The sequence below is a fragment of the Ixodes scapularis genome, unplaced genomic scaffold (assembly GCF_016920785.2).
Source record: "Ixodes scapularis isolate PalLabHiFi unplaced genomic scaffold, ASM1692078v2 PGA_scaffold7__128_contigs__length_106722199, whole genome shotgun sequence".
NCBI lineage: Eukaryota > Metazoa > Arthropoda > Arachnida > Ixodida > Ixodidae > Ixodes > Ixodes scapularis.
The window spans coordinates 55,052,843-55,107,397 of NW_024609882.1; the positions used below are offsets into that span (position 1 = coordinate 55,052,843).

General features: G+C 46.9%; 1 protein-coding gene across 1 annotated transcript; it reads left to right on the forward strand.

Moving 5' to 3' along the window:
- Positions 1 to 7,540: 7,540 nt before the first annotated feature.
- LOC115320881 (putative nuclease HARBI1) lies at positions 7,541 to 36,005 on the forward strand. Its single transcript, XM_040221059.3, has 5 exons — positions 7,541 to 7,686; positions 7,866 to 8,300; positions 9,282 to 9,427; positions 10,043 to 10,470; positions 35,641 to 36,005. The coding sequence occupies exons 1-5, from the start codon at positions 7,570 to 7,572 to the stop codon at positions 36,003 to 36,005; spliced, it is 1,491 nt and encodes a 496-aa protein (XP_040076993.3). The 5' UTR covers positions 7,541 to 7,569.
- Positions 36,006 to 54,555: the final 18,550 nt, after the last annotated feature.

The window sequence follows — 54,555 nt, forward strand, 5'->3', positions numbered from 1 at the left end:
TCGCTCTTTGCAAATTTTACAAAAAAAAAAAAAAGCATCATCTGTGGGCAACGCTGCACAAAGTCGTAGCGCGATAGGTTAAGAAACTGAATTTTGCTGTTGATTCAAAGAGCCTGGCCTCTCCTTGAATCACCCTGTACTTGTGTGAACGCTGTGACGTAAAGCCACGCCTCCACATCACAACATCCACGCAAGTTGCTATTGAAACTGCCGCGCAGCACCCCTTTTCGTCGCTCATGTGTCCTCTGCTTCAGAGACGTATATAGGGAGAGTTTAACCATTCATTGGAATGTATACGAGACAAATGAGGAAGCACTATTGGCCGAAGGTGAGCTGGCCATGTTTCAGAGCATTTTCAGGAATGCAAATATGGTCAACCAGAAACTGCGCATAATACCCTGGCGGTGGTTGCGAAAGCAAAATTAATAAGTGCGTCATGGTAACTCTCGGTGACTGGAAATATGGTGCACATGATGTTTTGATCACGGTCATGCAATATCATGGTGGAAGATACATAAAATATTGAAGATATAAAAAGCATGCACGACCAACAGAACGATTGACATAATCCGAGCGCCGGGAACCTGCCGTGGAAGCGATCAGACTGAGCAAAACAGAAATGAAGTGGCGCAATCATTTCTTACATCTTTTTGCATAACCATAATCGAAACATTGTGTGTATCATAACCATGAAGAGGTACTGCATGTAACCCTTGCGCACTTTTTAACACTGTTTCTCGCTACCACGGCTAGGAGATTCTTTTCGGCTTCTGGTTGGCCAAGAGATCTTGTCAAGCCCTCTATCTGCGTTCCGGTGTTATAGGCATCTGTATTGCCTTAAATTCGTTTGCGCTTTCTTCTCTGTTCTAAACTCCCAAACTTAATTCGAGCCACGGGCGTCGATGGCGACAGTCCCTCGGTCATCGGGACATCATTGCTCGGTTTTAGGGTACACGAATAACGACAGAAAGCGTTGAATACTGTCTGAGGACCTATGTATCTTGCACGGAATCCGGCAAGGCGAGTGCGGCTGTTTCTACATGAACCCAATCTCCGGTGGCAGTGGTTTGCTTCCGTAAACTGAAAAGACTTTTCCCCAACGCTATCCTCTCGACCGTGCTCGTAACATTTTCGAATGGAGCCCACACCGAACTTAACGCTGTACCGTCGATGAACATGGGGCATGCTCGCAAGGTGCGTGCAAGTTTTCTCGAGATAATTGCTGCTTTAGGTTGTAACATTTTCTAACTGAATTTACCTTAATATTGATATCTCAAAGTGTTGACAATGACTCAATTTTATTAACTACAACGCTGAGTTGAAGGATCATTTCCGCCGCCGGGTGTGGCTGAAAATTGTCGAAAAGCTTGTTCTATCGGTCTTCCTGAATCGCGATCTCCTGAGCAATACCAGAGAGCCATGAACCAATTTTGATCGTCACAATGCAACTAGATTCTTCTTATTTTCAAAATTAGTACATAATGTAGCCGGAAAGAAACCTTCAATTTCTGTTGCTGAAAGTTGAAATATGCTCATGCATCGATTTCGAATCGTTGAATAATTGACCGACTCGCTCCGGCAAAAGGCCCATCTTGACTTTGCTGTTTTCAGTTTTAAACAAAAGACACACTCGTTGGCACGGGATCCTCAAATAAAACATTTATAAACACCGATGCACGAGCATGTTTCTGTGTTTATAAACATTGATGCATGAGCATGTTTCAACTTTAAGCAACAGAAATTGAAGGTTTCTTTCCAGCTACATTATGTACTAATTTTGAAAATAAGAATCTATACTTCGTTTCAGCTTCGGTCCGAGCGCGGCCGATGTTATGAGCCAAAGGGTCCATCAAACAGCGGAAGAGGCACAACGTCATGGCGTGCTCTCTGCTGTTGATAGGACCAGCCGGTATTCGCCGTCTCTCTGTGCGCGCTCCTCCGCCGGCTAGTCCTATCAAGCGCAGGGAGCACGCCATGACGTTGCGCTTCTGGCGCTGTTTGATTGGCCCTTCGGCTCATAACATCGTCCGCGCTCGGACCGAAGCTGAAACAAAGTATAGCCGCATTGTGACGGTCAGCATGGGCTCATATGGCTTTCTGGTATTGCGCAGGAGATTGCTATTCAGGCAAAGCGATAGAACTAACTTTTTGACAATTGCCAGCCACACCTGGCGGTGAAAATCAGCCTTCAACTAAGTGCTGTAGATAATAAAATTGAGTCAATGTCACCGCTTCGAAATATCTATATTAAAATGGAATCAGTTACAAAATGTTACAAGCTGAAAGCAAATATCAGGAGAAAACTTGCACGCACCTTGCGAGCGTACCCCATGTTCATCGACAGCACAACGTTAAATGTGGTGCCCACTCCATTCACAAAATGTTCCGAGCACAGTCGAGAGGACGGCGTTGGGGAAAAGTCTTTTCGATTTAGGGACGCAAGCTACTACTGCCGGAAAACGGGGGTCATGTGGAAAGCGATGGAGCTTAAAGACACTGCAGTCGCACTCGCCTTGCCGGATTTCGTGCAAGCTACACAGGCTCTCGGACAGTATTCGACGCTTTCTGTCGTTATTCGTGCATCGTATAACTGAGCAATGGTGTCTTGATGACCGGGGGACTGTTGCCATCCAAGCCCATGGCTCTAATTACGTTTGGTAGTTTAAAACAGAGAACAAAGCACGAACGAAGTTCGGGCAACGCCTACACCGAACACCGGCCAAGCCTCTCATCTGGGGGCTTTCACTGTCTTTAAAGCTCCAGCAAGGGGGAAAGCGCCGGTAGCCCTTTTCCCTTTTATCTCTCGCGCTCTTTTAGTAAAACAGTTCATACACGGTTTCGCTCTGCTTCAACCCCGTTAAACAAACTTCTTTCCGAGCACCGGTGCACTGCGGAGAAGCAACACCAGCGGAAGCATGCTCCACGAGTGCCCCGATGCCCCGATGCTCCGAAAGAAGTGCGCTCAACTGTGCTGCGAGAACAAAAAGTATGAATTACACGAAAACATTGTTCGAGTTAAGCGGCTTCTGAATACATTGAAAACGTAGCGGGTCAACCAAAGTTTTGATATTTGTTTGACTTAACCAGAAGTATTAAATATCCGAGTTTGAATTATCGCGAGCCTACTGTATACACTAAGGGAGATCTGGCTCAATTCAGTGTGCTCAATATCACTGAATAGTCGTGCAATTTGAATTGGCTAGTTTTATTTCTCAAGCACTTGTTGTGTTCGGTATTCAAATCAATGCAAATTTTTACTTTGGTTCAATTTATGGGGGGTTCATTTTATATGCCATGTACAGTAGGAGCTAGGCTAGTTGGTAAGCACATTGCTCACTTACTTCAACCATGAATGTCATATACAATATTTTGCGATTGTGTATTGATTTTGAATCCTCATCTGCTCTATATTTCAAGCTGCCCTTACATGCACCATGAAGATACCGACGAGGTCTTCAGTTGAATGACAACTACAAGCACAAGCATGGAGGGGCATCTAAATGGCCAGCACAAGGACAACTATAATGTAAAATTTCTCCAAAGTTAAAGCAAGGCATACCTTCTTCCAATAAATGTATTGTGGCGAACTTTCTTAATTGGTTCGTTTGTTGGGCTGTCATCTATAGGAACAGCTAATCTCACACAAACAAAATCCTGGCAATGAGAAGTACGGGTTGTGTGCTCTTTCTCTTTTGCAAACCATGAACTTTTTGGCTGAGGATGAAAAATTATTCGAGTTCATATATTAAATGATGGAGCTATGAACTCTCCATACCAATCTACCCCAAAAGCTTCATGTGACTTAGGCTTGCTCGAATATGGAAGGTTTTCGCACTAAATAATGAGGCACTTGACCTTTACGTCTTTTTGAACTGGACCGTCCGTACAAACAAGGCATATCATTTTGTAGAATGGCGAAATGGCTGTAGCCTACATTATGGTCAGCTATCCGTACGAAATGAGAAAGCTGTCCGCACTAAATAACGAAGGACTATACCTTTCCGCCTTATATAAGGCCAAAGCTACGAGTCATCCGCACCAATCCTGCACCTCTAATACGTCAGGTGACACCCCTGGCAGATCCAGAGCTCTGCCAGGTGAGTCGCCTGATGTATCGGGGGTGCAGGAGGTACGGATGGCTCGAGGCTTTGCCGGAAAGGTATAGTCCTTCGGTATTTCGTGCGGACAGCTTTCACATTTCCTACGGATAGCTGTCCGTAATGTGGGCTACAGACGTTCCGTCGTTCTACGAAATTATATGCCTTGTTTTTACGGACGGTCCAGTTTCTAGGTTACGGGAAACCATACCGGCAAAATTTAACCCGCAACTTTTACCCGTAAAATGGAAAACGGATAACTGTCTGTAAAGTGAACCACGGACGTTTCGTCATTTTACGAAATTATATGCCTTGTTTTTACAGACAGTCCCGTTTCTAGATTACGGCAAACCATACCGGCAATATTGAACCAGCAACTTTTGCCCGTAAAATGGGGTGAAAAGTTTTTACACTGTAGCTCACAATACTAACTATTCTGCTCGAGAAAACGAAAATATAGTGACTCATTTTAACCTATTCTATACACACTCTGTGCCAGCATTAGCGCTTTTCTTTAAATGCGACAAAATCATCTGAAAACAACGTTATTTTCACACGCTCCCATTTCCTACAACTGCGGCCGCCGCGCTTTCATGTGTTGAGCTAGGGTGGCGCCTAGCGGAACACTGGGTCCCTCCAAGCCGTTCACGTGCTATTTCTTGGTCCGCGCCCTCCCATAGGGAAACGCGGGGTGACCTGGTCGCCCCTAATAATGCCGGTCGTGGGTACAGTTGTTAAGTTAAAACAATGCAAATACTCCCGTGCATTTTTGTTCTTACGTCATTTTCTCGTCACAATCCGAACTCGAAAGCCGACTGTTAGGGGCAAACAGAGGCTTTCTAGCTTCACGAACGTTGTCATGGCAAAAGAGCATTGAGTCGTCACGCGCAACGAAGCCAATGGGATAGCGAGGTACCTATGTAGGGACGTGTAAAAACGTGAAAGCGTGTTTATTTTTGCACGAGCTTTTGTGAAACTAAAAAAGTAAATAAAAAATACTGCCCAAGATTATGCGGTCGCGTCCATTCTTCAGCACCGAAAGAAAAGATCGCGGCTTATGGGGTCTGCCGTCGTAATCACTGCAGTGAGCAAAGGGAGCAGAGCATTACTAACTGCCCGAACGAACTTCCTTGCATCATCACAGCATGTTCACAACCGGTGCACTCGGCATCAATCTCATAACTTGTTATATATTACCACAAAGTCGTCATTAGGGCTGTATGCATTTGGAGTCTCCTTCACAGGCAAACATGACATTTCATTTGGAGCTTATATTCACGGCGGCTTCACAAAATATGATCGGTGTCACAGCGTATCTTCACATAATATTTTCTTCTCGTAATGCCATCCGTATCGTGCAGAAACAGGAAAAGCAACGAGGCAAACACCGCAAGGACGTCACAGCGGTTTTCGCCATGTTTTTTTTTTTTTAACGACCGTAGCGAAAGAGTTTGAGAAAACAAGTTGAGATATCTTAGCTAAACTTACTTTGAGTCATAATTGTTGAAACAATCTTTCGTATATTATAAAAGGATAATAGTGTTTTTCTTTGTTTCCTTCCACTTTCCGGAAGGTATCCTTTTCTTCGTTATTCGCTCGTTCTAACTCCCGGAGGAACGAAAGAAGAGAACAAAAAGAACAGGGGGAAATGCGGGGATTTCTGCGCCCCAACTTGGTGGACACGTCATCGCGACGTAGGGGGCTCGTCAGATTCTAGCTGGCAGCGTGCGTGAACTCGAACGCTGGGGCGGAGCCTGAAACAAGAATCACCTTGTTTGAGCCTCCGGTCCAACTTTCTCGTTACGTCACTTTCTTGTTTGCGGCCGTCACTTTATTGTTTGCAGTATAGCACCCCAGGTGACTGGCTCACCTCGGCAACTTCAATATTAAAAAAAAAAAAAATCCACCATGTTTGAGATTAGCGCTATGTTTCATACCAAGAATGCTCCGAGAAAATATATTTCTGGGTCAGAATTAAAATGCCGATTTCAAAAAAGCGTGTCTGAATCGAGCTAAAAGCGCCCATATACATCCCTCATATATGCATGCACCATGCTTACACATCACCACATCTGCCTCCGTCTAAACCTGCGCCTAAACCGATGGATTAATCGATCAACGCCAAAATGGCATCGCCACTGCGCTCATAGTTTTATTTTTGCGTTTGGTGTAATCGGCTTAACCAATCGCACATCGTGAACGCACCGTGATTCCGCACGTTTATGTGCGTGATTGGTTGAGCCGCTTATGGCAAACCAAAAAAGTGAAAGCCGTTTACAACTCCCTGTAACACCGAATTAGAGGGCAGCTCTGGAGGAGGAGGAGAGAAGGGTACGGGGGGGGGGGGTGAAGTGACCTTGGGGGGTCACGTGACCTTGGGGGTCACGTGACAATGCCGATGACGTCATCAGTAACGTCACTGATGACATCAGTAACGTCACTGATGACGTCATCAGTGACGATGACGATGCGGACTCCGATGACGTCATCAGCGATGACGTCATCATCAGCGATGACGTCATGACGATGACGATGCGGATGTCGGTGACGTCATCAGTGACGTCACTGATGACGTCATCCGTGATGATGACGATGCGGATGCCGGTGACGTCATCAGTGATGATGACGATGGGGATGCTGGTGAGGTCATCAGTGACGTCATTGATGACGTCATCAGTGATGATGACGATGCGGATGCCGGTGACGTCATCAGTGACGATGACGTCATCGGGGAGGTCACGTGACCTGGGGTGGTCACGTGACCTCGGGGGGGGGGGGGGGGGGGTCACGTGACCGGGGGGAGGGGGTCACGTGACCTCGGAGTGGTCACGTGACCCCCTCCCCAGTGGTCACGAGACCACTGGGGAGGGGCCACGTGACCTCGGGGGGGGGGGTCACGTGACTTTGGGCGTCACGTGACCTTGTGGGCCACGTGACACTAGGGGAGGGGTCACGTGACCTCTGGGGTCACATGACATTGGGGGTCACGTGACCTTGGGATGACCTTGGGGGTCAGTGACCTTGGGGGACCTTGGTTACGCCGACGCCGCTCAAGACGGGAACGAACCCCTAAGAGCTGCGCTCTAAAAAAAAAAACAACGAGTGCCATGACGATGTACTTTTAGCTCCGCTCGATTGGCTGCACCGAATCGCAGCGTCGGATGTGGATCGGTGGCCGAGTGGGCTAGCGTTCACCAGGGGCCCTAAGCTGGACGGCGGCGAGAAGCGGCGAGAAAACTCGCCGAGGCGCCGACCGCCATGATTGGTCGGCGCCGCAACTGACCTTGGAGCAGGCAACTCCTTAGACGCTGACGTCACCGTGGCGCGGATAGAGTCGCCCAACTTGAAAACGCAATCTCGCCGGCGAATTCCCCGCGACGTCATGGTGATGTCACGGTGACTCGCCGCGAGTTCGAAAAGCGCGCCCGGGTGGAGAGGGGCGAGCAGTGGCGAGATAGAGCGAGAAGCGAAGATGGCGGCGTACGAGTTGCTATACTTGTGGTTTCGCCGACGACGGCGTTTTTTCACGCACGTCGACGCGTTTGTTATGGACGACGACGAGTTCCGCCGGCACTACCGATTGTCTAAAGCGCGAAACACATGTACGACTTAACCTTCCTATCCGACGTGCGGACTGCCGGAATGACCTTGGGGGGCGAGGGTTTTCGTAGCATCGGAGAGCGTTGAAAACCCTCGCTTTCGACCGTCGTATTGCCTGGTGGGACGTCGGATCGGACGGTTTCGTCGTACATGTGTTTCGCGCTTAAGAACATCGTGCGGTGGCTCTGCGACGAACTTGAAGACGACGCGGCGTTGAGGCGGCAGCGACGCGCAAGGACGGTGATGACGGTGGAGCAGCAGGTGCTTTGTGCGCTGCGATTCTACGCCACTGGAAGATACCAGGGGCAAGTGGCCAGCGACCGGCACCTCGCTGTTCATCAGACCACCGTCAGCGCATGTGTTCGCGCCATGTCTACGGCCATCGTGCGCCGCCTCGGTCCCCGGTGGATCGCCTTCCCCGAGACCGCGGAGAAACGGGCGGCGACGCAAGAAGCCTTCCTTCGTCGCGGTTCCTTGCCCGGAGTCGTCGGATGCGTCGACGGCACCTTCGTCGCAATAAAGAGACCCTCTAAGTACGACCCTACCGTGACGAAGGCGCTCTACTGGTGTAGAAAACTGTACTACGCCCTGAACGTCATGGTGGTAAGTACAATATATATTTTCCAGTTCGCGTTGATCTCAGACGCACACGAAGTGAATACCAAATCGTATTTACATCAATAGAGTTAGGTCTCGTATAAAACGAATATCTGAAGTTGGAGCATAACTTAGTAGGAAGGTGTCTGCCTGTCACGGAGCGGACCTGGGTTCAATCCAGAAAGTGGACATACTTTTTTGGCGATGTTTAAGACATTTCATTTTTTACAATTATAGGTGAAAAAAAAAAAAAAAAAGTTGTCGAGGAAACTTTGCTGAATTAAATGGTATGGGACTCCCTTTCCGAAGGCGTGTAATGACGGACAGCGGGGCTTGAGTTGCCGGCTGGACACCGCGAAGTGGCGTGTACGGGGGACGAACTGGGTTGATAGTTTTGTAATGAGCAGCCACAGACTGTCGCTGCTAAGTGGAGTGAACGCAAGGGGGATTGGGGGGGAGGGGGGGGGGGTTAGTCGGGTTGGTTGACACGGTTAACAGTGATACACGCGCTGTCCGAAAAGGGTGACCCGAATGGCATGATCCCTCCTCGTCGTGCTTATGGCCATCTCCGGTCAAGGTGCACGACGTCGTGCTATAGCCTTACTCTTTTTCGTAAGTGTTCTGGCCAGGGACATTCCCGAGTCGTATATGATTGTGCCTCCGGTAGACGCAGTGGCGTAGCCAGGAATTTTTCTTAATAGGGAAGGGGCGTAGGTGCTTGGGATGTCCATGACTTGGGGGGCGGAGCGGTGGAAGGCTCTAAATGTATGTGTATAGTACAGGTTCGGCTGGGGGGGAACGTGCTGAAATCCCAAAAGCCTCCCTCCTGGCTATGCCACTGGGTGGACCTGGTGCTATTCAAACTTGTCGAGGAACACTTGTATGACAAGAAAGCGACCTGTAAAAATTGAGGAATGTATGCGACAACTGTACAAACTGTGCGCCAGCATCTGTCCTACCTCCCTCTGAGTGCCCTTTTTATTCTAGGTGTCTGACGCCGACCTGCGTATCCCGGCCACCGACCCAAGGATGCCCGGCTCAACCCACGACTCATATGTGTGGAGGCGTTCGTGGGTGCGCCAAGAGTGCGTTGCTGGCCATCTTGTCAGGCACAATGAGTACCTGCTTGATGAGTGATCTTAACTCAGCACCGTGAAGGCCCGTTCAGACACTTGCAGCCAGGTATGACCAAATGAGACAAGACCGGTTTTTAAGCGTCTTACTACCGGATGCGTTGCTGCGGAGCTGGTCGTAAGCCATCACAAGAGGCTTAAAAACCGGTCTTGTCTCAGTCGGTTGTAGTTAAACGCAAGTGTGTGGACAGGCCTTAATGTTTCAGTCAAAGGCGACCACCATTTAAGTCAAGTCAAGGTTCGTGGAGAAATTTTAGTGCTTGAGATACAGGATTAGAACATGCATTAGCAGTTTCAAAGCATCTTTGTTATGAAGCACTTACTTTTCACTAGTAGGGTGTTTTAGTAGAGCACTCTATACCTCCAAGAACGACACACTATAGATCGATACGACGCACGCACAAAGGCGTCAGCAAACTACTGGGTATTGTTTTCGGACTTACTGCAGCAATTGATTAAAACTAAATAATACCCGTTGATTGGTTGTTGTGAAAGCATTCTCCTCAAATGATACGAGTGAGGGACTATATACATGATCGGTAGCACTTGTGCAAAGCGTAGGGAGTGGTTCAGATGTCTAAGGAACAGTCATACTTCTTTTTATGGAGGCGACAGTGGGTACCCCCTGGAGCCCTGGCTGATGACTCCTGTGCCTGGGCGTCCAGCACTTGGCACGCCGTCTGGGCAATACAATCAGGCCCAGGCCTCCATGAGGGCAGTCGTGGAGCGCTGCATCGGGCTGCTGAAGAGCAGGTTCCGGTGCTTGCACAGGCACCGGACCCTTTACCAACATCCGAAGATCGCCGGCACGATCGTGGCAGCCTGTGCGGTGCTCCAGAATGTCTGCCTCTGCTCAGGAGAGGCCGAGCCAGAGCCACAGTCAGACTCAGACAGCAGTTCTGACGGGGACAATGATGAAGAAGAAAGCGCTGACGCAGCTCGCGAGCGGAGGGGCCTCCAGTCGAGGCGTCTCAACAGTCAGGGCAAGGCTGTGCGGGACCGCCTTGTGCTTCTGCCGAGCACAACCCACCTGCAACGCGTCCGTGAACGACTGCGTCGCACCCGTCGTCGCCGCCAGCACCAGCGATGCACTGTAACTCGTCGCCGGGGCCTCTTTGAATTGTGTGTGTGCGTGTGTGTTTGTACAGTGGGGTAGATGTTGTGCCGAAGCCATTTCGGACTTCGTGTGCGCTTGTGTACAGTGATGTGGATGTGCCAGAGTCATCTTGTACCTTCTTTGTGCATGTGTACAGTGTGGTGGGTGTTATGCCAGAGCCATTCTGGACTCTGTGTGTGTGTGTGCTGCGCCGTGGATGTGCCGAAGCCATTTTGGAGTCTGTGTCAGTGTGTACAGTGTTGCGGATGTTGTGCCGGAGAGAGCTTGTTTGGTCTCTGTGTGTGTGCATAGGAAAGGTGTTTTAATGTTTCGGGTGTAAGCACCACAGGCTTGGATGCATGTGCACGTGTAGTGCTTTTGAATTCTGTTCAGTGCTTTGGGCACAAACTCCACAGGTCTGGATTGCGTGGGGTGCGTGTAGCGTTTTTTTTACTTCTTTTCAATGCTTTGAGTGCACGCTCCACAGGTCTGGATTGCATGGGGCACATGTAGCATTTTTCACTTGTGTTCAATGTTTTGGGTACATATTCCACAGGTGTAGATTGCATGGGGCACATGTAGCATGTTTTACTTGTGTTCAATCTTTTGGGCACAAACTCCTCAGTTCTAACTTGCGTGTACGCTTGTAGTGCTTTTGACTTGTCTTCATTGTTTTAGGTGCAAGCTCCGCAAGTCGGGATTGCATGTGCACGTATAGCGCTTTTGAATTCTGTCCAATGCTTTGGGTGCAAACTCCACAGGCCTGGATGCAGTACACGTGTAGTACTTTTGAATTGTATCTATTGTTTTGGGTGCAAGCTTCACAGGTCTGGATTGCATGGACACGTGTAGTGCTTCCAACTTGTGTTTAATGTTTTGGTCGCAAGCTCCACAGGTTCCTGGATTGCATGGGCACTTGTAATGATTTTGATTTCTGCTGTGGCACTTGGAGCTTTTTTCTGGAGATCGGCTGATGAAGGTCCCTGACACAGTAATGACAAGACTGCAAAGGATGTTTGCAAGAAAGAACAAGCAGTGCCGTTCAAAGTAATTCTGCCCACTATGTTGCATCTTTGAGGTGGTGCACCGTGGCTGGTTGTGATTAACTTTGGTCTCAACTTATCTGAGTGAGGAACCTCATTTACCCTTGCCATATCTAGCAGATGCCAACAGGCAAAAATGTTCTTGCTATCAAATGTGCATTTTTTTAGATTTTTCACCATACTATTGGGTTCGAATGAAATGCAAACACCAGAGCCCGTGGCCGTCAACAGGTGCTGCACCTGCAGGAGGCATCCGGAAACCGATAAAACTTTGGGGTGGAGAATAGAGCGCTGCGAGCGGGTGCGTCCTATTTCGATGTGCTTGAGCCTTGCCCAGCACAACCCAAGCGTCCACACTGCACCGGTGTTCTGCTGGAAGTTCCGTCACTGTTCGCATTTCATTCAAACCCGATAAGACAGTCACTATGTTTAATTCCGATTTCCCATATTGCTTGCATGTGTTGCGAGATATGCAGTATTTTGGAGCAGATGCTTAGGTCTGTGCAGTCCACACATCTTATGGTTGTTAGTCCCTGTCTCTGAATTAATTTGACATAAACAAATTCATGGCAAAGAGGTTCCGGGAAGGATTCGCCACAGTCAGGTGCTTGTACAACTCGTAGAGTATGCTGTTCGAAAACATGAATGTTAGCGGTGTGTATATAGCCACAACGCTTAGTAAAAGTAGTGTTTTTTTGGCTTGTTGCTACGAAAGGTGGACATATTCAGCCGGTGGCCAGGAATGCCGAACCGCTGATTGCTACTTGTGTTTTTTCAAAAGAAGCTATGTCGGATTATTGGCTATTTTCATCACATGTTTTTGAACCCACTTTCACGGCTTCGTCTTTAGGCGGCCAGGTGCTGTTAATATTTCATTCGCTTGAAATGGTCGGTGAGCGAACCTGCCTCCACAATGTTTTATTCTAGCCGATAGATGTCGTCGATTTTGCAGGTGTCACCAGTAATACACTAGCCTCTTTCACATAATGCTACAACCTTGTAAACGCATTTTAGGGGCCAGAGTTACGTTATAAAAGTAACCATCATGCACTGTGAGAACAAAATAAAATGGCTCCATCTTGTACAACAGAAGTTGATAACAATTCCATTGTAACAATTACCATCTTGTGACATAAATATTTACATTGGTCTGCAAAAAGAAATGTACTTCTTGTGATTGAAATATTATGTACATTAGAAGGAAAAAAACATTAAAGCCACGTCTTGGTGAACAAAAATAGATTTAAAAATAATAAATATAAGAAAAGCTGCCAGGAGGCAGCTTAGTCCAGAGGCGGCGGAGTGGGGGGCCTGCAGGCAGAGGCAGGCATGACTGCCGGGTGGCCGAGGTCATCAGGACCAGCAGCAGGAGCACCAGTGTGAGCTGCCGGATAGCCGAGGTTTGCTGGAATGGCAAAAGTTTTGAATGATGACCATTCCCACTACAGGTCACCCATATTGAATGATTGCAGAACATACTTCAGTCGGCGTTGTGTTTCAAGCCATCTACATATTCATAATAAAACAGCACGAAGTTTACAAGGACAGAGGAAGGAACTGGACAGGACGAGCGCCGACTAACAACTGAAAGGTTTATTATCAGAAAATAAACCTAAAGTCTCGCATGCTCTGGGTTAGAATCTCAGGAGAACTAAAATATTGGCACTGAGAGTACACCATGCTCCTCGGAAGGGGAGACAGCAACTTCTATCACGGTGAATAAATAAACGCTGGGAAATATCACTTAATTATGTTCCTTGAAATCAGTTGTGAATATATATATATATATATAAGTAGAGTAAAAATTATGAACGTTTAATGCTCCGAGGGTTATATATGCACTTTTTTGTTATGTGTGTACATATGTGTGCCCTGTTGAACTCTGACCTTTATGCAGAGCACCACCTGATGATTCTGGAACATATATCATGGCATATATGACGTGTATTTTTCTAATAACTCTTACTAAATCCTTCAGCCTGTTATAAGATGGCCGGGGGTGCCTTTTTTTACAAGTTTCGTAAATTGTGCCATTGTATACTCTTCACTGTCCTCACACATACCAGAAACACTGAATTGACAGATGTTATCTTTTTTTCCTTTTTCTTAACTATCATTGTAGTGACCAAACTACTACCTGGTCGTAAAACGCTTCAAATGCATGCAGTGCCTGATGCGGCAGTCTTCTTGTCTTTGGTAACAAGGGAAAAGGCATGTGCACCAATACCAGTCATCAACCCATCAAAAAACTTCGTAGGGCATTAAGGAATTTGTCTTATACGGGTACCTGCTCAAGGGCAGCAAGCCTAGCCACGGCCAGCTCCACTAGTCGCTGCTGGCCTCTGATGAGTTGCTCGGCCACTGTGTCGACAGAATGCCGCTCTACTCGGGGACACCGGGGGCGGGGGCGGGGGCGGAGGCGGCTGGGCGGCTGGCTCTGAGCTAAACACAAAGGCGATTGTGAACCAAGCTGGGAAGGACAATAAGAAAAGGCAGGAACTGCAGCTGGCAGCGACGAGTCTGCTATCACACTTTTTGGGCAGTCATTGCATTATGAAGACAGCAAACTGGTCCATATCGAAAGCGCATGCAGAAAAGACACAGGCTGCACTCGGAGCAATTTCTGTTTGCAAACAATGATAACGTAATATCCCCCCCCCCTTCCCCCTTCATTAACTACTACTTTTAGGGTATAGAGTGGTTTTGCGGACATATGTGCTGGACACCATTTTCCTCGTCTGCCTAAAGTCTCGCATTCGTCCTGTTTCTGGATTTCCTTCGTATTTGTTAACATAGGCAGGATATACGTCAACTAAAACTTAAATATCGACGCAAGCTGTACGAGACACTTGCCGGTGCCACTGGTCCCTGGGACTTCCCGAATAGATACACTGCTGCCTGCTGCAGCTGGCGATGGTACAACCTGAAAGTGACGGGGTTCAGGTGAATCTCGCTATCATCGAGCAATATTGAAACAGTAGGAGAGACAAGAAAGTCAGTATGTTTGGCATTCCTAGAACCCTACAGAAATCTATGATCACATGCAAACTTGTGTAATTCACGTAAAGTGGCTGCAGCTGTCTTCCGAGGAGGCTTCTTGTACCTCAACACGCTCAGAGTGCCAGTTTTCACTGTGTTACAACAGACATTGCAGTGATTTAACAATGTCTGCACAAACCATATTTATCACTCTCGACAACTGCTAAGAACAATTACAATCCCTGTGGTTGCACAGGTCATGACATTTTGAGGTGAAGACGAGTATAGCATGTGCTGCAAGTAAATTTGGACCCCATAACTGAACAGAAGCATCCAGATTAACACTCTAATCATGTCGGCATGTGCGACGAGGCCTCACTGTTTATTGAAAACTTTAAATGCAGCCTCCTTAAGTATAGTATTTATGCTGCCATCTTTGCCAGATATAGTCGCGTGTTCTACCGAGTACCTCTTAGCAGCAGGCTGCAACTGCTACTTTCCGATCAAGTAATCGGTAATCATCAGGTAAAAGGTTAATAGATAAACATTTGTCTAAAATTACCAAAGTGAGAAGCTGTAACTCAATAAAAGTTTCGGTTTCACAAAATGTGCAGACAATTAAATAATTTGTTCTGCAAAACATGTCTGAACGTCTTGGGCAAAAACAAAAGAGCTGCTTACCCGTGGCCCCGGCACCGCCGGTGCCCCGGAAACCTCCACGGCATCGGGGCCGACAATGGAAATTATCCTCCCGGCCTCGTCAGGTACTGCGCCTCCGCCCGTCCCTCTGAAGGAAAACGTAGCAATATGAGTTCTTATTTTTTTTTCTTGGTCGAAACTATGGATTGAATTTAATTTTACAGACGTAGCTTACTCATCTCCCTTGGCGGTTTATTTGCAATGCTAACCTCAGTCTTCATACCGTAAATGTGACACTTGTCATGTGCAATCGTTATCCTCTAACACCGCGGAATACGTCATATTCGCAAGCCATGCATCCAATATCAAAAGTCGAGAACACTCACCCGCTGTTTCTGCGGAACTCATCGGCCTCTTTATGGCAGCCCGTACCCTGTCGATCCAATAGTGTTGCCACCTCGTCCTGTTTTTGATGGCAGGCCCGATGGCGTTGAGCTCGGCGACGAGCTCAGCCCAGAGCTGATCTTTTTCCATCTGCGTGACTGCCGGCGTGATATCAGCGGCTCCCAGCGCGATTTGGGGATGTTGTTCCATGAAATTCAATAGTAGCTCGCGCTGGGCTGCCGACACTCGCGGATCTAATCTTGACGTCTTTGCTGTTGGCTCCATCTTTGCCGCCGATCGTAGCAGACGACTTAACACTCCGAGTGAATGTGGCATTCATTATTTTATCGCAGATCACTGCAAATAAACAAATATTTAAGTTTTTATTCACTGCAAATCGATTAGATTCACGTCGGAGCTCTAGAAAACTTTTATCATGGTGGCCCCTCCTTTACGGGAGCGCCGTCGGAGTTCAGCTCTGCGTCGAGCTGCGTCCAAATCGCGTATTTATAGGCGTGGAGTGCACTCGTCCTGAAATTTAGCATTGCCTTGCATCATACGGAACGTTCCTCCTGTAAAATTTGTCATTTTCGCTCGCTGGGCCGGCAGAACCCGCGAGTGCGACGTGTCCGGCCTTTTTCTCTCTGTCCCTTGAATGGACTACTTCCAAAACCGACGCGCCCCATCGCGGCGAAATACCACGCAGTGCACTCTGGGAACTAGTTGGCCACTCAGTTTCGGTTTCGACCGAGCAGCTTGACCTCATGCTATCACTCCCCGACTGAACGCGCTGCTTGCGTTTTCAATTATATGACTTTTCACGAACGTACAATAGACTCATTCTCGAGCGATACAAAACGAAGACCGGGGAACTTTCCTTGGTTCCCGAAACACCGGATATTGTGCGTGCGCATGCGTATACGTAGTAAGACGTGGCTTAGTCACCTCACCCTACGAGTGCATTAAGCTCAATTTCAATAATCCCGTCTAGTACCACTGAACTAGAACTGAAATTTGTTCATCTGGAGCCTTATACGTATTTTGTTTGCCAAACGTCCGTTTCTTGTTACTTCATTGGGCGAAAAGAAAGCCGCATCCTCACAGGGTATCAAAGTTGAGCCCAGCGTTTACGCATGAACTTTTAAGGAAACGCAATAAATTCGACCTCATTACTGCACAAAAGTTACTATGATGTCTTCCTCGTGTCATCATATATCTTCCACTCGAATTTTATGCTGGTAGAAGATTAATTTCTCGCAAACGCTGAGATCGGCTAGCTACGACGGAGGCCCTAACAAGTGTACCCTACTCCCCGCTAAGCCTTTTTGGACGAGCTTTTACTGACGCCCAAGATCTGCGCCTGAACGGTGTGTCTGAAATTATCGCGGCATACTCAGGCAGGAAAAAAACAAACACAAAACAAATATTTTAGCAACCGTCAAACGCGCTTTGAATTCGTTCGAGCACTTGTGTGAAGAATGTCGCACCGTGCGCCGGACGGGCGCGTGGGGGTTCATGCCCGTCCGGCGCACTTCCGGGGAACGGTGCGACATTCTTCACACAAGTGCTCGACTTTTGCTTTTTTCAAAACGGTCTGTATGCGCGAATTTGCCTATATGATTGCAGGATAACTTGATGTGCATACGCGATGTTGAATATTAATGGAATGCAAGCGGGTGGGGACTTCACTTCGTGCAGTGCTGCGGGTCAGTACAGATAAGAGATAAGAAGTGTGTCAAAATTTAGCTTTTCAATGGCGCCTCCGAGTTTTACCTCGCATACTCAGGCATATTAATAAATACAGTAATTGCAAAAAAATAATATTTCGTCTATGGACGCACGAAACAAACAAACTTCCTGATCAACAACACTAATATAAAGGCGCGAGCTCGATGTATGCATGCTTATTGGTTGCTACAGCTTGTTGATTCGTATACAAGCAAGATCCCCGAGCTTCGCAGCGTCGAGATTCCCAGCACTGGCTCGTCCAAATACCTCGATTGGAACGCTAACAGGAAGGCTCAAGTACAAAAATACAACAAGCAAGTGTTAAGACAAGCTATACGTCTCAGACTTGTGCTAAAGCTTCGGGGCCTGGTCCTTTAGGTTAGTTTAGAGACCACAAATGACGCTCTCGGGACCAGAAAACCATTTCTTGTCGACGTGTCGATCGAAACCGAAACCATGCCACCCTCCTCCCTGGCCAACTGGTTCCCAGAGTGCAACGCGCGCCGTGTTGCATGCAGGGCTTTATGGAAGTAGTCTATTGTAGCAGACGACAGCAGCAGACGACCGTAGCCTCGAAGCAGGCGCCTGCGCCGTCGGCGCGCCGTAGGGAAAACGTAGGGGCGATTGGCGCTAGACTCGCGTGACGTCTCAGCCAAAGTGGGGGTCGGAAATGTAAGAAAGGAGAGCGAAACTCGCCACAGTTCGCCTCAGGGGCGGGTCCTTAAGAGCCTCCTCCCTTCGTGACGTGTTCTCGCCCGTTTTCTCGCCGCCGTCCAGCTTAGAGCCCCAGCTCGGAGCACGTGGAGCGAAAGCTCGCGCTGCAGAACCCATGGATCCTGGCTTCGATCCCCACCCTTGCCCGTTTCGATCTGGATGAGCATCGTACCGGCGTGCGGTCGTGTATCACTACCGAGTGGTGTACGTTAAAGACTTCAGAGTAGCGCTTGTATTGCACTGGCTAAATTGCTCTTCTGCAGCTGGGAGACTCGTCGCCCTTGGAGCAGACCAAGTTCTAGGCTGCATAAACATACACAAAACTCACTTTTTTAAGTTCTCACACGTGCAACCGAGTACGACGGTGTAAAACAAGACTGGTTTTGAATCTCTTGCGACGTCTTAGGACCGGATGCGCTGCCGCGGAGCTGGTACTAAGACGTCGCAAGAGGCTTAAAAACAGGTCTTGTCTCTCTTCGTCTTTCTCGGTTGCAAGTGTGTGAAATGCGCTTTAAAGGGAACGCGAGCCAGCTTTGTACGTGCAGCCTTTGTGGTCAGACAACCTACAAAGTCGCAATGAAGAGGAAAACAATTTCGAATGTTTGTCCGAGGAAGGCAACGCCGGTATGGTGCCGACCGTGTCTCCGACTGATTTTAATACGAAAGCATTAACTGCCCCATGGAGCGAACCCGGCGCTGTTGACGGCACCTAAATTCCCATTGTTCTCTTGGTTGAGTGAAAGGGAACCGAGGGTACCATTGGGCTGCGACGCGTCATATCAGACGCTTTGTCACGGAAGCCGGCGAGGCCGCTCAAGATCAAAACAAACGCATATCAGTAAAAAAAGAAAAAGCACCGCAACGCAGATTTATTGTTACGGAAGATGGCGGGGCCGCTCAAGGTCATAGCGGACGCGCCTCAGAAATAAAACACAAAGAAAACAACGCAGATGCTTCGTCACGGAAGCCGCCGTGAAGCCGACGGGGTTAGCCACGCCTGCGCAGTGGGAGAGCATGACGTCACCGCCAGAGCGCCGTGTGAAAAACGAAGACGTGAAGCGGTGTTTTTACGAATGCGCTACGTGTATACTCCGTTTCACCTTATGTTGCACCACAGCGAAAGCTAGAAGCGCGAGCTCATAGCGTTGACAGCTGTCCTTAATGCGTGAGGGCATGTACCCCTAAGCAAGGAGCCCGCGCTTGTAGCCTTTTCTGCGGTACTTTATCAGGTGAAATAGAGTATAGACCCTTTCAGGCAACATTTCATGGGCACCGCCATCTCGACGTCACGTGACCCTGCCGCCATGCCGACCTTCAGTTTCTCGCAGTTGCTCCGCGTTGTGTGCGGCACCGACCACCACCGGAGCTTTGTTTTCGTGTACCTTCCGCGTTAAAATCTTGTGTTTTCTTTAGGTCGTTCAATATTTCGGGCTTTCATTTAATCATTTGATATCTATAGTACAACAAAGCTCTTGTATTTTCTTCTTTATAAAATGGAATCGGACAGGCGAATGGATCGACGATACAAGATTATGGCCTAGGCTTCAAAGACCATGTAAGTTCATTATATTCATTCGTTTTTGTCGCTAATAAAGTGCAGTCAACATCATTGCGACATATAGAAATTTCAACTCACGCAGTAAAGCTATCGCAGTCGTGCTTCTCGCTGCATGCGCACGCTTTAGACATCGTTTCCGTAAGTAAAAGCCGAATCGCATGGAAGCAATTTAGCGAGCGACGGAAACGATGACTAGAGTCAGCGACGAAGATCTCTTACTGTCGCTGGCGGCGTCACTCGGCTTTTGGTTTTCTGAAAAACGTCGCTCACCGCCTTGGTCGAAAAAAATTGGCTTGCTCTTTATGTTTATACAGCCTTGATAAAGATGCGCCTCAACGGGTAATCGGTCTCTTAGCTGTAGAGGAGAAATTTAGCCAGTGCGGTACAACCGCTAACCTGGGATTTTTAACGTGCATCACGCAGTAGTGATCACACGAACACGTGCCGGTACGAAACTCATCCAGATCGAAACGGGCGGGGGCGGCGGGGATCGAACCCAGGAGGTTCCCAGCGCAAGCTTTCGCTCCACGCTCCGAGCTGAGACGCGTTAGCCCACTCGGCCACTTCCTCCCTCCGCCTTGGTCGCTCGCTCCCGTCGCTTTTATGGGGTTTGCCTCGTCGCCCGACTGACCCTGTGACGGCGAAGCGTGTCGCCGTCGCTTGTCTCGTTGCTCGCCAAATCGCTTGTATGCGGTTTACACTTAAAGGAGTCATGAAACGCTTTTTCAACTTTTTTCTGTTTAGCTTTCCTCCTCAACTCATAAATCGCGCATTGTACCAAACAGTTCAAGAAGTCGGAAAGGGGGGAATCCCCTCTTGCTCGGAATCTCGCTCTCGCTAGCCGGACACAGCCATTGTCCCCCTAGAAGATTAGCCCGTCGCTCAAAATTCCGACAAGTTGCTTTCCCCACCCCGTTCACCCCGAAGCTGACAGTGCTGTGGAAGCTACGTGCTCCTTGGGCCAGCCACACATTTTCCACGTGATCATGCTCTCTCGCGCATACCGACCCGCAGAGAATGAGGTCAGGTGATGAAAGGGAGAAGGCTGATTGGTCTGGCAAGCGCGTAGCTTCCACCGCAATGTCAGCTTAGGGGTAAAGGGATTAAGTGAGGTCCGGTGTCGTGTGACGTGCGCTTGGGCCCTGGTGACGCGCTGCGGGGGCCCGGTTATGGTGGCTAGCAGCCCGGTGTCGCGCTGCGGGGTCCGCGGATGTATCACAGTGAAAAGGCGGAGAGTTTACGAAGGGAAGGAGGTACGAAATAGTCCGCTATGTTTTGCAAATTTTCGTAGCGAAAGTCAGGCTTCTGACTTTCTACCTTTGTTCTATTGGCCCACTGAACGATGTGCTATGAGTAAAATCCCAATATAAATTGATTTACTCCAGCCCAAAATTCGATTCATGGGTCCTTTATTATCGAGGCGCCAACGGTTCAATGCTGTCTGCATGGAAATTAATTAAGCATAAACCGCATGCAACCGATTTGGCGTGCGACGAGACAAGCGACGGCGACCCGCTTCGCTGTCGCTCGGTCAGTCGCGCGACGGGAGCAAGTGACCAAGGCGATCAGCGACATTTTCTAGAAATCCAATAACCGAGCGATGCGACGGGCGACAGTGAGAAATCTTCGTCCCTGACTCTCGTCGTTGTCGCCATCGTTCGCTAAATCGCTTATATGCGGTTCGGCTTTTACTTACGGAAACGATGTCTAAAGCGCGTACATGCAGCGAGAAGCACTACAGCGAGAACCTTACTGCGTCAGTTGAAATTTCCGTATGTCGCGATGCTGTTTACATCCCTTTATTAGCGACAAAAGCGAATGAATGTGAAGAACTTACGTGGTCTTTGAAGCTTAGGCCATAACCTTGTATCGTCGATCCATTCGCTCTCCGATCCCATTCCATAAGTAAGAAAATATAAGAGCTATGTTAAGATATAGATATCAAGTGATTAAATGAAAGCCTAAAATATCGAAAAGAACTAAGGAAAACGCAAGATTTCAACGCGGAACATAAAAGAACACGAAAACAAAGCTCGGGTGGTGGCCGGCGCAGCACACAACGGCGAGCCCGGAAAGCGTGCGGAGGGCGCGCCGACTAGTGGCAGCTCGAGAAACTGACTCCCTGAAAGCAACTGACTCCCTGAAATGTCCAGTCTTAAAGGGATACTTCAACAACATTTGAAATATTCCCGTCGTGTTCAAAAATAGGTTGAATATGATCCAGAATATCCGTAAATGGCAGTCGCACGTTTGTATTTTGAGCCTGGCGGCTGTATTTTTCGTTATAAACGGCCCACTCTGGCAAGCGCTCAGAGAAGGCCCAGCGGAGACCACGTGACATCCAACGCAATCGTGACGTAGGTCGTCTCGAGACGAGCAAAGCTACGGCGAGGCTGATGTCGAGAGGATGGCCTAGTCGTTCCAGCCACCGAAGCGGCTGCTTTTGTACGAATTTTGAGTGACGGGAATTAATCTTCTATAATCTTGTAGGGGGACAATAGCGACTTCTGCGACACACAAAAGGCATTCTCGGGAAAAGGGGAGTTCCTCCTGCCCCTCTTCTCTCGTCGTGGCCGGAGGCGAGACGACCTCCATCACTAGCTGTCAAGGTTCCTAGACGGGCATTACAAGCGAGGCGTTAGCGACATCCACCAGGTGCTCTTTGCTAATCGTTTAATTCGTTTTAAAATTCCTTTTCGTGTCTTTTTTAACAAGATATTGGTATGTTCGATATGAGGCTGCTCCTTTGAACACATATAGACCAAAAAATGAGCGCCGAAATTTTGTTGTAGTATCCCTTTAAAGGGGCGATGCAACAATTTTTGTACTTTACGCAAATACCGCTTAGAAAGGATCCCTGACGTTATTGAGCTATGAGACACGCGTTCGTTTTTCACTCCACGCAGTAGAAGTCACAGAAAAAAAAAATAAAGAAAAAACGGAGTTATAAAAGATACAAACATCTCCACGTGGTGAATGATGTTAATTGGGGCGAAGCTCTGGTGGTGTTGATGATACTGATTTTGTTCATGGGTAGTTCTGATGGTGCTGACTCTTTTTCCATGTCAGAAAGAGATTGTGTGGTATAGAACGTGGTTATATACGCATTTGAGCATTTGACCACAGCGCCCTCTCCTGTATAGATGTTGAGCGGCTACATGCAACGTTTCGTCCATGACATCCCCATCTCTTGAGTTACGAACACATCTCATAGCCCCATACTCGTCCCGCAATCGTGGCCGAGTGGTTAAGGCGATGGACTAGAAATCCTTTGGGGTCTCCCCGCGCAGGTTCGAATCCTGTCGACTGCGCAAGCATTTTTTTCCTGTTTTTCAGAAGACAGATGGGATGGCAATCGATGTGAGCACGGGCGCCGGACGGGCAAGGCTAGACCCTAAGGAGCTTCGCCCCTAAAACGAGCAACGTTCACCCCCTCAACTCGCAGCCCAAAATAGCGGCCACGTGATCTGGAACCGATTATATGCCGCCAATGTTGACCATAGCCAAGCGCTGGGGTTGGCTAGGGCTGGCAAAGCACAGGACACGCGCTGAGTTCAGACATTGTTATGGCTCGGCTATTATTCGTCGTTGCAGCAATAGACCGATCTCACCAGCCAGTTTGGCTACGCCGCCGCTGCCGCAATGCATCGAGGGAACTTTAGTGTTTCTGAGCGTGCGGCAACCTCGCTGGAACTCTGCGCGTGCAGGGCACGAACAGTCTCGTGCGCTGCCGAATGACTCCTGTGAACTAAAGTTATGGCTGCCTCGCGCAAGCGCCAAACGCTTGGTGAGATCGGTCTATTGGACACGGGCCACTACCCGAATGCTTCTCGAGATATCAATTATCACGAGCCCAAATCGAGTGCCACGCAATACTCGGGTGCAATCTATGAACCGGATTCAAATATCGTCATTGGGGTGTACTGCGATCCCCACGTTACGTCGTCAAATGTTGCAAAGGAGAAATTGAATAAAAATGATCGCTTTTGTCCTTGAAAATATTAAGCAACAACGGAGCCTCTTGGCCTGTGGCGTTGCTTGCGACTATCCTTGGGTCCCACTAATGAGTAAGCTCGTGTAAAGTGAAAAAAAAAACACACACACAAAAAAACATTTGAATTGAATATTGTTGCACCGCCCCTTTAAGTGTCCTGCTGTAATTTTATTAGTGGTCCTTTCATTTCTGCCGGATGATATCATAAAAGCTCTATACTCTCAACTGCCGCGATCCTGGCAGTTGCACAGTAGCGTAGGAGGACGTGACAGAACCCGCTCTGCAGCAGCTTGTTTTGCAGCCCGACCTTCCACCCACCTAATACGGTGTTGATATACCTCTGGCGCACAAAATTGTTGCAAACTGCTTTGCAGGGTTTCTACAAGTTCGTGGTAAGTGCCTCAAGTTTGATTTTACCCGATTTGTAAGAACGTGTCGCGCCATTCATGTAGATTGCGAGGACGTGGGTTCTGGCAGTGAAGACAAGCCACGAATGGGTGTAACTTGTCAATGGTTATCTTTACATAACGATCTGCAATCTGTAAATATCGCTTAAATCAGGAGCCTTTTCCATTACAAGCGCATGTAGTGGACAAAATAGCCACCCTGTATTCCCGCCCTCGCCGTTCCCTCTACCATCTGCATCAAAAGTTTGTAAATAACGCGATGTCGCTTCGCCTAATCACGCTCATTCATTCGATTTAGAGATGGTCATAATGTTTTGGCTGCTAAGGATATATGCTCGGGTGTTTTCAAGAATGGCAGAACGGAAGGGCTTATTAAAGTCATTTCAGCAGCAATAGGCAGTTTCCTTAATTTTATATATGATATATCCAGTATATCTGTCATATCTGATTCTAACTTTGTGTTTTGTGTAATAACTCGCATTGGAATACTTTCTTGAACACCGAAACTACGAGTAAAAAAAAAGAGTAAACAATATAGAATTCGACTAATCTTGTTTGAAAAAGTTTTTTTTTTTTTTAATTCTTCTGTAAGAAGTACGTGCGCTCTCTTTAATTATCAATGCATTATTTTATGTTTTTAGTTCTGTGGGCGGTCAATGTATGCCAATGCCCACAAATATGTAGTGCCAAGACTTTGGTTCCTACAGTTCTAAAAAAAGAAAACCAGCTATATTTTATTCACGCGAAAATGTTGTAACGCAAAATGTACTCAATGGCTGGGATCCACAAGGAAAGTTTGACATAATGTCCCGCAAAACCGTCGAAATTCCTTAAAATGGGTGGCACGAGTGTCGCACTAATTTCAGTGGATGGTATTTTTGGGACGTCGTCAGTGTAACGGTTGTCGCGTGATGCCATGACGCTACATCGTGGCATTACGTGAAGCAATGACATCACGTGATTAGACATTACATAACATCACTTGACACAGTGACGTCACGTCACGTGTCTCTTTGTGCGACGGTGTTTTGCAACGCCGTGTTACGCGACACCCTGTCTGTGGCACGCTAACCAAGCAGAGCGCAAAACGTGTTGCACATTGCCTCTGTCGATTATATTCATAGGAACGAGAGAGGCCAATTTTTTAAATACAGGTCTTTCTAGCGGTCTTATGATATGGCGATACTCGTGGGTTGTTTAGATGAGACTGCAGCAAAAGATCAGTAAGAGTCTCAGATGTGAGTTGACGCCCGCTTAAAGAACGAAAAACTCGCCATAGCGAAATTCGAAGCAGAAAAGTATCAAGACATCATATATTTTCTTGCTTGTTGATGTCATGGCCAAAAGGCTGCGAACCAACATATACCCACACTCTAAGAAATGCCTGCGCGTCTACTTACCCGCAAAACGCTCAAAGAGCCAAAATCTGCGATCTATGAAATCAGCTTAGCAGATGATGAAGCGGAACATCCGTTTAGACCTCAAGGTTAAGTCTGCGCTGTGGCCTTACGCAACGCAAAGCGTCATGCTTGCATTGCACAATGCCACAGCGCAGACTAAACTTTGAGGTCTAAATGGATGTTCCGCCTCATCATTCGCTGAGCTGATTTCGTAGATCGCAGAGATTAACTCTTCGTATGTTTGGCGGGTAAGTAGATTCGCAGGAATGTTTTAGAGTGCAGACAAAATATAGAACTCGACAAAGCTGGTAGAAGAAAAGTTTTTGGGGTCCTCGAGTGTTAGACATTCCGTCAACGCAATGGAAGTGCTATATAGCCCTCATAGGCAGTTGAGAAATGGAATTGCAGAGCATTTGTTTCGTGCTTCTCCGCGGGGTGTTTGAGCGATGATGTAAAGTATTCATTGGACACAGTGAACCGGCTGGAAATCAGTTGGGAACAAAGTCTGCCGTACAAAGAGTGAACTACTCCCTGCCGTTTGTGTCATGTTTTCATCCTTGCATGTAGATATTTTGGGTTTGAAAAGCACTATGAGGACGAAAATTGTAGATTCAATAACTTAAAGAAAATGTATTTTGGCCTAATGTATGGGATACTATTTCAGCGATGTTCGTTGGTATGGTTAGCAAATTTTCGGGCAAATCGGAGACCAGGAAGAAAGCGCCGGAGTACCCCTTTAAGCCGCGGGCACAAGGCTAATAAATACATCGTCCTTTCGTCGTCTAATTTTTCCTACCCATTTTGCACACAAACTGTCTGCCGACCTGTTTGAAACATACAGCGGTATGACGCAAACATACTTTCAACTTGTTTGAGGCTTGTCAGCCGATGACTCTGTCATCCTGTCCGCAGTCGTGTCCTTTGTATGACGCATGAGCAGGGTGACTTCGGCGTCATCCGGGACACTCGATTAGGTTTCGCTCTACAGCTATTGCAGCCCCGCGTCGTAGCAGCTCTCGAGGGAATGTACCACTGCATGCTAGAGATCGCTCCTTGCCCGCGGCGACGCAAGCTCAATTAGAGAGGGAGGCGCACAAGAAGGAAGACGCTGTTCCAACAGTTGCCGGATGCCCCCAACGCGCCGACTTCGTCGCGCCAGGAGTGATTCATTTGTTTGCGAAACAGGATGAATGACCGCGCGCGCGTGCGTCTCGCTGTTTAACCGACTGCCTGCGGCCTTTGCGCTTTGACAGATATCGATTACGTTGGACGAAATAGACGCCGTTGTTTTGCTGCTGGGCGCGTACCGATAGTGAAGGTTTCAATCTCCAGTCTCCAGTCCTGTGTGCATTGGGTTATTATCAAAAAAACGTTAGAGGCTCAGGTGGCACTGTTGTGTTTTGAAGCAGACAGCAACCAATCTAAATTTAACTTCCGGTAATGCATTTCTATACGAAAGCGCAAATGCATTCTCTCTTTGTGCTGGATTATAACAGCAAATGTTGCTTAGCGTTGTGATAGAATAAATAGTTTGGAACGTTTTACGATCGGATATACAAAAATGTGTCGAGCGTTTTTCTTTAGAATTGGTGGCGTCCAACGCTGCGCTAAAATAGCCCAACATACGTGTGTGATGCGTGTTGGCGCTACAGACTGCTATTATAGGGCACGTATCTACACATACAGTCAATGCTACGATGCACACAGAGTGAATCAGCTTGTCGCAACACCAAAAGAATGCTAATATATGCCAAATTAAACAATCAAAGCAGACAACAAGAACGGGAGGCACTCAGTTGATCGAATGACGTTTTAGCGAACGCCCACGTTTCACCGAATGACACTTTAGCGAATAGTCGGACGCCGCGTAGCGGCGTTTTCGGGTGGGCCAAATGGGTTCACATTTTTCTAATGAGCCGCCGCAGACTGTCGCCGCGAAGCGGCGTAAAGCGCAGCGCGGCGGATGGGTTAACGCGCGCCCCCGTTATTCGCTAAAACGTCCATTCGCTCAAATGTCGCTGTTCGCTAAAATGTCATTCGCTCATGTGATATGGACCCGCAGTAACCGAGTTTTGTTGCTCTAAAATAAATAACTTTTGTCTTCTTCCTTCTGATTATGCATAGATTATAAAATATAGTTTCGCTTTCTTATGCGTAAATTCTGACAATAGCAGGACGCTCCAAGCGCATGGTCGCGGCTGTTTGTTATATAAAATATTTTTTTACGTAATATCCGCTCTTGCCTCACGTAACTTTTCTATTTTGCTCGTTCATAACCACTCGTGAGATTCCAGTACGGAGAATGAAATCAGATAAAACTGGCCCGGTTGTCGTCTGGTGTCCACTATTCTCGCGCGCGATTAAATCCGATTCAGAACAATGCTGAATATATATATATATATATATATATATATATATATATATATATATATATATATATATATATATATATATATATATATATATATATATATATATATATATATATATATTGTAACGGACAAGGAAAAGGAAGAAAAAGAGGAGAAGAAGACGAGGTCGTGTGGAGAATGGGGGACTGAATTCTGGGTTGCCCGTTTTATGGTGCTTGCTACAATGCTACGGTCGAGTCCGTAGCATTGTATAAATACCACCCGCGTTGGGCACTGTTCGTGACATGGGACATACTAGGCCTTCGTCAACAAACACCTTGTATTGAGGCATGGCACACCCCGCCGGATAATATCTGACAGGGGAACGTCATTTATGTCCCACACTTTCAGTTGTGCTCTGCGAGATTACGGAATTGAACATGCGGCCGCTTCACCCTACCATCCTCAAACGAATGGCCTAGTAGAGCGCACCAACCGCAGCATTGGAGATATATTAGCTGCGTTCGTCAATAAATCTCACAAGAACTGGGACACATTCATTGGTACAGCGGCGTTCGCTTTGAACACTTCACAACAGGAAGTGACCGCCAAATCTCCATTTAAGCTTGTTTACGGAAGACTCCCGACGCTTCCGCAGGAATCATCGATGGGCGCTGCGTGGACCCGTCGGGCGCGAGAGTATGAAGAGAACTTCGCTGAACGACTAAGTGAAGCCAGAAAACTGGCTCGGCTGGCTATTCTAAATAAGCAATCAAAGTTGGCCGAACGTCACAACAGGGAAACCTCATTGCCGTCGTTTTCACCAGGTGATGTGGTGCTTCTTCGAAGGAACCTAAGATGTCCACAGCACTCGGAAAAGCTTTTGCCCAGGTACTGTGGACCTTTCAAGATTAGCAGGCAACTTGGACCCGTAACATACCGTCTCGAACACCTTGACAGCCTGCCTCAGCGTGGGCGACGCCGCACTTTGACAGCCCATTCAAGCCATCTGAAACTTTATGTCACACGTGGTGACTATCTTAGCATCGTCCGGGACGGACTTCCGAACGGGGAGGGGCGAGTGTAACGGACAAGGAAAAGGAAGAAAAAGAGGAGAAGAAGACGAGGTCGTGTGGAGAATGGGGGACTGAATTCTGGGTTGCCCGTTTAGCCCATGAACTGAGACGCCCGCAACATTATATATATATATATATATATATTTATATATATATATATATATATATATAAATATATATATATATATAAATAAAACGGGAATGTTTAGGTTATGCGCTGCATTGGGGTGCAAGAACTGCGAAGTGCAGACTTCGAGATCGCCATTTCACGCGTAATAATGATCGAATATGCTACATATTCATTGGATAGGAAAACTTAACAAACTTTACCGCGCGCTCGCGTATATGGCTCGGTCGAAGCTCCTCATTTGTTATTCCAGATTTCCCCAGAAAAATGAAGCCTTCTGCAGGAGTGACTCTTTGAACGTCTGGCCAACTTCTGCAGGAGCGGCTTTTTGTGTTTCGGGCCACGTTTGCTCGCAACGCTTCGAGCGGCACTACTTCAAAGAATGGTTGTACGAGAAAGGCAAGCTCAAGGATGATGCGGTGTCCACCATTTCTGCACCCTCAGCATCGTGTGGGAATATAAGTGTAAGGTAACAAAATATCAGTATACCGAATCCTGATCTTTTCTATTACGTTTACTGCGTTCACAATTGGCTTAAGAAAAAAAGACAACAACAAGAAAGCAAGTGATAAAATATAAAAACTAAAACTAAAGCCAATAAGACAGACCACATATGTGTTATCAGCAGGCCGACATGTCTTATAAATGTTACGAGAGTATATATAAAAAAAAAACGTAGACTTCTCTCCTCATGGCTACAAAAAAGATCTGAAAACGTCATCAGAGAATGAACCTTCAATTACAACTATGAGGTAAACTGGGCGAGCTGGTAAAATATTTGCGTGGTGAATTTTACAGCTTCGAAAAACGAGGATGATAAAAGGAACAGACACTGCGGGACAACAGCCGTTGTCCTGTAGTGTTTGTTTGTTTCATTGTATTTGTTTAAGCTGTTATATCCTCCAAATCAAACCTTCCATATTCTGCAGACGAAAAGAGCAGATTTGATACAGTCTTGTAAAGCACAAAATAAATCGTTATTATAAGGTAAAGCTATAGTGGTCATGGCGCTAGCTGCTTTATGTGAAAAAAAAAAAAAGGTTTGCATTAGTCTCCTTTCGTAGAAAGGAGCAACACCTACGCAGATTAAAGGGTTACGGAAACAAAAATTGAAATCTTCAGATTTCGTTCGGAAATGAGTCAAGCATGACGGATAATAACCGTAAATAATAATCGCACGTTTGTATTTTGAACGACTAGCTATTGGCCTCGAGATCGACCTAGAAGTGGCGCTACGGTCGCGCTATCATCATCATCAAAGCGAGGATAGGAGAACGACCGCCCCATAGGCTCTCCACGGTCGCGCGCGAGAAGGCGTACAGCCTACTGGTACTGTGGGCTGTGAAATCGCAGCTTCTATGCTTTTTTTTTAACCTCTAGCTTTTGCAGTAATATAAATATTTGGAATGAAGATACGTTAGCGCTGTATTGGAAATTACCTTGCTATTGAGTTCCTCTGCCCTTTTACTGTGCCATTGTGTGGGTAAGTTTTTTGGAGTCTGAACAAATCTACTGCGTTGCGATGAGGAGAGAGTTTCTCTTCTAGTTAAAATCTGCGAACTGCACGGTTGGCGGGACAGCTGAAACAAGTGAAACAAACTGTTCTAATATATCTGCCGTGACTGTAATAAACGAGTATAACCGAGCAACGCAACAATGTTCCTATTATTAGATGCTTTTCTCGGAAGTGTGGGTTCACCTGCTTCAATTTTCTTCGTGAGGGCCGCGGATGTCGCGATAAATTTCTGGCTAAATAATTTTGTATTCAAGCACGGTAGACTTTGCAACCCAAACAAACGATGCGCACCGCGACACAGACAGCATCGGCCGCAGTGATACTCTTTTACTGATGAAGGCTAACGACCTTCACGAGACTTTCCGATCACCCTCCGCCATCACCTAACGTATATCGGGACTGGGCAGTTCATCGGTTAACTTTCAGATTATTCAAGTAATGCTTTAAGTGAAATTTGGTTCTGCCGGTTAATTGGAGTCTTGTGCTGGAGAAAGTCAAAGAGGAGTAAAATATGCCTGCTTTAATATTTTTGACGTCTTTACTTCTTTTGCGACACAGGCTTGCACGGTAAACCACTTCAGCGTGTTTGTCATTTCGCCAAGGGTGATTATACTGTTTAAATAATAACTTTAAAAAACCCTTCATTTTAAAAGGCTTCCCGTATTAATATTTATGTAGGACTCACAACGTGAAGTTTAGAATGGGAATGCAATATGCCATTTATGACGTAGTAAAACCAGTAAAAAATATGTAGTTTTAACGTCCTTCACGCAATATGACCGGGGAAAAATCAACATACGGATTAATTAATTGATTAGTCTCTTGAAGGATAGCGATCAGTCGGGTTAATTTTCTAATCAAACCACAGAGCAGGGATGGGCAAACTACATGCAAATATATATCAAAATACAAATACAAAATACTTCGTCAAAAATGTATTTAATTACAAATCTAATTACAATTCCAGAAAAGCACTTAAGTACAAGATACAAATACAACCAAATGTATTTGGTCTCCTCCAAATACTTTTCCAAATACATTCCTCAAAATTTGCGTCAGCGACTTCAGGGCACCTGCAACGGGTTTCTGGGTATCCCATTTTAATTTTGCATCGCACACTCGGGAGTTAGTGTGCAAGGCTCTAGTAACGTAATAGAAATATAATCACCAAAAAATGTAATCAGCTTGGACGTAATAGGTAAAAAAAAAAAAAATACAGAGCTTCAAGCAGCTTTTTTTGTCGATTACATATTGGTATAGACCAACAAAGAACCGAGACGACGAAGACGCGCAGCACTGGCTAGAGAATTTTTTATTGTTGCAGCTCGCACCAGTTACGAAAATCTGGACGACCCGTGCACTTGGAATGTTCCAGGCAAAAATATGGATGGAAATCAGGCTAGAAAGCATCACGAGTTGACACAGGCACTTATTTAGCCAGTCTGCCTGTGAACGTCGATTTCGTCACTATTCTTGCCCTAAACTAGCACCGTAATCACAAAGCCACTAAACGCTTGTGCTTGATTGAGACACACTGCATTCGGTGCAGAGCGTAGTTTTCTTCCTGCTCTGGACAGTGACAATAAATTTGAGGGATGTAGTTTCGCCCACAAAATTGTATTTAATTACAATTGTATTTGAAATACCCACGTTTTAGTATTTAAATACACATGTCAAATACATTACCCAATTTGTAATTAAATACGAATGCAAAATACACAAAGTATTTGACATGTATATTCCAAATACTTGTATTTGAAATACTGCCCATCCCTGCCACAGACACACTCAACATTCAATGCTTTATGAAAGCCACGGTTTGCGCGAGATAACAAGAATACGTGGGACCAGTGATTGTATAAAAAACAACACACTAAGATTATGGAAGCTTCCGACTTAATAATAATCGCTTTGCTGCATTTCTACGCATGGTAAACGATAGAACACAACCTTTAGTAAAAAGAAGCGGCAAAAAAAAAAAAAACATTTCATAGAATGTCAAGCTCAGCCTGAAACGGGCTTGCGTCGTCGAGGTCCATGCTTCCGAGCGTGCGCCCGTAGCAGACGACGCACGGCAGTATCCCCGCTTTCGCGCGTTTCCAATTTCGGCCGCACGGTGGCAGCACGGTTCGATCTCGAGGCGAATTTTTTTCGTTCCAAACGGTGCACTCGAGCAAGCGCTCGTAGAGAAGCGAACAGAGAGCAGGATGCGTCATGGGATATCAGGCGCAAACAAAAAGAGAAAGAAAAGATTTCCCGCGTTCGTGGAGTAGCAAGGCAGGCGTGGTTATGAGCTTTGCCCTTGGTGGCGTTGTCAGCATTCTGGTGGTCCGCGCGCTACAACCGAGCCGTTCGAAGTATCCGTGGGGTGACGAGCGTGCGGCTGGCCCAAGGAGCACGTAGCTTCCGCAACACTGTCAGCTTAGGGCTGAACGGGGTGGGGAAAGCAACTTTTGTTCGAGTTTTGAGCGACGGGATAATCTTCTAGGGGGAGAATGGCTGTGTCCGGTTGCACGAACGAGGGTTCGAGAAAGAAAGGAGTCCTTCGATACTTTCCGTCTTCTTGGACCGTTTCGTGGAATGCGCGATTTATGAGTTCAGCAATAGACCTTTTTCGCAAGGGCGCCGCCATCTTGAATTGTCGTCACTTCCAGTATGGGCGAAAACATTGTTTTGCAGTCGCCACGCCAATAGAACGCATTTAGGACATAAACGTAACCGTCACGCATTCTCGCTTTGCCTCCCCTCTATTTTATTACTATTTGCAGTTTGAAACGTTCTGATATTTTTTCGTCGCCCATACCGGATATGCCTACTTGGCGTTCGGGGGCGAGAGTAAGCGAGGTAGCGGCAAATGCCCCTCAAAGGGAATCAGATATCCCTCCGCCACCTCCGCATCCAATAGCGTCCCACCATTTCCGTGACGTCGCGGCCAACGCGCGAGGAGGGTCTTGCCTTTCTGTACATATTTGCTTTATCTTTCTACTTTGACCTAGCATTGTAGAAGCCACGAGAGGGAGATTAGAGTTCTCCCCCACCGACGGAAACAAATACGACTTTCGGGGATTAGCTTCCCCCCCCGATGGATACAAAGGTCGCTTTCTCAAAAAGTGGGATCGGAGACAAGTGGGAATCCATTGAAGCGGAACAAGGAGCGTTTCCAGTGAACTCTTCTTTCGACTGCGGAGAGATTTGAAACGGGCGCATCACACTTGTGGGAGGAGCTTCTCCTACCTTCTTGACTTGTAACCGACTATAGGAGGAAAGCTAAGAAGCAAAATGTTGAAATGCCAAAGAGCGGCGCTGCTCCGAAGGAATCTGCTACGTCACGACTACGTAGCAGATTCCACAGCGTTGCTAGACTACCTCCCAAATAAGCTCCGCATGCATCCACCAGGTGCACATTGAACGGTCGTTTATTAAGCTTTAAAATTAGTTTTCTTGTGCCTTTCAACGGAAGACTGGTGTTTTTGAGGTTAGGGTGCAACATGCAACACATTCAAGCTAGAAAATGAGCGCTAGAATTTCGTTTCCCTACCCCTTTAAGGTGGTCGAATTCCAAATATTGCACCTCCTAAACCAACTAAAGCAAGCAATAAACACAAACTGATGGTGCACAAAAAAAAAAAAAAAGAAAACGAAAATATGACCGAGTCGCTCCAGGAGATTTTCATGCAACAATAGTGGAAATCCGTTGGAGCGACTTGATCATGTACTTGAAAAATGACAGAAAAATATCGTGAAATTCGTCCTACTGGAGTCTATACACATTTAATTATATGCCTTCAAAATGCCATGCCCCAAAGTGCTATAAAATAAAAAAAAATGTCACCAGTAGCTCTCTAAAATGTCCAACCACTTGTACATGTGCAGCTATTTATGCACACTACCCAACAACACCCATGTTGAAACCTAGACCATCCCAAATTTTTTTTGTGCAAACTGCATACGAGGCTGTATTTCCCTCCCCCACACAACCTAAAGCGCCCCAAACATTTATGAGATTTTTACAGGGTGAGTTCCGCATGAACCCCTGTTAATGTACATGGCAAGGCCCATTTATACCTTTTCCGCTTTTGAGATATTTCTGGGTCCCGGCATATGAGGTGAAAACTTATAGTAGTATTTAGGTTAACATTCCAGTTGGCACATACACAAGACGCACGTAAAGATATGAACACCACCATTGTTTATTAAAACAGCATAATTTTTCTGTTTATTACCGTTTGAAAAAAAAAATGTAGAATAAAAAATACACGGGGTTCAAAAATAATATTGAGCAGGCAATTTAGAGTGCATTAAAAGTTTATGGGCATCAAACGGATAGTTTTCTGTAAAAGTGTACATATGTAAAAAAAAATATGTAAGAAATATTTTTATATATTTTGGGATTCTGTAAACTATTTCACAAAATTATCACTCCTGTATAAACAAGTTACTAAAACGTAAAGAAAAGAAATCAGCCACCAGTTGATAGAAAAGTGGGGTGTTTTTGTGTATATATCACAAAACAAAAGTTTTATTAAGACAAGGTAATCAATATCATCCATCGCCTTGTTGCTATAGTACCTAGTCCAATTAAACTTGCACATTGTTGTGGTAAATCTTTAAAAAAAGTATAACATTTGGTGTACCTGTTTCTGAATGGTATCTTTTTTTATTCCAGTCTTCAACGCCCATCCAGCGAAAGAAATCAAAGTGTGTACAAAGCAATTTGTATTTTTAATCTCTACCTCATAGGCTCCCACAAAGCGTCTAGCAAGTCGGACCACCGGTGACACATCACCACAACCATCCTCCAGTACAGACCGCACATAATTCGACCGAAAGTTACCAAAAAGCAAGCGGCTGTGCATAAACAAGGAGTTACAGTCGGTGAAGAAGAAAATCCACGCAATGAAGACAATTCTGAAAAAGAAAAGAAAAAAAGTCTAGAATATCAAAGACCTCCAAACCCTGTTGGAGCGCCTGAGAGACCAGCATCATGTGGTCACAGACAAGTGCGAACTCATTTTGGAAGCATTCGGCGAGACACCTCAGGAGCTTCTCAAGGGATTTGAGAATAGTGCAACAAGGAAGTTGTCCGGAAGAACGTACAGCGAAAGGTCAAAAACGTTTGCTCCCACTTTGCACTAATACTCTCCAGAAGCACATGATCATGCAAACGGACTGCTCCCTCTCCCTTCCGTGAGTTCCCTCAGGTCCTGGTCGTAAAGGTGGTTGGGGGGTGGCTGTGTTCACCCGAGAAGCCCTGGGAGAGCTCCAGCGGCAGCACACAACTTCTTCCGCGCAAGAGAAGCTGTGCGTCATCATGCTGGATATGATGTCCGTGAAGAGAGACGTCAGCCTGTACGTCTTATCCGTAAAGCTTGTTGGCTACATCGATCTTAGAAAAGGACTGGGACTGTACGAGTCTGACGAGGTGCCAATGGGAACGGAGTATCTGGTCGTCATAGTGGTGGGCCTTACATCACCCTGGAAGATTCCCATCGGGTACTTCCTCACCAACGGAGCACCAGGGCAGCTCCCTAAGAACCTCCTCGAAGACGCCGTTGCAGCCGTTTAAGAAGGTGCCCTCATGTCAAAGCTGTGGTTTGCGATGGATTTGGAGCTAATGTTGCCATGGCAAAGCTGCTAGGGTGCCGGGTTTACGAAACCAACTATGAGAACCTCCAGCCAACATTCGAGCACCCGACCCGACCGGCAGAGGAGGTACATTTCATCTTTGACGCTTGCCACACCCTCAAGATTCTTGGAAACCTTCTAGGCTACAAGAAAGTGTTGAAGGTAGCAGCCTACGGGGTAAGCATATTGAAGGGTTTTGTATTTTTAGAATGCGCTAGTGCGATTCTCTCACAATAGGGCGGCCAATGGTAAAGGTGCGCTAAATATGATTTTAAGATTGTTTGTGCTTTGTGGTAACTCCTTTTACGGGCTCGAACCATCCAAGAAGCTCAATAATTATGCTCGTGCGACGCTTATTTACCTACTAAAGATATGATTTACAGTCGTGACATGCCCCTTCCTGAGCGGAACTTTCCGCTGAAGGATGGCGGCGCATAATCCAGCCGAGCGGACAGCGGGGTGACGGCACTGCTCGTCAGCCAACCGCATGCCGCCGTTCCGATGGCAGACGACCGTCTGCAACTCAGACGTTGCGTATTTCCGCACTCATTCCAGTTTCAGCACGTTCACCTTTATCTGTAAGTGTCTGGCAGGGACAGACTGCTGACCTTCTTACCCTATGTATGTCAGTTCGCTGTGAAAAATAAGATGTTTTTGTATGCAAGCTGGTCTTCCAGCGTTCTTGATTGTGTATTAATTTTTAGACAGCGAGATGTTGATCAGTCGTTCAAGTGATGCGAGATGTCTTTATATACTGTAGATGAGCAATTTTGCCGGTGCAGTACAACCGCTAGCCTGGGGTCGCTAACATGCGTCACGCAGTCGTGAAACACAGACGTGTGCCGGTGCGATCCTCGTCTTGATCTAAACGGGCAAGGGTTGGGAACTGAACCCATACTAGTTGCCATAGCATTTGTCGTCACTGCCGAGCTAACACTAACAGCAGGCCTCCGTAGTAATGAGGAGTTTGCGTTCTACACCCTCAGGACAGTCGCCCTCGGCAGTATCTAAGGGAGGAGGGAGGGGGTGGGGGGTAGCTTGAAGCCTGTAAGCAGCTGCAAACAGGATCCACCAATGTGGCATCTAGTGACGTGAAGGGAATACCACTTTTACACCTCCATTGCAACAATTATTAGCTGATGGCTGATGGCACATGAATTTATGAAAAAAGTTCCAGATTTCAGGGTGGTACTGACGTGTCAAAACTGGTAGCATTACTGCAAAAAAAAATAATACTCTTAACTTTCGGAGTGCTTGATCTAGATTTCGTTACTGCAGTTATGACCTTAAAGGGCCCCTGAAAAGAAAAAAAAAAAAGAAGGTTATTTAAACAGTTTGGTTGAGACACGCCTGTCAAAAAAAATTAATTTTACGCGTAAATTTTTTTTTTAGAGCAATATTGACCGCGACAGATTTATTTGAAATTCTGTGCACAAAGTCCATGACGCCACGGGTCATTCCGGAATGACCATCTCGGTCGTGAAGGCGACGCCGATCCACCTCTCCTCCACGCGCCAAAAATGCCGAGAGAGAAAAATAGTGGAAAGGAGGTGACTTCCGACTAAATCGCGTCGCGCGCCGTCAATATTGTTTTAAAATTATTTTTTTTTGCTTAAAATTAATTTTTTGACGTACGTGTCCCAACCAGACTGTTAAATTTTTTTTCTCTTGTCGGGGGCCTTTTAAGAGTGCATGTGTGCATATACAAAATGTCAAAAAAAAAAATTACACAATTTTTTACCGCAAAAACGCAAAAAAAAAAAAAAAAAAAAAAAAAAAAAAAAACTAGGCATCGCCGAACGTTTATTTTCCGCCCATAGTAGCGCTAGAGGTCACAACCAGATGCCAAAGTTTCGGCCCGAACGGACAAGTTATTCAAAAATGATAAGTGATTTTCTGAAAATTTCAGGGGGGAAATGGCGGCCGACGGAGTTTTCGAATACATAGGGCTCTGTGGGCACCAGAAACCGAAAACGGGCAAAAATGACTAAACTTGAGGAAGAAAACGAGAACGTCCCTTCTCGTTTTCTTCCTCAAGTTTAATTATCCATACCAACCCTCTCGTTCTGTCCTCACGGGCAAAAATGGACTCCGCTTTCCCATTGAAATTTTCAGAAAATCACCTTTAACTTTTGAATAAGGTATCGCATCGGACTAAAACTTTGGTATCTGGTTGTGACCTCAAGTGCTACCTTTGGGCGGCGAATGAGCGTTCGGCGATGCCTAGTTTATTTTTGCAATAAAGAAAAGAACAAAAAGAACGCTGTAAATTTTTTTTCTGTGACACCCTATAGATATTTGTAATATATATGTTCGTTTAGACAAATTTTCAAACATTACCTGTTCCTGTTGGAAACTTCTATATGTGTGTGCAGTAATTATATCCGTTGTTGAGAACAATAAAAAGTGTCGAAACCTCTAACAGTATTGTGTGCCTACCATCTCGCTAGTAAACGCATGCTACATATACATCGATCACAGAAAACGAGCGTGAACAGCATGTGTGCAGAGAATAGTAAAACACCATTCGTTTCACTAATGTAGCATGTACGAAAAAGGTATGGGGTGTCAACTTTCAGTGTAGCTCAGCGCTACACTGATGGCAGCAAATATACATGTGCCACCCAGTCGATAACTTACCTCAGCTTCGTTTGGATCTGTTGCACCTCCACGTTGTTTTCGTTGCTTTTATGCCTTTCAGGCCTTTCACGGGGTCCAGTTGGTCTCATCTTGGCCGTGAATTGAATTTCTCTTGTGCCAGATTTTCATAAATCCTACAGATCATACGCGTCAGGATATCCCTTAAGCACCTGAAATAACAAGACATAAATTATGTCTTGTTTTTATTTCGCAGAGCACTGGGCATTGTAAAAAAAATGTTGGCGTATTCGTTTTTTCAGCATTTCTTTATATTTCCAGTTTGAGTCTCCACTAATCCCGCCAGAGTCACTTTCAGTTTTGTTTCCGTCATCTGAGTACTATTACAGCTTGAATAAACCTTACGCACTTTTTAATTGTTTTTTTTTGCTTGAATTTATAGCTTGTATTGACATATCATCGAGTACAATTTAGACCTGCGACTCAATTTGTGCTAAATTATATATAGCTCATTAATAAAAAAACACACTAACTAATTAAATTGCACTTTTATAATGTGAATACACCTACATAGCACACGATGCAAATAATGAAACTGCGCTGATTTTTATTATTCTCCGGCGAAGAAAAAATATCAAGTACGTTTTTCTATAGGAATACAGAAGAAGACTGTAAAAGTAGACTGGTTGCTGTCTGCTTCAATTTGTGACCTGAAGTCTCGCAGACAGAAGTGCCAAAACCAATCTCTAGCGTGTATTGTAATAACTCTATTCCTGTGTGTTTTGATAGACTGGAGTGTGGTTTACGACGAATTCTGGGCGCTTGCCCAGAACAGGTGTGGGCACTGTGCGTGCGCAAGATTCGTGTGAAGCGTCTGCGCACCTCCCTTGCCGAAGAAGTACCACCTTAGCGGTGTAACGTCGGGCTGCGTGCTGGCGTATGGGAGTTATGCACCCGTGATATACATATATATACCCCTAGACACGAATACTGAAAAGTCTCGAAATCTTATAGTGCTTGTGTCGTTTTTGCCTGCAGTCTCGGGGATTACGTTATGTTCAACTTAAACCAGCTCGTTTCCGCCCTTACTTTCACGCCACGGTATTCACTCAGCTTGAAGCAATGCATCACGAGAAGAAGCATTGCCATTCGACCACCATCGGTATAGTCAAAACAGCCATTCGCGGCAGGTGTTGTTTAGGGTTAGCTGCGTGGTGGGGAACTCGAAAAGAAGTCAATTACGCGTAAAACTTCCAGAAATATACATTAATTTTTTACCGAACGAATGCTGAAGAAAAAAACTATAAAACGATCGGCCGGTTGTCGTGTCGAGAGGCTTTTGCGAAGCCGCCGAGTGACCTGGACATCGACAAGGAAGTACCAGACTTGTACGTAATTCGTTACAAGTAACGAAATTACTTGTAATTCCTTACATTTCTCAGTAATTCTGTAACGGAATAATTAAAATTTTTCTAGAGTAATTTTAAAGTAATTCCCTTACATTTTTGATGTAACGGATTCCAAGTAATCCGTTACAATTTTTTGTCAGAACCAACCCCCCCCCCCCCCCCCCGGGCACCCTATCTAAATAAAGTTATTTTGTTATTTTTTTTCATTTTTTTTAAAGTCGAGCGCAGTGACACTGTCATGCGAATCGACCAGCGCAAAGGGAGGCTTGGCTAGGGTGCCTCAATGACCGCAAAGCGCACATGAAGGCACCCTAGGCTTGGCACTCTTCAATCCCACAAAGCCTTTTTTTTTGCAACACCAAGCCCCTGAATCTATCTTTTTTTTAGACCCTAACATGAATGTCAAAAATCCAAATAAACAATATTACAAAAAAAAAAAAAAAAATAGAGGCCCCCTTACCATTTTTTTTTTGTAAAATTGTCATTTCTGTTTTTTTTTTGTAAAAAGTTATTTCTGCTTTTTTTTTAAAGTCCCTTTGTTTTTTTCTTGGCGATCGAAGACAGAGAGAGGTGGACACCAAGTGATTGTGAGCCTCTCCGAGAAGCTCGAGGCGGTAAGTGCGCAGAAAAGAATTAACAATGTCCTTCTCGGTTATAGTGACTACGACCATTTTCATAATGTCACAACAGGTGACAACTCTCCGTCTACCCTACCCTTTTTGTGAGTCAGCTTTTTGCGAGCACTTAGAAAATGGTAATATTCTTCCGTTCTTCTTCTTCCTGTTGTGCCCCAGCAGGACGCATCTCATCTCAAGCAGATATTTTTACAAATAAAACATAATGGTGGCTGACGTAGACTTGATATTCTGGGCTTGAGGAGAGAGTGAAATTCGTCAGTGGGGCCATAGCGCGGCTTACTTAGTACTCTACACTTTGCTGCCCGTGGCATCAGTGGACGTCTATCTGGAGAACACTGGAGTAAACTGCAGTCGGTTCGTGCTCCGTGCGTTTTTGAACGGCACCAAGAAAGGTACACACGGTTAACGTGCGTTTAAATTTCCCTGTTTTAACCAGCGTTCTAACTAATTGTTGTTATGAGTGTCCTTCTTTTTCTTTTATTACTTATATTTATATACTGGAAACTTTTTTTTATTCCCCAACGTCTCAAGTGAGGCTCGAACTGTTCAGAACCAAAGGAAGAAGAATATCGAGCCAAACCTTATTTATTATTTAATTATCACCTTACTGTTACAACTATGTTTTGCTATTGATGACTTCTAGAGCTTCGCGGTTTAGAGAATGGAGAATTTTAGTAGATCGGTGCGATGACTCCGATAACGATATCCGCTACTTCGCCGCCGTCTTTGCGTATGCATCATATTGTTATCGGGTACCGTTATCGCGGGTATCGGAGGTATCGGAAGGATCTACGAAATCTCTCGAATAGCAGGCAACGGCTGCAACGACGAAGCTTTTCTCTACATTCGAGGTAAATAGTACTTCCCTTGCTTCGCTGAAAAAGCTCAATGCAGAGCATGAAGCATTCGTGAGGAACAATATGGCACTCCCTACCAGTGCCCCAGCTCAAAAATGGTGTTCAGCGTAGCAGTCGACATTTTGTTGGGACCGAGGGGTTCCCGAGGCAGCCTCAGGCAGGGCCAGGCGAAGACAGGGATCGCAAACTGACTCCAGGCACGAACATCAGCAGGAGACGGGAGGGTCTTTCACGATTAACTCTTTTTAATTACATATATACAGAAGTTTCTAAATCGTCGGAGAGCACCGAATGGACAGCGAATAGGTCCTTATATAATAACATCGGTGTTCTGGAGCTGCCGTGCCACTGGTTGGTTCGTGCCGCATTCCAAAGCTGGCCTCGACGTCAGCCTCCTCCTCTCGGCCCCGATGTTCGGTCGTTGTTCTTCTCCGAATTGAGGGCGACTAGGAGGGTCTCGCGTACGGTAGACTCAACAGACTGTCCATCTGTTCAGGGTCGGATCCTGTCTGGCGTTCTCGTAGAGTGCAGACGCCTCCGTGGAATGCAGACGCCGTAGACAGAACACACCGACGGCAACGTTCTCGGGGAAGACATAGGCGAGGCAGGCGCCGTAGACAAAGCACACCGACGGGAACGTCGGTTCTGATGCCCTTGAGCCGAGGCCCAAGAGAAACGCTTCTCCGGTTTCGGTCGAACGTGCGAAAAGGGTTCGGATCGCACGCCAACCGTCTCGACGTTCGCTTGGTCGTCGTCCGCGCCGGAATGTAAGGTCGATCGCAACAACATCTCCGCCGCCGCTGAGGTCATCAGGAGGGTAGCAGTCCCACAGTGCTGCGCTGACTCGATGAGTGCCTTGCTTTCTTGGGGAAGGGTTCAGTGCTCGTCACCTGCCTTGCGACGTAGGCAAGGGCCGGGTCCAAAATCTCTGGAGTGGGGAATCTCAACTCGGGTCACAAGAGGAAGGCATTGGCGAGACAAACATAGCAAATCACGATCCCAGCACCGACAAGCGCCTCGCTTTCCTCCCCCGATCCGCCAGACCAAACTAAATTAAAGACAACCCTCCACTTACTCCCTATGATCTCTCTCACTCGACACTCGAGCTCAGGCTGTCACCAAGCTCTTTAAAGTAAAACATGCCTCAAACGAGGCCAACACAAACAAGTTACGGTAGCGTGCGTTGAAATAAAAACACAATCACAAAATCAAAGTAATAATTTCCAAGAATTGGAAACAACCAAAACTTTACAAACCTGTACCATCCGATCATAGAGCTCGTTCACGTCTTAGAAGCCCCGGCTTAGGCCATCAGCGTTCCCATTTAGCTTCCCCTTTTTGTATTTCACCTCAAACGCGTGCTGCTGCAGAGCGAGACTCCAGCGGAGGAGGCGGCCGAATTTGTGGGACATATTTTGCAACCAAGAAAGAGGACAGTGGTCCGTTTCCACGATAAATTTAGTCCCGGCCAGGTAACAAGACAGCTTCTGTACGGCCCAGACCAGGCAGGCGCACTCTTTCTCTGAGGTGCTGTACGCCTCCTCGCGAACAGTCAGCTTTCGGCTAATGTAGAGAATGGGTCGCTCTTTTCCCTGCTCGTCTACCTGAGACAAAACTGCATTAATTCCCCTCTCACTCGCGTCACACTGCACGACAAACGGCTGGTCATAATCAGGGGCCTTGGCCTTTAGCACCGGCGTTTGAACTAACGCACTTTTTAAGGCCTGAAAGGCTCTTTCTTTCGCGTCGTTCCAGATTAGGTTTTGCGGCTCGTTCTTACGAAGACCGTCGGTCAAAGGACTGGCCACGTCTGAAAAATTATGAATATAGTGCTGGTAATAGCCAGCTAGACCCAGAAATGCCCGAATGTCCCTCTTTGTCGTCGGTTGTCGGAACTCCACCACGGCCGCAACTTTGACTTCGGAAGGGCGCCGAAGTCCCTGGCCAATCAAGTGTCCGAAGCAGTGATCCTCCGCCTTTCCAAGTTGACATTTTTCTGTTCTGACCGTGAGTCAGGCCTCTCGTAACCTTATCAACACCCGTCGCAAGTGGTCGAGATGCTCTCCATAGGTTCCTGAAAATACTCCAAATCGTCCAAATAAGGGAGGGCGAAGTCGCTCAGTCCAGCAAGGACACGATCCATGAGTCCCGAAAAACAGAATGGGGCGTTCTTTAAGCCGAAGCTCAGAACGGTGGGGATAAATGTTCCCTGGGGTGAAATAAAGGCTGCATACCGACGAGCTCTTTCGGAAAGAGGCACTTGCCAATACCCTCTTACCAGGTCGAGAGTAGAAATGAATCTCGCCCCACTCACTATTTCCACTCTTTCTTCAATATTTGGAATAGGGTAAGTTTGATCACGGCGTAATAGCGTTCAATTTCCTGTAATCTACACAAGGTCGGGGGTCTTTACCTAGAACTTCCACGAGGATGAGAGGGGAGGTGTAATCGCTTTCGCCTCTCTCGATGACTCCGATTTCGATCATTCGCTCAATTTCTAGTTTCATGAACTCCCTCTGTCGCGGAGAGACCTGGTACGGCCTTGCATGAATAGGCTGATCGCATCTCAGCTCGATGTTGTGCGTGGTTAGTGTTGTCCTCCCTGGTCTATCGGAGAAAACGTCCTGGAACTCTCCAATCAGTCCCTCCAACTCCGAAACCTGCCAGGATTCCAGGTCCTCTGTTCCTTTGGCTTTCTTTAGCAGCTGCTCGGCCGTCAGATTGGTGTCAGCACCCAGAGAGGGAATTTCTGGAAGAATCTCCTCGGGTGCGTTCAGTGTTAGATTTACAATAACCTCCCGTTCCCTGTACGGTTTCATAAGGTTGCAGTGATACACCTTCACAGCCCTTCTTTTACCCTCTAAGTTCACCGCATAGTTCAAATCTGATAGTTTCTGCTCGACGACCGCTGGGCCCTCCCACTGAACGTCGAGTTTGTTTTTCTTTGAAGTTGTCAATAACATAACTCTGTCGTTCACCTGAAATGATCTCGGCTTGGAGGACCTATCGTAATATGTTTTTGAGTTCTCCTGCGCCCTCTTCATAGCTTTACCGACAACGGTTTTTACCTCACTTAGTCGCTGCAAGAGATCCAAAACGTAGTGTACGACGGTTGGGTCCTCGCTCTAGTCTTCTAGTGATTCGCGTAAGAGTCGCAGAGGAGACCGCAGCGTTCTTCCGTACACGAGCTCCGCAGGACTGAAGCGAGTAGACTCGTGAGGTGCCGAACGGAGCGCGAACATAGTAGCCGGAATGCATGCTTCCCAGTCCCTTTGGTGCTCAAAACACAAAGCTCTCAACACTCTCTTCAGCACCCCGTGCATCCTTTCTACACTGTTAAATTGTGGATGGCAAATGGATCTGTGAATCCAATTTGATTCCGCACTTTTCCAAAAACGTCGTAGTTAGATCGCTTGTGAAGACGCTTCCATTATCGCACTGAATCTCGAGGGGAAATCCGACACGAGAAAAAAATGGAAAGGAGCGCGTCGACTACGCTCGTGGAGCTCACCTCCTTGAGAGGGATGGCCTCGGGGAACTTCGTAGCCGGGCATACCGCTGTCAAGATGTAGCGATATCCCGACTGCGTGGTGGAAAGCGGGCCGACGACGTCGATTACTAGCCTCCGAAACGGCTCTGTGATGATGGGGACCAAACGCATCGGAGCCTTGTGCTTGTCGGATGATTTCCCTACGCGCTGGCAGACATCACACGATCGCACGAACTCTTCAACATCCTTCCAGCATCCGGGCCAGTAGTATTCTTGCATCAGCCTTGCCTTGGTCTTTCGAATTCCCAAATGCCCTGACCAACAGTTCCCGTGAGCCAGCCGGAGAAGATCCTCTCTACACCTAAGCGGAATGACCAACTGGTCAAGGTCCCGGCCCTTCCTGTCTCGGTATTTTCAGCATAGTAGACCTGACCTTGTGTAGAATGAAATATTCTTGCGTGCCACCCCCTCCTTATAACCGTCCGGCAATCACTTGAGAGTGGCATCACTCTTTTGCTCTGCGATCAGTGTAGGTCGATCAAGAGCACAGAGCGTGTCCAGACTTGGAGATAATGGCGAAAGAAAACCCTGCCCTTTTTCTTGGTCCTCCAGAATCTGCTGCTGGTCTGGCGAGGCACTCCTCGCGGCATCCTCCGACCGCAAGTCCTCTTAATTTGCCGCGTCTGCAGGTCCTCCGTTGACCGGCTCTTCGCGCGCCGCGGACCGACCCTCCTCCCCGCTATGTTCGTACCTTAACCTCGATGAGAGCTTTCTCGCTTGGGACCGCGTCAGTGCCATTACTGTCTCCTCCGCGAAACTCTTTCCTTGCTCGCGAAGCAGCAGCGCGGACTTGTTTGAGAACAAGCAGGGATAGTGTTGAGGCAAGTTCTTCGAAACTGTCGCCTCAGTGATGAGTTTGCCAAAAGGCCCCTCGATACAGATTTTCGCAATAGGAAGGCAGACGCTGTGTTCCTCTACGACTTGCCTTATCCAGGCACACTCGCCGGTGTAGTCACCCGACTCGACGTAAGACGGGTGCACTATATCCATTGTAGCTGCCGAGTCGCGAAGCACCATGCAAGCTTTGCCGTTCACTAGCATTTCTTTCGTGTACGGGGCCAGTAAAGCGCTGTTGTCGGCGCCCTCTGCAACATACGAGAACACAACCTTCTCGGGGGCAGTTGGCCACGATGTGCCCTTGCTTCTGACACCTGAAACACCGAACTGGCCTCTTCGCTTCGAAGGCTCGCGCGTTATTTCCAGGCATTTCTTCCTTTACTTTACCGACCGCTCCCCCTTCCTTATGCGACTCTTTAACATCTGGGACATTTCTCATGTTTCCCCTCCTAAGAAATCCTTTTCCCGAGTCCGCCTTTAACGACTGAAACTCCTTTTGGCCATCTCGCCATGAGCGCGTTTGTCCCGATTTCTCTTGGTCTAGACCCCTGCGTATAGAGTACTCCTCCGCGAGATCTGCCACCTTCTGGAGGTTCATCTCTGGATCCCTATCTTGGACCCAGAACCTGACATTCTCCAGATTACCTCGTAAAAACTGCACTACCGCAAGGCACTCGATCACCTTATCGTGATCCCCGTGCACTTCTGAGCTCTTCAACCATTCTACCAGTTTAGCGTTTAGGGTGTACGCAAAATCGGGAAAGGACTCCGTTCCCTTCTTAGTCGCCGTGCGGAACCGCTGGCGGAACGCCTCTTTCGAAAGACGGTACTTCTTAAGAAGTGCGGCCTTCGAGCTTTCGTAGCTCTCGGCCTCCTCTCCACTTAACCTTGCAACCGCGTCGGCCGCCTCAAAGGGCAACAGCGTCAACAAATATTGAGGCCAGTCTTCGCGTGCGAAACCTGCTCGCTCGCAGCTTCTCTCGAAGTTGACCAGGAAAAGACCAATGTCTTCTCCTAGTTTGTACGGCTGCATTAAGTCCTTAATCTTGACTCTCTCCGCTAGCCGCACACCCGATCCAGGACTTGAACGCTCAGCCTCGGTTTTCGCTATCTCCAGCCTTTTGAGTTCTAATTCATGAGCCCGCTTCTCGCGTTCGTCCCGCTCCTGCTTTTCAGCGTTCGTTCTTTTGTCCTGCTCCCGAATCAGCTCCCAAGCCTCCTGAAGCTCTACGTCGGACACTTCCTTTTTGCGAAGTAGCTCCATGATCGGCTTCCTTCGCTTTGCCTGCCCCACGCTTATACCAAAGTCCTCGCATACCGCCACCAACTCAGGAATGCGTAGCTTACTGACTTCCATGATTCCGAGTGTCGCAATCTCCCTCCCCTATCTAACTCAGTCGGCTTGAACTTCGCTTTTTCTGAGCCGAAAGGGCAGCCTTCCACTCGCGTACCTAACACTGAGGAAAAGGTCTGGCAAATCAAAGGAAAATTGCAAAGCCCTCACCCGTACCAGGAACCATGAGCAGGCACGTCATCCCGCCGCTGCCAACCAGTTGTTGGGACCGAAGGGTTCCCGAGGCAACCTCAGGCAGGGCCAGGCGAAGACAGGGATCGCAAACTGACTCCAGGAAGGAACATCAGCAGGAGACGGGAGGGTCTTTCACGATTAACTATTTTTAATTACATATATACAGAAGTTTCTACATCGTCGGAGAGCACCGAATGGACAGCGAATAGGTCCTTATATAATAACATCGGTGTTCTGGAGCTGCCGTGCCATTGGTTGGTTCGTGCCGAATTCCAAAGTTGGCCTCGACGTCAGCCTCCTCCTCTCGGCCCCGATGTTCGGTCATTGTTCTTCTCCGAATTGAGGGCGGCTAGGAGGGTCTCGCGTACGGTAGACTCAACAGACTGTCCATCTGTTCAGGGTCGGATCCTGTCTGGCGTTCTCGTAGAGTGCAGACGCCTCCGTGGAATGCAGACGCCGTAGACAGAACAAACCGACGGCAACGTTCTCGGGGAAGGCATACGCAAGGCAGGCGCCGCAGACAAAGCACACCGACGGGAACGTCGGTTCTGATGCCCTCGAGCCGAGGCCCAAGAGAAACGCTTCTCCGGTTTCGGTCGAACGTGCGAAAAGGGTTCGGATCGCACGCCAACCGTCTCGACGTTCGCTTGGTCGTCGTCCGCACCGGAATGTAAGGTCGATCGCAACAATATTGAGTAAGAGATAATGCAAAATGTCTGACGAGACATTCTAGAGCCAGCCGTTGCTCAAAATACTCATGGTCGTTAAATGGAACAGGTGGCAAGAATAAGAACTTGAATAACCCTCTTCCCTTTGTTTCTTACTTGAGGACAGTAATGTTAAAAGTAACGCCACGAAAGTAACGGATTACTTTTTTGGGTAACGGTCAGTTACTTTCATGGGAGGGTAATTGTAATTGTCATAAATTACAATTTAGCCTTGAGTAATTGTAAATGTAATTCGTTACTTCTTTAGAGTAACGTGTACAAGTCTGGGAAGTACTCGGTCAGATTCGGTGTCCGCAAGCGACCAGCTTGGGAGAGTTGCGTCGTGCATTATTCTCGTGGCTAGTCTTTCGCGTCAATAACTCACAATCTTGTCATCGAAGCGAGAGGGTGACGTCTAAATTTCAGAACGAATACGCGCAGGGGCGTACCATTTGTTCAGGAAACCCCTCCCCCTCTCCCTCGTTTCACGCCTTAAATTTTACACATGCAGAAATCAAGAGGGGGGTCAGGACATCCGAACCGCCCCTCTAAATCTGCCCCTGAAAACACGCTTGCGAGAAAGGCTTCTGTGCGCTGTCATTTTGAGTAACGTTTCTGCCATGAATGCGGCACGTGATTGGGGTGCGCGAATGTGGACCAACCAGGAAATGCAGTATCCATGCCAATTTTTGTGATGTGTGACCATTTGTAAAAGAAAGACTGCTGGGCTTGTTTGGATAAAAGTACGCCATTTTTGTCCGAATCCTCTCTTGTACTTCTTGGGGGTAAGCAGTATGCGCTGTTCCCCAAAGACGTTCAGCGCGACGTACACGTCGTTAGCGGACTATTTTCTATTTCGCAGGAACACTGGTTGGCGACAATGAGGTTGTGAAGGGGCTCCTGGCATGCGCTTTGAGACTAGATATTTTTTTAATTTTTCGGTTTGTTAGTGGTTTGGGGATTTTATTTATTTGTTTGTGCTGTTTCGCGATCAAAGACAACACTATACCCGTTTTCACTTCAAGAACAACAGTAAAAAAACAAGACTCCTCGCGGGGCATGACTAATTTCCTCATTTAGTTTGATAATTAGCATATACGTATGTGAATTTTAGATTAGTTATGTGTTATCTGATCAAGATATATACGTTCCAAACGACAAAGCTTCGCTCTTTCCTCCGACAAGAATATGTGGTAAGAACTATTTCGCGCCGCGTATGAACGATGCGCAAAAGTTGCTTTATTCTTGAGGTGAAAACGGATATGGCATGTTTTAAAAATAACTGTTGAGTCTCTCTAGGTGCTCAGTGGCGTATACTTGAACAAGAGACGCTTGGCAACAACGTACGGTAAGCAGCGAACGTCCGGAGTGTCGAGTAGGGTAGCCTCACCTGGGCTCGCATTTCGAAATCGAGCCGGGATCCCAACTGCAAAGGTGTACACGCGTTTGAAATTAAAGCATGCTTTCAAACATCTAATCGTAATATTCCGGAGTTAAATTTCTCTTTTCAACACCTATATGCTGCTGCTACGTTTACGGTCGGATATACAGAAATTGAAAATGGACAATTGGTTAAACAGTAACATAAGTATCAGTGCGTGCGCGTGTTACCGTTGCTTTGATTCTATAATCGGAAACGGGAACGGCCATTGGTGCGACAGGGTTAAAAAAGGATCGTACTCTTTTTATGCATGACGTTGTCGGTCATTCCGGTTTACTGTACATTTGAAACGTCCTAGAACTCACAATGAGCAGTGACTGCAGCTTCGTCTGCGAGCACGCCTGGAATCATCGTTACTCTTCCAAAAAGGCGCTGTTATTCGCTGTGACGTCTTATAAACAATTTCTGGCCAGACTAGGCGCACAACCATCATCTTATTCTGCAGAATGTTCCGTCCGTTGTGTGATTTGTCTGAACTGATCAATACTTTCTCCGTACTTGCGGTTGCCAGATTTTGGGCACCTGCAACGTCGAATGGCGCCACAATGAGCGTTCTTCGTTTGTGAGATTATAGAAAATTATCGCACGAAACAAAAAGCCGCTGTTGCCTGCGGCAGCAAAAATCGTGGATTTCGGACGCGATCCCCCTCATCACCATGGCACTAGCTGTTATTCTAACTGATGTGAAGGACGCCACGCGGGTGTTATCTTCACTTATTATCATTCTATCATCAGGCTTCCCGCTTTGTGATTCGTTGTTCGTTGTTCGACACGCAATTGACACTATAGTGTCAATTGCGTGTCGACTGAAACTGGAAGGTCCGCTTTCTCGCAAGGTACTCGAGAGAGCCAGTCGCTGTAATCAGCAATGGAGGTAGGCCAATGACGAGGCTGAACAAATGTGCCCCGGTGCGTGCACTGCCTTTCACTACGGGCATCGCCCCTCTGCGGACCGGTTTCTTTACGTCGAAACCAAGAGTCTCCAAACACTTTTTCTTTTCTTTAAAGAGGCCCGATTGGGTATTTGTTGTAGTCTCGAATGCTGGAAAATAAAAAAAGTAAGTGTAATTGAGGAAATAAAAACTGAAAAAAGTATAGGTAAGCAATTGTATATAACATTAAAGGAAAAATACAAATTAAAAAAAAAAAAAAATAAAAAGAATAAGGGTGGATGTTTTTTACACTTTGTTTCAAAATTGAATATTAAGCAAATTTTGAGATTGTACAATAATTGGCACACGTAAAACTCGTCAAGCGTAAATCAAAGCGCAATAAAAATACGGCATACTCACAGAGCTCCGAACACTCACGAGTATGTTAGAAAGAATGCTAACAATATGCGATAGATAGGACACGGGACAATAATTGCGCAGAATACTGAGAACGCGAAGGAATTTTCAAACAATTGTTAGACAGAAAACGGGACTAAGAATGGTGATGCTGGTGGTGACAATATTGAATTCTTAACATAGCGGGAGGACCCGCGTTATGAGAGGCAGTTTTCTCTTCTTCTTTCTAGTTCCTTGGATGGCGGAACGGTGTGCGTCTGGACGCCGTTTTCGTCAAAGGCCGACCTACATAGGGAGTATTCTCGACGAATTTACGCGCCTTTCAGCGGGCGTAAACAGGACGCTTGGCGGACGCTTTTAAAACCACACTCGGCGCGTTTCGTTTGCGTCCAGTCGGCCTCTGGTGCAGTGTGGCACAAGGAGAATATATAATACTCACCAGCTGATTGGCCGACACCGCGCCGTATGCTCACGGATACGTCACGCCGAAATACGCCGTAGCGCCTAGATCTGTCCCGGTGGGATCGCCCAATACGCGCTATTTACGCCGGCATTCAGGCATCGAGGAAGCGCTCGTCCCGACGCCCAATAGAAGTTGGTAATACGGCCCTCCAAAACGCCCGTAAATACGCCCAACATACGCCCTTGTGGTTCTGTACGAGCGCTTTCTTGAAGCCCCAAGGGCGGCGCAGATGGCGCGTATTGGGCGGTCCGACCGTGTCAGATCACGGCGCTCCGGCGCATTTCGGCGTGGAGTATCCGGAAACGTACTGCGCGGTGTCGGCCAATGAGCTCCTGAGTTGACAGCAGGAAGTTGGTCGAGGATCGGCTTTCCTAGCTATGCGGCCGGCTGGCTGGCTTGACTCAGCCGCCGAAATGGAAGCTCGCGTGGCGCGTTCGCAGGTTTATCGGTGAACTGTACGAAATCGCTATATCTCTTTCAACCGAGTGATGAACGACTGAGAGAGAAGGAAAGTCCGTCTATGTGGCGGGTGATATGAAGAAAAAAATTATAAAAGGATAGGGTTTGACGAGAGGTCGCGGCTGTTTTCCTGCCGGGACTTGTTCGCAACTTGCCGATTGCAAGGCACCCATTTGAGACAAGCGCTAGCGAATTAGGCTTTCGTTGCTGGTTAACATATTCGCTCCTGCTTGCGTTGCGCACTGGCGTATCTTCCGTACCGCACATTTCCCCCTAAAACGGCCACACTAGGCGTAACTGTTTTGCTTGTATAATAAACTCTTACAGTAAAACTCAGTCCACAAAACATGTTTATTTATATGCTTAAGTGGTCCGTTGAAGTCTTTAAATCAATAGGCCCTCTCAGATTCTTCCTCGGATAAAATATCTCGAAGCACTCCACCCTCGGTCGCTTAGGCGTCGCACAACCAGTGCATTCTTGTCGTGATTCGGACTCAGAAGTGCTGTCGGAATCGCGCCCGTCGTCGACAGAAGGTTTCAAAAACTCACTATCCTGACCAGACGTCCCGTTATCATCGCTGTCGAAGAGGATATCTATGATTTCATCGTCAGAAAGGCCACACCACATACTGGACGCTGCCATCTTCTCCAAGCAGGCAGCGATCGAGCGGGAAAGACGACACACAAAAGTACAAGCTCAAACAAACACAGCGGACGGAACGACAATCGCCATCTGTTGGAAATGTATCTAACTGCACTACCCCAAGTCTACATAGCTCGCCATCGATGAATGGCTCTTTAAAACAAAAATTCATGCAGACCGGCAAATCGCCGGCTTTGGCAATGGGCCTCCTGCGCTGAAGCTTTGAAGAAACTTCGGCGCCCTCATTTTGGGTAGAGTACAAGCTCACCTGGTTGAAGCACCCACTATTTTGGCGCCTTCGCCGCGATTGTTTTCCTCCTGTGTAATGAAAAAAAAAAAAAAAAAACAACAGAAAAGCATTTGAACGTCGGAAATCGGCTACATTCAACGCCGCAAGACAATCGAAAGCCATCACCGCTATAGGGTACGCGTCTCGTACCTCTAACTGGTGACGTTAAAACATCTGGCGTCCCGACGATTTTTTTTTCTTCCCCTTTATGTTTCTTTGGGACGCGTGACATGGCGCTTCTTGGTTTACACTCTTATCGTCCTAGCTTTGGCCTGTGTTTCAACGGCGTTGGCATTTTTCGTTTTTTTTTTTTATATTTTCCTCGTTATCGTGTTCCGCGCCAGAGCAGGCACGCTTCTATATGTGTGGCAGTTTGAATCGCTGAAGTTTGTTCTACCCAAGACAAGTCCTAACAAGTCATTCTTCGCAGCGCCTCCTGGGCAACGCAAGATGCCCATATGGCCCCTGGCAGCACACCCGGCAATTCGCCGGCTTTGGTAGTGAATGGGTTAACATTCACTGTTTTCAGTTCCCTTGCGGAAGGCAATAATGTAGCAGCCAATTGATATTTTGCCTCGTTTCATGAAAGGCGCGAGTCGGGCCCCACTGCATCAAACGCCGAGGAGACGCCGACGAAAAGCGTCTTGAGTGGTTTGGCGCCATTCCCCTGTTTCCTTTTGTGAGAAAAGCGCCCGCCAAATACCGTGATTACGCCCGCTGAAACTCGCGTAAATTCGTCGCGAATACGCCCTATGTGGGTCGGCCTTTAGAGGCGCTTAGTTTTGCCCCGGTAAGCCACTGCCGGTCCGTGGAGCCCACGGCAGCTACGGGCCGGTCAAAAGACCTTCGCGGGCCGGATTTGACCCGTGGGCCAGGGTTTGGAGACTTCTGGCCGAAAAGTATTTTTAGCGTTGTCATACGCCCAACTTTGACTGCTTCTCGCAAGTGCTTTGGTGGAAAGTACACTCTTAGTTTTTGTTTAGATTGATATTCGGAAAGCAAGTCGTCTGCTTCTTGCGCAGGGGTTACGGTGACGTCAGAATGACGCCGAGTTCTGACTGGCTCTGATTGGAAGGATAGTGTGGAGACCTCAATGCTACATGCCTCGAGGTCTACCCACTATTTTTTTTTTCTCGCAGCCAATAAGAGCTCGGCGTATTGACCTTATCGCAGCCCCCGTGGGAGAGGCAGGCGAACTTGCGCTCCGTACAGGCTGAAAACACATAGTGTTCGAATAGTATCCGTAAACTAGACTGCGTGCGGGGGTTCGTAGGCCTTATTGTTATTCCCTTAAGAGTGACCATCACAAGGCAGTGTAACGGCAAAATGACGTGTCAAATATTTTTTTTTAATACTGTAGCACGGCCGTTTGGTAATGATGGCTGAAGGCATCGTGTTTCAGCGTAGCAACGTGTACAGAAAGAATTTAAATATAATGAACATAAACGTAAACATATCTAAAATAACTTTATTTAAATCGCATGAACCATTTAAAGACCGTCATATCAAACGTTCCACAAACTTCTAAAAACATATAGTTTACGTTTTAAATATTTTGCTTTAAATTACTTTTCTTGTTGATACGGATTGTGGGTCACTGGTCACTGAATTGTACACTAGTAATCCTTGTAAAGCTACTGTGGTCAGCGACTGCCCAGCTATAAAATTAACTTATTTTAAAAGAAAATATCACAATACGTCTGTAGATTGTCAAGCTATTAAACACTTGTTTCCTGCAATTATGAATAGGATGAATATAAATAGTTCACATTACTATCACTTG

Coding starts and splice junctions, on each gene's coding strand:
- LOC115320881 (XM_040221059.3), top strand. CDS start 7,570: ATGGCGGCGTACGAGTTGCTATACTTGTGGTTTCGCCGACGACGGCGT. Junction 9,428..10,042: donor AATGAGTACCTGCTTGATGA/GTGATCTTAACT, acceptor TGGAGGCGACAG/TGGGTACCCCCTGGAGCCCT. Junction 10,471..35,640: donor AACCCACCTGCAACGCGTCC/GTGAACGACTGC, acceptor GAGTTCCCTCAG/GTCCTGGTCGTAAAGGTGGT.